The sequence below is a fragment of the Apium graveolens genome, chromosome 3 (genome assembly GCF_009905375.1).
Source record: "Apium graveolens cultivar Ventura chromosome 3, ASM990537v1, whole genome shotgun sequence".
Classification (NCBI taxonomy): domain Eukaryota; kingdom Viridiplantae; phylum Streptophyta; class Magnoliopsida; order Apiales; family Apiaceae; genus Apium; species Apium graveolens.
In genome coordinates this window covers 130,614,217-130,686,305 of record NC_133649.1, presented here as the reverse complement: position 1 = coordinate 130,686,305, position 72,089 = coordinate 130,614,217, and the positions used below count along the sequence as shown (strand labels likewise).

General features: G+C 36.0%; 1 protein-coding gene and 1 non-coding gene across 2 annotated transcripts; both read right to left on the bottom strand.

Moving 5' to 3' along the window:
* Window positions 1-27,922: 27,922 nt before the first annotated feature.
* On the bottom strand, window positions 27,923-28,029 carry LOC141715517 (small nucleolar RNA R71). Its single transcript, XR_012572276.1, has one exon. It is a non-coding gene; the product is annotated as a small nucleolar RNA R71 (small nucleolar RNA).
* Window positions 28,030-44,889: 16,860 nt separating this feature from the next.
* On the bottom strand, window positions 44,890-50,284 carry LOC141712749 (cyclin-dependent kinase C-1-like). Its single transcript, XM_074515793.1, has 12 exons — window positions 50,124-50,284; window positions 49,804-49,885; window positions 49,588-49,678; window positions 49,465-49,494; window positions 49,151-49,263; window positions 48,999-49,071; window positions 48,803-48,923; window positions 48,583-48,700; window positions 46,660-46,799; window positions 46,519-46,576; window positions 45,748-45,818; window positions 44,890-45,675 (listed from the first exon to the last, which is right to left on the bottom strand). The coding sequence occupies exons 1-12, from the start codon at window positions 50,234-50,236 to the stop codon at window positions 45,147-45,149; spliced, it is 1,539 nt and encodes a 512-aa protein (XP_074371894.1). The 5' UTR covers window positions 50,237-50,284; the 3' UTR covers window positions 44,890-45,146.
* Window positions 50,285-72,089: the final 21,805 nt, after the last annotated feature.

Here is a 72,089-nt window from a genome sequence, read left to right as displayed (position 1 = left end):
AACTGCAATTTGTCCACCCCCGGTCAACTTCTCCGGCGATCAGCCGGCCTCCATGGCCACCGCCATGGAGCTTTTCCGACGGCCGAAAATTTCTCAGAAACTCCCCAAAAATTGCAGATTTCAAGTATGCATCATCAGGAACTCGATTATAGAATCAAAATCAACAAACAACACGAGTTTTGGCCAGAAAAATTCAACCAAAATTCTCGCCGTCGTTTATACCCGATTTTCCGATTAGCTTCTCCAGTTATCCTTCGTTCAATCCATTTGTATCATTCGATTCCTTGTGCTACGATCTATAAACTGACATCAACCAATTGAACTAAGAACCCTAAACGCAGAAACGCACAAAAATAATCAAGAACATTCATAATTCCATAAACCCTAGTTTCAAATTCCGAGAATCAAACACAATTTTGAGCATGTTATTGAACTCCAAATAAAGCATATGATATACAAAAATCATCGGGAAGAAAAGCTCTACAACATGCAATCATAAAATCATACAAACAACATCTTGAACAAAAAATCATATTTTAATTCAAAATAATTCGAAATTAAATAAAAATACATAAAATAAACCTTTGATTCTGCAGTTATGAAACTTATTGATTCTGATAGTACACCTCAAGACCTTTGTTTTGAGTACTCAAGCTTTCCAATCGGAATCCGGTAATGCCTTGAAATTGATGTTTGATTATGAAGAACACTTATGAAATTAGGGTTTTTCTCTGTAAAATTATATATTTAACTGTTTGCAAATGATTTTCTGTACAAAATAAAATATGGTAAGGGCTATTTATATTTACAAAATATTGGTACCCCATTGGATCATACCGGATATAAAATATTACGTTTATTTGAGAAAACAGATCCAAAATGGTACCGGTTTTAGGATAATTATCCTAATCTATACCTTTTATAACTGGGGTCTTGGTCTCAGGTTACACGTACTACGAGAAGATAATATAATAGTTTCTCTATCCTCAAAAATACGGGTTTTATCGATTTACCAAAACAAATATTGTATCAAAAATTTTGCGTTGGGACTTGCACAGGGAAAACCGTATTCCGGATCGAAAATCAAAACATGTATCATATTTAAATATCCAAACACACATACCACTTCATAGATAATTCACCAAAAATTCATATAATAATCACATAATATTTATTTATTAACAAAAATATTTACACGTCATATCCCGGATATTACATCCTTCCCCCTTAAAATGATTCTGTCCCCAGAGTCAATTAAGCAATAACTAAGGGCACTATTTCACGTATATCACTTTCTGAACCCCAAGTTGACTTTTCAACCCTTGGGTTTCCACGATACTCTTAACTTTATAACTTCCTTTCTTAAAACTTTCTCTCTCTTTTCTATGATCTATTGGATTCTCAACATAGGACAACTCTACCTGAAGTTCTATCGGCTCATATTCCATCGCATACCTAGAGTTCTGGATTATACCTTTATAAACATTGCCACAAGAAAACACTATGAACACGTTGCATATGTAGGGGTAATGCTAATTCACATACTATCTTATCGATACATTTCAAAATTTCAAAAGGTTCAACATATCTAGGACTTAACTTCTCTTTCTTTCCGATTGTGGATGATCCCTTTTTCACTGTGACAATTTCAACAATATTAATTCTCCTTCTTCAAACTCTGTATTCTCTCTAGCTTGATCTACATATTTCCTTTGACAATTCTTGTGCTGCACTTAACATTTTCTAAATGATCTCGACAACTTCGTTTATCTGTGGTACTAACTCTAGTCCAAGTATTTTACGTTTCCCAATTTCATCTCAATTTCTTCTAGTAGCACAAACACATAACTTATCTTCAATTGTTTGAATCATTCTTTCGCTTTGGTTGTCAGACGGTGGATGATAAGCTGTACTCATATTCAACTTAACTTCTTACACCTTCCCGGAAACTTTTCTTAGAATCTTGAATTAAATCTCGAATCTTGGTCGAATACCATAGACACAGGAATTCCATGACGAATTACTATCTCCTTCAATTACATGCGAACCAACTCGTCCAATGAAAATCTTCCGTTAATAGGTAGAAAATGAGCTAACTTAGCAGACTTGTTCACCTAACCCAATCGGCATCGTGGTTTGCTTTCATTCTTGGTAATCTGACTGTAAAATCCAGAGCAATATGCTCCTATTTCATTTTGCATCTCTAATGGTTGCAATAATCCACTAGGCCTCTGACACTTTGCCTTACTTATTTGATATGCCTAACACTTCCTAATCCATTTTGAAATTTCCTTTTCCTATCTATCTATCAATATTCTTCTTTAAATTTCTATACATCTTGGCATTTCTTGAATAGATTTAATACTTAATATTTTGATTTCCTTTTAGGAGCTAATTCCTTAATTCTGTCACTTGTAGCATCCAAGTTACGGAAGAAAATCTGAGAATACCGTGATCATTCTTCTGAGTGCATAAATTTCCTCTTACTAACTATTAACATCCTGATCCATTATCCCATCTTGACATCTCTTTATCTTCTCTTAACAATTCTGACTGGAAGGTCATACTACCCATCCTTGCTTCTTTTGGATTATAGATTCTGACTTCCAATTCCAACTTCTAAAATTCCATAGATAATTCTTCTGATGTAGTCCCGACATTCACTTTCTTCTTTTTGCTTGTCACATTGCCGCTACATTTGCTTTTTCTCGTGAATGCATACTTCAAGCTTTTATGGTCCGTCTAAATCTCACACCTTTCTTCATACATATAATGTTTTCCAAATCTTCAAAGCAAATACTATTACTAGTAGTTCCAAGTCATGAGTAGCATACTTCCGCTTATGAGGTTTCGGTTGTCTAGATGCATGTGCTATAAATTTATCATGTTGCGTCAACACACAACTTAATCCCTTATGAGAAGTATTAGTATAGACTACAAAATCTCCTTGATTATCTTGAAGTGATAAAACAGGCGTCGTGATCAATCTCTTCTTTAACTTCTCAAAACTTTCTTCACACTTCTCTATTTCATATAAACTTTCTCACTTTTCCTAGTAAGCTCCGCTAAAGGTGTCGCAATCTTCGAGAAATCTTGAACAAGTTTTTGATAATATCCCGCCAATACTAAAAACTTCTCACTTTTGTTGGTGCTTTTGGTCTTTTCCCATTCATAGTAACTTTAATCCCTGCTGGATCCACTTTGGTTCCTTCATTACTTTGAATTGAACTTCGTGCAACCAAAACCTACCCTTTGAAAAATTAGCATACACTTCTTCCTCCTCAGAATTCCCAAAATTATCATTAAATACTTTACATACAACTTCTTTCTTCTTAGCCTCCCTAAATTATCATTAAATACCTTGCATGGTCCTCCGTTAACCTTGAGTAAACCACAATATCATCTGTAAGCACAGATACAACTTATCCAGATACTCCTTAAAAGTTATGTCCTTCAAGTTTAAATATTACTGGCATATTAGTCAATCCAAATGATGCTACTAAAATTTCATAATAACCGTACTTAGTTCTGAAAGCTATCTTTGGTACGCCCTCGGGTTCAATCTTTAATTGATCATACTCAAATCTTAAATCCATCTTATTAAATACTTTGCTTCTTTTAGCTGATCAAACAAACTCTTAATTCGAGGTAGCAGATACTTTTCCTTGATAACAAACTTATTGAACTCTCTCTAGTCGACACATCGACTCCTGCTTCCATCTTTCTTAGTAACAAATAATACTGGTGCACCTCATGGGGTACACTAGGTCTAATTGCTCTTTCTTCTAAAATCTCTTGCAATTGCTTTGTTAACTCTTCATTTTAACTGGCGCCATTATGTGCGGGGCCTTGGACACTGGCTTCATTTCAGGTGCTAATTCGATCACGAACTTAATTTCTCTATTTGGGGGAGGTCCTGGTAACTCGCCTGGTAACACGTCCAGAAACTCATTGATTACTAAAAATTCTTCAAGTTTTGATGAACCCTGACTTCTATTTATCACATAATCACCAAAATGCTCACATTTTCCACTGTAACCTTTTAGTTGAATCATTTTTAAAACTTCCTTACTTGCCTTTGACCTCTAAACGTCACCACTTCCCTATCCGATGTCTTTGAAATTATCTTCTTATCACGACGGTCTATCTGAGCATCACGCCTACATAGTTAGTCCATTTCCTAGAATAATGTCAAATTCTCCCATCCTAAATGATATCAAATCCTCACAAACTTATTGCCAGAAATCTCAATTTCACCATTGGTACTAACTTATTTAACAATTACACGTTCTTGATTTTCTAGCTTTATGGTCATGATTTCATTTAACAATTCAACCGAGTAACTCATCTTATCAAAAAAACCTTGAGAAATAAGCAATCAAGTTGCTCCCACATCTACCAATACTTTAACGCATAAGGTATTCACAATAATCATTCACGTCATCACATCCGTATTCTGAATAACATATTTCACAGACATATCGTAAACTCTCATCCTTGGAGACGTATTCCTTATCGGAGTAGATCCCCTTGATCCTTAGCGCATCCCTGACTGGGGCTGGTGATTTACAATCCTCACCATATGCTCTGGTTTTCTTTCCATGCGTAAGAGGTAGCTGGAACTTTGCCCGCTTGATTCATGATAGGTTGATTTTTGTATTAGAAAGCTTTTAGAAAGAACAACAGTGCACCAAAATAACTAGAAGGATCCATAATTTAATAAATTTGGGGTTCAAAAGAAAGAAGAAGAAATGATTTGAATATGAATCAGACAACCAAATTGGTACTTAAGATGGCTAGTCTTTCATACCGTATGCCATACAGCTCATGATTAGGTGGCGTCCCACCCGACTCTTCGTCATTCCGACAAAGCGTCTCACCATAACACTGCTTGTCCCAATCAGAAAACAAAGCTTAAGGGAAAAAAAATTAAATTTGAAAAAATGCAATATTCTCCTTTTTCTTATTACCATACATAGTTTTATTAATGAAAGAAGTTTATACATATTCAGGAATCACAAGAATATATGCCGTGGTATTGTAGAAAAGAATAATACCATTGGACACCATCCACCATTCACTTGTATACATCTTCCGAGCTTGTTCGATCAAATCTCACTCGAGTCATATAATAACTTCAATAGTCCGCTGAAATGCCTTCGTAAATTAAGCACAATGATAGATTCTTACTTATTAAGTCTTGTGTCTTTAGCATCGTACATGCACGTATAATACTTGAATAATTCGATCGTAATTGCTCTCTTATAGGATAACTTCAAGTTTCATCTTTGTAACTTAGAATAACCACTAATCATTCAACATATCGATTCTTTTGTTAATAATGTTCTTCCTTTAGAAAAGTCTGGAAGTCTTCCCAATCTTCTTCGGTCATACTCAGACTTTTGTTAAATTAATGAATTCTTAGAACTCTGATAGTCCTAGTACTTGGATGAATAGTTGTTCTGTACGCTGATTCTTTTGTTAATTTTATCAAACAATATTTGCATTCTTCCATTAGGAATAATCAAAGCTTCTTCATAATGGCGGGTCCACTTGGCCTTCTAATTTAATGATACTAATTTCCGGAACACATATTTTCTAAGTAATCTGGGTCTTATAACAAACAAGAAACTCAAGTAGTAACTTGACAACCAATTTTTAAAACTTATTTTATTCAAAAAGGCTTTTAAAAATTTTGTTAAGGAAATCTTTTTCGAAAAATTGTTTAAAAACTTTGAAAATCGCACATCGGATCATCATTACTATATGGGTTGGTTGTTATCCTTCTTAACCATAACAAGGTACCAATCACAGAAAGGCCCATTCACTTAAATCTATCTTTCTCCTTTACTGGGTCCATCTTACCTGCATTAGTCGACAAAAACTTCAGTTATCGTTGTATATTATCTTATTCGTAACTTCACTTCAAAGCTTCCCTACTCATAATATGTTAGATATATTTGAGATGTCATGTCTAATCTGTTGTGTTTAGTTTCAGAAATTAATATCAGGACTTATCAGAACTTACTGGAAATCAGAACTTACTGAAGTCAGAACTTATATCAGAACTTAAGGTCGTCAGGATTTATATCAGGACTTAAGTGCGGGTACTTCAGATAAGGAATGTAGCTGATTTACAGGAGAGGATCTGGACTAAAACAAAAGAAGATATGCATGAAGAGTTGGACAGCTAGAAGACTTGTAGAAGATAATATCTGATTGATATATTTTAGGAGACAGAATTATATTCCATATCAATTAGAAGATATCTTATAACTGTGTACTATATAAACACAACTTAGGGTTTACACTATATGTGTTATCATTCATGAGAAAGATTATTCATTGTAACCTAGCAGCTCTTAGTGATATTGTTCATCACTGAGAGAGTAGTTTAACCTACTTTATAACAGAGCTTATTATATTGAATAAACTTGATTACTGTAACATACTTGTGTTTTAAATTGATTTGACTGTATAAACACTATATTCAACCCCCTTCTATAGTGTTGTGTAACCTAACAAGTGGTATCAGAGCCTTACTGTTGATTTACAAACAGTGAGATCCAGTTTACAATCATGTCTGACGAAACACAAACTCCACCTAAGCCCACCAAAACTCAAGATACTCAAAACAATCAAACCCACAGTCGATATGAGAGTATTAGGGTTCCCATACTGAGAGCATCTGAGTATCCTATATGGAAGGTAAATATGGCTATGTTTCTGGAAGCCACGGATCCAGAATACCTTGATAGAATTAATGATGGACCATATAAGCCTACCAAGCTTTCTATTGCAGTTGCTGATCAACCAACAAAGATGATACCAAAGGAGAAAGGTGATTACACACCTGAAGACATCTCATCTATTACCAAGGATGCAAGGGTAAGGCATCTGCTTCATAGTATAATTAACAATGCCAGGTCAAACAGGGTAATTGGATGCAAGACTGTAAAGGAAATATGGGATGCTTTGGAGACAAGATACCAGGGAACTAAAGCCATCAAAAAGAACAGGAAGACTATACTCACAAAAGAGTATGAGCACTTTGACTCAAAAGATGATGAGTCATTAACTGATTTATATGACAGGTTTGCCAAACTCTTGAATGATCTGTCACTGGTGGTCAAGGAATATGATCTTGAAGATTCAAATCTAAAATTCCTTTTAGCTCTTCCTGAAAATTGGGTTTGAAGTCTACTACCATAAGAGATAACTATGACCTTACTGAAACTACTCTTGAAGAAATTTATGGTATGCTCAAGACTCATGAACTTGAGATGGATCAAAGGAGCAAAAGGCATGGAAGAAAGTTAAAGACAGTTGCTCTTAAAGCTGAGGAGGAATCTCCTAAAGTGGTTGTCTCAAAGAGGGGCAAAGGAAATGCTCTCATCATACAGTCTGATTCAGAGTCATCATATTCTGATGATGATGATTCAGAATCTGAAAATTTATCTGAAGTGGATGTTGATGCAGAGATGATGCAACTGTGTGCTCTTATGGTGAAGGGTTTCACAAAGATAGCCTACAAGAAATTCAGAAAGGGCAAGAAGTTTTCCAGGAAAGGTGGATGTTCTGAAACGAAAGGGTTCAGAAAGTCTGAAGGCAAAGGAGGAAAGTCTGACAGAGGAGACAACTCAAATGTCAAATGATACAATTGTGGTGAAAGAGGCCACATCTCTCCTGACTGCAAGAAAGGAAAAAGTGATAAAGGCCAGGCACTTATCACAAAGAAGAAAAACTGGGCAGACACTTCAGATTCCAAAGAAGAGGTGAACTATGCCTTGATGGCAAATGCTGATAGTATTTCTGAAACTGCTGCATTGAAGGTACCTCATTCAACTCTTGCTTTTCATAATGATGATATTTCTGAGCTAAGATTATATCTTAAAACCATGTTCATTAGTTTTAGAGATCATACTTTATAAAATGAAAGATTAAAATCTCAAAGTCTTACTCTTAAAAACAGAAATGACTACTTAGAAAAAGAGTTAGTTATATTCCATCAAACTCAGAAAGAAAGAGATGAGGCTTTGTATGTTAGAGATGAACTGCTAAAATTGAATAAATCTCTTAAATCTGAACTGGAAAACGAAAAGGAGATAATCAAAACTTGGACTAACTCTGGAAGAATAACTCAGAAAATCTTAGAAAATGGAAATTGGAAAGAATGACTAGGTTATCTAGATGATAAAGAAGAAAAGGAAGTTGTGTCATCTAAACCAAACTTTACCAAGAAAGCTGAAAAGCCTAAAGTTAATCCTGTCAAGTTTGTGTCAAATTCTGACAAGTCAAAATCTGAAAAGGAAAGATAAGGATAAATTAACTTCTGATAAATTAAAAGAGGATAAACCAATTGTGGTAAATGTTGGCTTAATAACAAAGAAGCAGCTTAAGTATAAGCTGAAAGAGATTAAAAATGTGAACAAGGTCAAGGAAGCTAGGAAAAATAGGAATGGAAAAAAAGGTGTGAATAAAAGTAATAATTATATGTCTGTTCCCAATGCTCCTAGAAATAAATGCTATAACTGTGGAAACTCTAACCATCTTGCTTCTTTTTGCAGGAAAAATAAAGATATAAACTATTTACCTCCTAGATCAGGAGTTAAGAGTCAGTCTGTTAGGTTTAAACCACAAAATCCTTGTTTTTATTGTGGTAGTTTATGGCATTCTATTTATACTTGTAAGGAATATCATAGTCTGTACTATGATTAATATCAAATAAAACCTTCTTTAAAGAAAGTTTGTGTAATTCCTTCTAGTGTAAATTCTGATGCAAAGTCTGATATACAGTCTGATAAAAAGCATGTTAGCATAAACTCTGAAACTAAATCCGCTGCAAATGCTAACAAACTTAATAAGGCCAAAGGATCCAAGCAAGTCTGGGTCCGTAAAATTGACTAATAGTGGTCTTTGTGATTGCAGGGAAATAGGAAAAACATCCTGGTTCTGGACAGTGGATGTTCAGGACATATGACTGGAAATAAAGCCCTGCTATCAGACTTTGTGGAGAAAGCTGGCTCAGGAGTTTCTTATGGAGATGGCAACATGGGAAAGACTCTGGGATATGGAAATATCGATCTTGGGAATGTCACAATTGAATCAGTAGCTCTTGTCTCAGGACTTAAACACAATCTGCTAAGTGTGAGTTAAATCTGTGACAGAGGTTATCATGTGGATTTCTTTGAAGAACACTATGAAGTTGTAAGTAAATCTACAGGCAAAGTGGTTCTGAAAGGTTACAGAGATGATAACATATATGAAGCCAGACTTTCAACAAACTCTGATGGTTCCGCAATCTGTCTGTTAAGCAGAGCATCAATTGAAGAAAGCTGGAATTGGCATAAGAGACTCTCTCATTTAAATTTCAACAACATAAATGAGCTAGTAAAGAAAGATCTTGTGAGAGGACTGCCAAAATTAGTATTTGTTCCTGATGGTCTTTGTGACTCATGTCAAAAGGCAAAACAAAGAAAATCTTCATTCAAGAGCAAAACTGAATCCTCAATTCTTGAGCCTTATCACTTACTGCATGTTGATCTATTTGGTCCAGTCAATGTCATGTCCATTGCAAAGAAGAAATATGCTATGGTTATAGTGGATGAGTTTACAAGATACACTTGGGTGTATTTTTTGCATAAGAAGAATGGAACTGCATCTACTCCAACTGATCATGTCAGACAGCTGGATAAGTTAATCAAAGATTCTGTTAAAATCATAAGAAGTGATAATGGCATTGAGTTCAAGAATTCAATCATGGAAGAGTTCTGCAAAGAGCATGGAATTAAGCAGGAATTTTCTGCACCTGGAACTCCACAGCAGAATGGAGTTGTAGAAAGAAAGAACAGGACTCTTATTGAAGCTGCACGAACTATACTTGATGAAGCAAAGCTACCAACCTATTTTTAGGCTGAAGCTGTGCAGACTGCTTGTTTTACACAGGATGCTACACTTATAAACAAGCATGGAAAAACACCATATGAGATGGTGAAGAAAAAGAAGCCAAATCTAAAATACTTTCATATATTTGGATGTAAGTGTTTGGTTCTAAAGACTCATCCTGAACAGCTGTCAAAATTTGATCTAAAAGCTGATGAAGGAATTTTTGTTGGATATCCACTTTCCACAAAAGCCTTCAGAGTTTAAAATTTAAGAACAAGGGTTTTCATGGAATCTATCAATGTATCTTTTGATGATAGAAAGATTACTGGACTTGAAGATTTCAATGATCATGATCAGCTGAGATTTGAAAATGAAGATGTAAATTCTGATTCTGTAAATTCTGATGACCTAAATCCTGATACTGTAAGTTCTGACGAGTTAAATTCTGATGTCATTAAAATTGTGGTAACTACTCCAAAGGAAAATGCACCTGATCAGGGGGGCAAGCTAATGATCCTACCACATCTCAAGACTCTCAAGATGCATCAGAACCAGTCACTGGCTCTTCAAGTTCTGATTCATCAGGTTCTGATGAGCCAAATTCTGATAATTCTGGAAACTCTGATTCTTCAATTCCTGAAGGATCTAACTCAAATTCTGAAATTTCAGAGAGCATAACTTCAGGGGGAGCATCAGAAAATGTTAATGAAGACAGTATGGATCATGGGGTGGATCCAGTTCTAGAGATCGACTTCTATCTGCAAGGAAGTGGACTAAATCACACACACCTGACTTAATAATTGGAGATCCTGAAGCAGGTGTCAGAACTAGAACTGCAACATCAATTGAATGTCCCTGTCATTCTTTTCTATCTCAGACTGAACCAAAGAAAGTGGAAGAAGCTCTTCAAGATGTTGATTGGGTGCAAGCAATGCAGGAAGAGTTAAATGAAATTGAAAGAAATAAAGTCTGGACCCTAGTACCAAGACCAAAGAACAGATCTATTGTTGGCACAAAATGGGTGTTCAGAAACAAAACTGACAGTGATGGCATAATTACAAGAAACAAACCAAGGCTGGTTGCTAAAGGTTACTCTCAACAGGAGGTTATTGACTATGATGAAACATTTTCTCCAGTTGCTAGATTGGAAGCCATAAGAATCTTTTTGGCTTATGCTGCTCACAAGAAGTTCAAAGTCTTTCAAATGGATGTGAAAAGTACTTTTCTCAATAGAGAATTAGAGGACGAGGTATATGTTGAACAACCTCCAGGCTTTGTAGATCCAAAATTTCCAAATCATGTCTACAGGCTTGATAAAACACTTTATGGCCTTAAGCAAGCTCCAAGAGCATGGTATGAGACTTTAGCTCAATTCCTTCTGGAAAGTGGGTTTACCAGAGGCACAATTAATAAAACTAGTTCTACCTCAACCATGGAAAGGACTTACTTTTGGTATAGATATATGTTGATGATATCATCTTTAGCTCTACAAATATAAAGCTTTGTGAAAGATTTTCCAAGCTAATGCAGTCAAGATATCAAATGAGTATGATGGGAGAACTTAGCTATTTTCCGGGACTTCAAGTCAAGCAAACTGAAGAAGGTACTTTTATAAATCCATCTAAGTACACCAGAAATTTACTAAAGAAATTTGGAATACAAGAAAGTTTAACTGCATCAACTCCCATGGCCTTTGCAACCAAGTTAGATAAAGATACTGGAGCATCAGTAGATATTACTAACTACAGAGGTATGATTGGATTTTTACTCTATTTAACTACAAGTAGACCTGATATCATGTATGCTACATGTCTTTGTGCAAGATTTCAGGATGATCCAAGAGAACCTCATCTAATAGCTGTGAAAAAAAATTAAGGACCTCAAGGGTACAGCTGACCTAGGATTGTGGTATCCTAGGGAATCAGATTTTAAGCTAATAGGTTACTCAGATGCAGATTTTGTAGGATGCAAAATAGACAGGAAAAGCACTAGCGGAAGCTGCTAATTTCTTGGAGGCAGATTGGTTTCTTGTTTTAGTAGGAAACAGAAATCAATTTCAACATCAACTGCAGAAGCAGAATATATTGCTGCAGGAAGATGTTGTTCACAGACTCTTTGGATGAAGAATTAGTTACTGGACTATAGGTTAGAATTTTCAATAATACCCATTTACTGTGATAATCAAAGTGCTATTGCTATGACAGGTAATCCAGTTCAACACTCAATGACAAAGCACATCAGCATTAGGTACCATTTCATAAGGGAACATGTGATGGAAGGTACAGTGGAATTGCATTTTGTCCCAACAGATCAACAACTAGCAGATATCTTCACAAAACCGCTATGTGAAGCTACTTTTACAATACTGGTAAATGAACTAGGAATGTTTTCAGGTTCTTTTTCAAAATCTGTTTAGTTTTTGTTCTCATGCATCAAACTTTATGATCAGTGTTTACAGATTGTCTTATCTCTATGTAATCTGTGCTTAAATTGTAATATATTAAATATTGATTATTATCTGATGTGATTCTATATAGTCTGATAGTATTTTGAATGTTCTGTGACTATTCAATCCAATGGGGATTCTTTTGTTAGATGCTGACTTAGTAATCTTTAACAAACTATGTATCCCATGTTTGAATTAGTTGTTTATGTGGAAATCAATAACACACGCAAATTTTGATTTTGATCTTAGTCAAATTTACTTTGTGTATCTTATTACTAAGCCTCAAACTAGATTATTGCTTCTTATCTATCAAATTCTAATGTCAGTAAATCTTAAGGATGAACTACATGCTTGATAAGCCTCACTTATCTAAAAAAAAATGAATTGAAATCAGGTACTCCTTTGAGATCTAGAGTAATTTATGTGAGAGGGAAGATCCAAGTGCATTGCTGGTATTAAAATAATATGCATTAGAAAAACAAATTTTTCTTGGTGACTTTTCACATTCTCTGATTACTGGAGAAATATTCTGATAACAACATAAATTCTGATAGCAGTTGTAACTCATTTACACTGAGAAGCCACTGTCAAAAGAATTTCAAAAGATACATAAAATGAGCACAAACAGTTGAGGTGGATACTTGCATAAACTTATTCTATAGTAGACTTCAAAATTAAAGACAGATTTTCAGCACTTTTCTTAGTTATGCCTTATTTCTAAGATATATTGAAGTTTATCAGACTTTAATCTTTATCTGATAATTTGCACATGCACACACTATCACTTCATATGAATGATGAAAATTACTGTGGTGATTAAGTTGTTTCTGACAAACAGTTAAGTATCATTTGCATAAATTCTGAGGACAAGTTTTGATTAAAGTTCTGATGATTAAACTCTGAAGAAATCAGTCAGTATTTGTGTGAAGAATCACAGAAACAGTCATTCACTTTTTGAGTACAGAAGCCATGTTCTGATGACCATTAAATTCCGATAATAGTCAAGTTCTGATGCAAATCATGATGGAAACTCTGATGCTTACGTGGCATTATTTATTTACTTGACTTATTTTTGGTATTTACTGTATCATTTCTATCAGAAAATGATTAAGTGAGATAACAACAATGATAATCATTTGGTTTATGGGTTGCGTGTTTGTTTTGAAAACAGCATGTGAGCAATAATTACTGCACATTTCCCGTGCCCACTAAACACTGTTTTGACTATTTACTGCGTGACAGGTGTCAAATGTCTGTTTTACTTCCAAAAAGAGCCGTAGAGTGGAAATAGTATATATATTAGAGTTAAAAGATTCCACAATCTTTTACCTGCTCTTACTTTATCTATTATTTCTTTTACTCTCTCTCTCTTTTTCTCTCTATTTTCTGACGGACTCTCTTACATGCATTTTATCAAACACTAGGTACGCACAACTTTTCACTTAATTTCTTACAGAAATGGCACCCAAGGACATCATCTTTAATGGAGCCAAGTTCGTCCCCAATAACTACATGGTTATTCTCAGCAAGGATGATGCTCCATCAGATCTTCACTTCATCCAAGACTTTCTTACTCGCAGCGAGATTGGGTATGCTTTGACCCAACCACAATTACTCTCAGGAACACAGATACTAGAGTTTTGGAGGACTGGTGTTTATGATGATGGTGGTGAAGCTGGGTCCCCAAGTATTATTTTCACAACAGGGGAAGATGAGCATCTTGTTACTTTGTCTATTGTTCGACAAGCTCTGCAACTACCAGAAAACTGTATTTTCAGTTCATAAGTTGGGGAGTCGGCTCTTCAAAATATGATGGCGAATCTTGGATATGAAAAATCTTTGTCCAAGCTGGGACAACTGAAGAGACCCTACATAAGAAGGGAGTGGAGTTTCTTCTTTGACTGCATCACCAGAGCTTTTGCCAACAAATGCTCCAACTTTGATGCCATTCCAATTCTGAGTCAGCAAATAGGGTATGCACTTCTAAATCAAACTCATTTTGATTATGCTACTGCTATTTTGGGTTTTATTGGGGATAGGATGAAGGAGGACCCAAATACTGTTTATTTTGCTAGATTTTGTCAACTCATTTACATTTTTTGTTGTTCTGATAAGCCCCAAAACTTTAGTGAGTCCATTCAACCTTTTAAACTTGCTAAAAGGGCTTTCACTGACTTGTTATCTACTGATAATAAGAAAACCATAGTAGGACCCCTTTAAATTCCTGAATCTGTAAAACAGTTCTTAGTAAACTCTGACCCCAACACATACACACCCAAATTTCCTGAAGTTACACCCTCTCAACCTCCACCAACACAACCTTCCAACTCTCAACCACAGCCTACCATCGGAACATATTTCCAACCAGAACAATCTTCTCAACCACAACTATCAGCACCTACTATCAAACCAAACTCTGGTACTTCCCAAAAGGTGCCAGTTGTAAAATCTGCTACAACATCAAGACCCAAACCTTCAAGAGCAAAATATGTTCCTCAATCTCCACCAAGGAGAAAGAGAAGGCTGATTCTGAGAGATGAATCAGATGAAGATGAGTAGGCATAGTTTCCCACATCAGAACCTGTAGAAATAGAAGTTGAAAAAGAAATTTTTCAGAAGGAGGTAGCAGCTGAAGAGGTAACTCCTCAGAAGGAGAATGAAGCTGAGGGTTCTGGTATTTTAAAAAGGAAAAGAACTTCAAGTTCTGATGCTGCTCAAGCAACTCCTCCACCATCCAGAATATCAAAGAAGAAGAGAGCAGGTGTGAAAATTTCACAAGCTCAATATGAAGAAGCTGAGGAAGGGGATCAGGAATCTTTAATCTCATCAGAACCAATAGTGATTGAAGCTTTGCCACCTCCACCTCAAGCTAAAGACACTGTTCAAGATACAGTGATCGCACCTCCTGTCTCTCCAATCAAAGAAACTGTTACAGTTGAAGATTCAGGATTAAGTCCTGAAATTGATATTCACAGGCTGAACATACCAACTGTCTTAAATCTGGAAGCACCAGCAAAGAAGACAACTCCACCTGTTTCTCCACTAAATGCTGAAGTTCCTACCACACCAATTCTGGATGTGGAAATAGATGAAATTGTACCAGAATCACCTTCAGTGACACACACTTTAGTACTGTCAGAAGATGATGAGATTCTCTCAAGTTCTGGAGACAGTGCTCTAGTAAATACTCCAATTCTTGGAAAGGAGGCACTGCTTAAAAAGTTTGTTGAAGAAGATGCTCATGTTCCATGGGAAGAAACTCACAGAGGAGTTGAATGGACCAAGAAGTGGAATGAATCTGACTTCATTCCCGGCTTAAAAGTTCTGTCAGATCATATTGCAAAATCTGATGAGTTGTTGACAAATTCTGACTTCAAAGCTCGACTTAAAGTCACAGCTCTCAGTACTAAAAGTCTTCAAGGTCAACACTCCATTACTCATGCCAAGGATGATAAACTTTAGGAAAATGCTGATAAGCTGGATCTGATGCTTAAGCTAGACAATAATAGGTTTATCAAAACAATTCATGAGAAAGTGGAAGCTATTGAAAAAGTTCAAGAAAAGCAGCAGGCCCAACTGGATGAGGTCTTGCAAAATCAAGCTGCTCAATAAATTCAATTAACTGAAATCCAATCTTCAGTGGAACTTCTTCTCTCTCTACTCCTATCAGATGATGCCAAAAAGGGGGAGAAGGTAGTTAAGTCCAAATGCTCAACTATTCAAGTACTGAAGAAGAAGGATGATAAAGGAGATGACCAGGGAAACCCTAGCAAGGGCAAAGGTCAAGGTCAAGGGCAAAGCAGCAAAGTTTCTTCATAGAAACTAATTTATGATTCTAGCAAATCTTATACACAGAAGAATACAAGTTTTGAAGCTGTGAATGCTCAAAGTCTGATATCAAGTTCTGGTATTCTCATTCAAGGAGGAAGTCAAGACTCTCAGTAGTTTTTACAAACTCTGAAGCTTAAGGGAAGGGAGACTACTGTCTACTATAAGGATCCCAAGATTCAGACACTTGATGAAGAGATTGCTAGAAGATTATTTCTCAAGCATAATCATGGAATGGATTTAGAGACTCTAAAGGAGGAAGAAGCTAGATTTGTAGCTGAGAAGATAAATCTTAAATCTAAAGCTTTTAATGTAAAGAAACCTCTTAGGCCTAAGGTAAAAGGCATTGTGATCAAGGAAAGGTCAACTTCTGAGGCTTCAAAGCCCAAGATAAGATCACAAGTTGAGATTGATCCCAAAGCAAAAGGGAAAGAAAAGGTTGATGAACCAACAAAGATTCAGAAGAAGAAAATTCCTTCAGTTCTAATAGATCCTGCCTATCAAGCTACAATGCATGATGATGATACTCTGATAGAAGAGGAAGTTGAATCTTTGAAGAGAAGGAAGAAACTGAAAGAAAAAGAGTTAACTACTGATAATGCTCAAACTACTCAAACTCTGGAAGCTCAGAGTTTATCAAATTCTGAGAAGCTATCTGCTCAAGAAGATAATGAAACAGCAAATCCTGATCAAGTCATCAAGACATCAACCTCTGAAAGAGCTCAAGTTGATTTGAACAAGATGGTAATTGCGGATAAGAGGAAACTCCTATGGAAAGATGTTAAACCATCAGATCCTAAGAAAATTCAACTGCTATCTGATTTCATGACTGTTGGATTGAAAGCCATAGAAGCAAGAGACAGAGCTGGATTAGGTTCTGAAGAAGCCAAGATCAAAACAGGAGTTGAAGTAATTACCAGAGATCCATTCTTATTAACTGACAACCCTCTTGAGGAAGTTATACAGAAACACCTTGACAAGGTTATATATGTTCAAGTGGTACTGGATGCTCATGATAAGAGTAATGTCAAGGAAAAGCTGATTCTGTTTCTTGAAGATGGAAGAACATACAGAATGTTAGAATCAGATGTGCTAAACAAATCTCTGAAAGAACTTCAATTCTTTCATTATCTTTTGGAGATAAAGTCTGAGATTACCAGAAGATGGTCAAATTTCATAATGAAGCAAATAAGGGATAAAACTAGAATCTCTGGATTAAGGGTTGCAGAATTTATTCCAAATATAGTTGAAGATAATGGAAGTAAAATTCCAATGAAGAAAATTCTGCTAAGCTAGAAGTTATTCTGGAAGAGAAATGTTTGTGCTATAATGAAGACTCATCTCACCCTAGAGTTATCAGACTTGGAGATGGTCTTGAAAGAACATCTATTCCAGCACTCAGAACAGCCATTTATCAGATTGGTGACAATGAAGATGAAAAATTGATGTAAGTCAAAGCACAGTTAGTTGAAGTTCTAAGAAAAACTGAAGACAAGTTGGTAAAAGACTTTACAAGGAATCACTTTGGATTCAGATTGATCCAGTGATATTGGTAAAGCTACATGTACTGTAAGTTGTAGTTAGTTGTCAAAATAAACTCTCATTGCATTTGTACTTAAATGTTTTTGACATCATCAAATCTATTAACTTGTATATTTTTTATAATTTACAAGTTAGGGGAGATTGTTAGATATATTTGAGATGTCATGTCTAATTTGTTATGTTTAGTTTCAGAACTTAATATCATGACTTATCAAGACTTACTGGAAATCAAAACTTACTGAAGTCAGAACCTATATCAGAACTTAAGGCCGTCAGGATTTATATCAGGACTTAAGTGCGGGTACTTCAAATAAGGAATGTAGCTGATTTACAGGAGAGGGTCTAGACTAAAATAAAAGAAGATATGCATGAAGAGTTGGACAGCTAGAAGACTTGTAGAAGATAATATATGATTGATATATTTTAGGAGACAGAATTATATTCCATGTCAATTAGAAGATATCTTGTAATTGTGTACTATATAAACACAGCTTAGGGTTTATAATATATGTGTTATCATTCACGAGAAAGATTATTCATTGTAACCTAACAGCTCTTAGTGATATTGTTCATCACAGAAAGAGTAGTTTAACCTACTTTGTAACAGAGCTTATTATATTAAATAAACTTGATTACTATTACATACTTGTGTTTTAAATTGATTTGATTGTATAAACACTATATTCAACCCCCTTCTATAGTGTTGTGTGACCTAACATAATACTCCTGTCATCATTTTTACTTCATTAAGTACAGTCAACAAGTCTATTTCATAGAACACCGTTTGCTGATGTCACATCATATCACTACTATACGTATTACATTCATCATAACACCATCATCTAATTCTGAGAAAATTCCAGATCTATACTCTTCTCTAACTCTTTCAAAACTCATCTACTAGTCCATCCCACAGGCTAATCATAGGTGGTCTATTCACTAGTGGCTTCAATTAACCTGGTAGTAGTTATCCTCCGGAACACATGAATCTTCTTTCTAAACTCCTTCTTACCTTCCTCAGTATCTCGGTATTCACAACATGTTGTAGCTCTCGAATCTATCCTCTTAGGTGTTGTTGCTCCATAATATAGGTCTTAAACTGATGGTATTAAATAAGGTGTACGGTAAACTGAAAAGCTACACTCACATCCGAATATCCAGTAGAACAAGAATAAACAGATGGAGGTTCTTAAATAGGTGGTCTCACATCAGGAGGTGGTAGAATAGCATAGAATAGCTTGAAGGGGGTGCAGCTGTTATAACAGGAGGTAATACAGTTAATACTGGTGGAAGAACCATGTGCAAATCAAATCTGGGTGAAGATGACGGTCCTCAAATGAAAGGCTCTGAATGATCAGATGATATAGGGAAAATAGGATCTGACATTGCCGTTATCTGGAAATCACATCGCAAGATAAGAATCTCGAATCGCAACACGAGCTATACCAAAGACCTACCAGACAGTCGCACTCAAACTCACAACATCTTATCTTTCTATTTCCTATTCCTAATCCTAACCCTCTACCCAATCCTGACAATCTAGGCATGTTTCAGTGACTTATAACCTGTGACTCTGAGACCAACCTGTGGCGCCCTCCAAACCCGGGTCAAAAGTTTGGGGTCCACAACACATACACAAAATATAAACCTGTATATGAAATATTATTTACAATGACCCTGCTTTCCACAACCACGAATCGCAACAGGTTAAAGTATGAAAACAAGCTATAACTTTAACTTTTATTACATCACACCAAACCCCAACTAGTTTAACTTACAATTGATAATGAAATTTACCCTTACAAGCTTGCACAACTAAACTATAATTTGTGTTGGCTCGATTCAACTCGTCTTGGAATCCTAGCTCACACATTGGACTGGGAAACCTTGTTATCAATCATTTCCTTTTTAACTGTAAAATCATGTAAAATATTCGCAAGAGTGAGCTAACTAGCTCAGCAAGTCATAATAACAATAGCTGAGGTTTAATAATGGTCAAATGAGAGGATTCAGAAGAATTAAGTTTCTTGTTAAACAATCATTACAATTGGATATTTATTTTAAATTTTTAAAACCAAGGTTAGGCTGCTGATCAGTCACGCACTAACCCCGAGCAAGGCACATGACTCTGCTCTAAAAACAGGTTCGAAAGGCACACATTGGCCTAATTCGACCACAAATCTGGTCCACATAAAGAGAACTATCCAATTCTAAAACAGTTAAGTATGATAAACAATATAATTCAATAAAACAGGTTCCTAATAAATAATGACAAAACATTGGTATAAAAGTGTAATGCAATTCATGAGTATCACAAGGGTATATCAAGGTATATATGAGGATTGGCTTCCAGCCTGTAGGAGAATCAGGTATTAAATGAACAGTGGTTTTACTGGGTTTAGTTCTTTGATGTTACAAGGTATGATAGAATGTAACAGTTTCTGTATGTTCAAGCAATTATGTTCTAGTTTTTTATGTATGATGGATATGTGTTTATGGAGTAGTATCATATTTATCTAATTTAGTATCTGGTGAACAACAATGGATGGTTTACAGAGAACAAGGCTTACAACTCAAAGATCAAATGATGTGAACAGGGTTCAAGGCTGAATGATTCAAGGTACTTACAATATAAAGCAGAACTATTTTGAATACTAACAATATATCACGAGAGAGTTTAGAAATATTTGCAATATATCTCAAGAAAAGTTCAGAAGTACTTGCCTTATCTCAAATTATTCCTACTTTAATTGTACTTATCTAATGATTCTATTCGACAACCACTTGTCTACTTTTCAATGCCTCGCTTCTATTCACTGATCACTTGCTTTATTTTCTACGCATCGATTCCATTTTCTGAACACATGTTTCCCTTTTTCTACACCTTGTTTACTCTGCTAGGCATCATAAGTATCCATCAATATTCATCTCACATTATTCTAATTGTCACATAGACGTCATAGGTTTCATCTACCCTTCGTTTCACCCAAATTCGATTTCCGGATTGAAAGTTATGACTAAAATAGTCAAACAATAAATACATAGGAACATAACACATTAATCAGATCACATATAACACATAACATGTAAGATATTCGATGAAAATACTTTTCCAGAGAAGATTTAATGATAAAATGATTTTTCGGAGATTTGATACAAATTTTTAAACATTTTTCGAAATTATAACGGGTCGTTGATTCATTTTAAAACAATAAACAGAGTTCGATTGCCTGAATCTGGCTTTAAAATCATTTTATAATAATTATCGAGCCTTGAAAACAATTTAAAATAATATTTTAAAGCTCGAAACTATTTTTCGGAATTTTTAAATCAAAGAAATAATTAAATCCAAATTAAATAATCAATTAAGATTAATTAATAACTAATTAAATCAATTAATCAATTAATATTTAAATTAATTGACCAATTAAATAATTAATTATTAACTAAAATTAATTAATCAAATAATTTAAATTTATTTTTGAATTTAAAAATAATTTTTAGAATTAAATATTGATTTTTAGAATTTTTAAAATAATTAAAACAATTTCTGAAATTAATTAAAAAAGAAAATACAATTTTTGTAAATAATTGAAACATAAATATGATTTTTGAGTATTTTCAAAACAGGAATACAACTTTTGTATATTTTTAAAACTAGGATATAAATTTTGTAAATTAGGAAAACCACCGAGGGGTCAAACTGTAATTTGTCCACCCCCGATCATCTTCTTCGGCGATCAGCCAGCCGGACTCCATGGCCACCGCCATAGAGCTTTTCTTGCGGCCGGAAATTTCTCAGAAACTCCCCAAAAATTGCAGATTTCAAGTATGCATCATCAGGAACTTGATTATAGAATCAAAATCAACAAACAACGCGAGTTTTGGCCAGAAAAAATCAACCAAAACTCCCGCCGCCGTTTATAACCGTTTTTCCGATTAGCTTCTCCAGTTATCCTTCGTTCAATCCATTTGTATCATTCGATTCCTTGTGCTACGATCTATAAACTGACATCAACCAATTGAACTAATAACCCTAAATGCAGAAACGCCCAAAAATTAATCAAGAACATTCATACTTCCATAAACCCTAGTTTCAAATTTCGAGAATCAAACACAATTTTGAGCATGTTATTGAACTCCAAATCAAGCATATGATATACCAAAATCATCAGGAAGAAAAGCTCTACAACATGCAACCATCAAATCATACAAACAATATCTCGAACAAAAATTCATATTTTAATTCAAAATAATTCGAAATTAAATAAAAATACAGAAAATAAACCTTTGATTCTACAGTTATGAAACTTATTGATTCTTATAGTACACCTAAAGACCTTCATTTTGAGTTCTCGAGCTTTCCAATCGGAATCCGGTAACGCCTTGAAATTGATGTTTGATTATGAAGAACACTTATGAAATTATGGTTTTTCTCTGTAAAATTATATATTTAACTTTTTGCAAATGATAATCTGTACAAAATAAAATACGGTAAGGGCTATTTATATTTACGGAATATTGGTACCCCGTTGGATCATACCGGATATAAAATATTATGTTTATTTGAGAAAGCAGATCCAAAATGGTACCGGTTTTAGGATTTTTATCAAAATCTATACCTTTTATAACTGGGGTCTTGGTCTCAGCGCTTTGGTTACACGTACTACGAGAAGATAACATAATAGTTTAATAAAAAGATCTCGTTCCTCGAAAATACGGGTTTTATCGATTTACCGAAACAAATATTGTATCGAAAATTTTGCACCGGGACCCGCACAAGGAAAACCGTACTTCGGATCTAAAAAGTCAAAACATGTAAAATGCTCGGAATTCGTATGTTTTAACCATCAATCAGTTTGGTCTCAAAACAGTCATCCAAAACAGGACAGTTTTCTTGTAAATGCTGAATTTTCTGCACTTAAACTTTATTAACAACTTTAATCAATTCTTAACATTTAATTAAACTTGTAATCTCTATTAATCAAATGATCAAACACTTAGTATGCAAAACATATAATCAAATCTCAGTATCTCAATATTTGTCACCATAACATTATACATCTTTTTTTTATAATCCTACCGAAAATTCGGCATGATATATTCAAATATACACTGTCCATTTAATCCACAATCACAACAACCATTACTCCAATTTCATGAATTCTCGAACTATGGTTTAACGAAAATATAAACACGATATCAACCAACAGTAAATAACCTAATTCCTTTTTGAAACAACCATCCAATGAATAACCAGTAACAAATGACTAACCAGGAAATATGTCGTATCACGTTCATAGAAACTCAACCATTACACAAAATCCGAATCGACAATTCATCTTATAACATCCTAATCGATCCCAAAATATATATTTAATAAAAATAACAATCTAAAAATTCAAATTTAACATCTAAACAGATTATTATTTATAATTTCGGACTCAGGAACACATCATCGTCCCCTCCGGCGGCGGTTCGACTCGGAGGTGCCCAAAACTCGGGTATCCAGTCACAAGTTTCACCTATAACACGTATAATCACATATTCGAACTGTTTTCAACAAAAATCAGACTCAAAACTTAAGAATCGAGACAAACCTCGAAGTGGATTTTGTCAGAATCGAACAATACACACAAGGACATACCCATAAAATTAATATGTCGTGCAAAGGAAGTGAATTGGAACAGAAATCTGATCTTAAGGAGAGAATCGGCCGGAAAAATGGAAGGGAGAGGAGAGATAACCATCGAGAGAGAAATGAGAGAAAAGCCGAGAGAGTTACAGAGATTGATTCGGGAGAAGAGATGAAATGGGTTTTGTATCATATATAAGACAAGGGCACATTTGTCTATCTACAAATAAAAAAAATCATTAGCAATTTCTTTATTGCAAAAACCTGAAAAAATGATTTTCTAAATTAATAAATTATTTTGGATCAGTGTATGGAAATTAGAAATTAAATTTAGAATATAGGTCACGAAATTTTATTCTTCCCCCTATTTTTACAATAATTTTTGAGCAAACGGTTTATTTTATACGAATTTTACAAGATAATGCTCAAAAATATAAATAAAGCTCATAAAATCATTTTAAAATACTCCAACCTCAAAATAAATCCAACTATTATTTTTAAAATACCTCTAGGGGTATTCTGATATAATAAAACAAGTTTCACAATTTAATCATATACCGATGATTTAATAAAAATATTTAAAGATCCATTAAACCCCATTTTTCACACGATAAATCATTAAAATAATTAAAAAAAATACTTTAATCACAACGTCACTCACATATGACTCAAATAACACATAATCACATCTCTTAATTAATAAATATCATACTCACCAATTTTATGCTTAATCCTTTATTTATAATTCCTTTTGTATAATCACATATCATACTTCAAACCTTATACTAAATTGCCAAACTGGAATAATTTATTTTTAAATATTAACTCACTAATTCACATAAATATCATAAAATTCAAATAACTCATACAATATTATTCACTTAACACATAACAAAATAGTCGTTATATACTATTTTTGAATATTTTCACAATTCACCTGCTATATATTTTTTAAAATAGTAAAAGTAATTAAATATTCTCACAACAATGACAGGGATCGATACTACAATTATCAATTAACACACTAATCATTTAAAAACATGAATTCATCAAAGAGGAATAAAATATCCACAACTTTATTCTCTCCCAATTTGAAACAATCATATAAAATCATCCAGATTTAATAATATTAATTCCTAACAAATTTACGAGATATCACAACAACTACCAATGTATAAGGAATCTTATTCTATTAACAATAAGCAAACCTATATAATTACTTCTGAGATAAAGTCCTTTACCGACTTGAGTTCCTATTTCCTTTTCCTCCTCGAAGATCAACTGATGGACCAACTCTGGCAGAACAACTCAGAATTTGTTAAGTAGTGGAAACTAGAAAGAGGGCTTAGGTTATGGAGATGATAAGAATGATAAAGGAACGGTAGAAATTGAGCCTATAGTTGTTAAACAAAAGCCAAAGGTAAATCCTGTTAAGTTTGTAGCTGTAAAGTCTGATATTGATAAATCAGAAGTTAAAGAGAAATTAACTTCTGACAAACCAAAGCAGGATAAGCCAACTGAAGTTAACATAGGCTTAATGACGAAAAAGCAGCTTAAACATAAGCTGAAAGATGTTAAGAATGTAAACAAGGTAAAGCCACCTAGGAAAAATAGGAATGGAAAGGAAGGTGTGAATAAAAGCAATGATTATAAGCCTGTTCCTAATGCTCCTAGAAAGAAATGTTATAACTGTGGAAATTCTAACCATCTGGCTTCTTTTTGCAGGAAGAATAAGAACATAAATTCCTTACCTTCAAAGTCAGGAGTTAAGAGTCAGTCTGTTAGATATAGGGCACAAAATCCTTGTTTTCATTGTGATAGTTTATGGCATTCCATTTATACTTGTAAGGAATATCATAGTTTGTACTATGATTATTATCAAATAAAACCTTCTTTAAAGAAAGTTAGCATTATTCCTTCTAGTGTAAGTTCTGATGCAAAGTATGATACTGTAAATGCTAATAAGAAAAATGTTAACATAAACTCTGATGCTAAATCCGCTGCAAATGTTAACAAACTTAATAAGGCCAAAGGATCCAAGCAAGTCTGGGTCCTTAAAACTAATCATTAGTGGTCTTTGTGATTGCAGGGCAACAGGAAAAACATCCTAGTTCTGGACAGTGGATGTTCAGGATATATGACTGGAAATAAAGCCCTGCTATCAGACTTTATGGAGAAAGCTGGCCCAGGTGTTTCTTATGGAGATGGCAACATTGGAAAAACTCTGGGATATGGCAATATCAATCTTGGGAATGTCATCATTGAAAAAGTAGCTCTTGTCTCAGGACTTAAACATACTTTGCTGAGTGTGAGTCAAATCTGTGACAGAGGTTATCATGTGGATTTCTTTGAAGAACACTGTGAAGTTGTAAGCAAATCTACAGGCAAAGTTGTTCTGAAAGGATACAAGCATGGTAACATTTATGAAGCCAAGCTTTCAACAAGTACTGATGGTTCTGCAATCTGTCTGTTGAGTAGAGCATTAATTGAAGAAAGCCGGGAATGGCACAAAAAACTCTCTCATTTAAATTTTAACAATATAAATGAACTAGTCAAAAAAGATCTTGTGAGATGACTGATAAGTGGCATTTTATACCACTTAGAACGTCTTAAAATGGCTTAAATTGGTGTCTTGAAATCAAGTATTTTGTGTATTTGATGCGTTTTTCTAGTGTTTATGCATTTCAGGTTATTAGTTGCATTTCGGGGGAGGAATCATCAAGAATAAGCCTTGGCATGTGTTCACCATTGCGAGAGGAAAGAAACGGGCAGATTACGGAGAAGAAACGGAGCAAAATCAGATTTTTTCCAGTAGAGGTCTGAGCGCCCGCTCAGCATTGCTGAGCGGCCGCGCAGGGTCGGGGAAAAAATGCAAGTGTGGATTTGAGACGTTTTCACAAGTGTGGATTGAAGAAGATTGTGTTTTTACGCAAGGAGCGAAGGAGATAAGGAAGAAGACCGATTTAGCACACCGCAACGAAGAGGAAGCATATTTTCTTGTGATTCTTGTTTCGTTGTAACGTTGGATGCTAGTTTTCTTACTTTGAACTTATTTACTCTTGTGACGTACTCTATTTTAATATAATTAGTTTAGTTATTATTTTCTTGTGTTTGTTTATCATGATTTCATATGAACCCATGATGACGATAAGTGCTATTATGGGCTAATCGTGATCATGGGGTTGCAACGGATTTATTATGGAATTCTTTAGTTAATTGTTTAATACTTTAGTGTGTGATGATTGTATGATATCTAGTATTGGTTGTGCGTATTCGTCTTATGTGCGTCGCGAACATATAAGATAGGGTGTTAATCTCTTGTGAAGCGACGGTGGATCTTGAGATTTAGAACTTGCCATGCTAGCATAGGTTCATGTATGTTATGCATGATTAGTGGGTAACTCTAACAGTTTTATTTGCCCTATATAATCAAAAGGAATAACTTGTGCTTAAATCGTTGTGTTGTCAATTTCTGTAGATATATAGGAACTCAACATAATTGATGACTATTCAACTTCTATCTTAATTGTGGATGCTTGGTAGAATGGTATTAGTACAATGAAAGTTGGCTTTTATCAGTTTCGTGTTATTCGATTAATATCATCACTATCACATGCTAAAGGTAATAACAATGGCTTTTGAAGAAAGTAATAATGAAGTTGTGATCTCATGAGTGTTTTATTATTGATAATTTGAAGTGTTAAGTAAGTGATTAATTAAGTAGTTAATTATAGTTAATATTTAATCAACAATCTTAAGTGTTAGTGTCTTAACATTGAGAAGTAATCATACATTGGTGAGTGAGTTTAATTAGACAATAATTTAGTCTGAGTCTCTGTGGGAATGAACTAGAAAGTATTCTATATTACTTGCGAACGCGTATACTTGCGTGAATATTAGTGCGTGATTTCACCCTAACAAGTTTTTGGCGCCGCTGCCGGGGACTCGGCGTATTTGTTTAGTTTATGTACTTACCATCATTGGTCATTAGGACTCAGTGATTAGGACGTAGTAGTTACTTATTGTTTCCGGTTGTGTTTCAGGTACTTTAGTAAGCGTTTATGCAAACTCGTTCTCGTGCTCGCAAGAGGACTTTAGATACAGCTGAGGAGACAGACGAAGTTCTTGATATTACGGAGAAGTTAGATTTTGAGGATTCGGATTCAGGAACTGAGCGGAAAGAACCAGTAAACATGGGAGATCGTATTGTTCAAGCTGATCCAGCTCTTATGGATTTTTCTCGGCCTAAAATTGATGACATTCAGTCAAGCATCCTTCATCCGGCTATTCAAGCTAACACCTTTGAAATCAAGTCGGGCACTATTCAGATGGTGCAGAATTCTGTTTCTTTTGGAGGAGCGGCAACTGAAGACCCCAACATGCACATAAGGAATTTTGTCGAGATCTGCAGCACTTTTAAGTATAATGGCGTGACTGATGAGGCTATCAAGTTGAGGCTTTTCCCATTCTCACTAAGGGACAAGGCTAAAGACTGGTTACATTCTGAACCAGCTGGGTCCATCACTATGTGGCAAGATCTTGCGCAAAAGTTTCTGGTGAAGTTTTATCCGATGGCAAAGACTGCTGCTATGAGGAGTGCTCTTACTCAGTTTGCGCAGCAACCTACTGAATCTATGTGCGAGGCTTGGGAACGCTACAAGGAAATGTTGAGAAAATGTCCACATCATGGAATGCCGGATTGGATGGTGATCACTGGTTTCTATAATGGTTTGGGGGCCCAATCTCGGCCCATGCTCGATGCAGCAGCTGGAGGCGCCTTATGGGCTAAAAGCTATACTGAGGCGTATAATCTTATAGAGACGATGGCTGTAAATGAGCATCAAAACCCAACTCAGAGGATGACGTTAGGCAAGGTAGCAGGTATTCTGGAAGTTGATGTAGCCACCGCTATTGCAGCCCAGCTCCAAGCGCTATCAATGAAGGTTGATTCTTTGGCTACATATGGAGTTAATCAAATAGCTATAGTTTGTGAGCTTTGTGCAGGTTCTCATGCTACAGATCAGTATTCTCTGGTCAACGAATCTGTTCAGTATGTGAATAATTATCAGCGACAACAGCAGCCTGTGCCAGCGACCTATCATCCTAATAGCAGAAATCATCCAAATTTCAGCTGGGGGAATAATCAGAATGCTATTCAGCCACCATATCAGCAAGGAGTGAGTAAACAGTTTAACCCACCTGGATTCCAGCAACCACAGCAGTATGCTACAAGGCAATCATATCCTCAACAGGGAAGTACGGCTGCACCTACTAGTGCTGATTTTGAGGAACTTAAGCTGTTATGCAAGAGTCATGCGGTTTCTATCAAGACCTTGGAAAATCAAATCGGTCAATTAGCCAATGCAGTGCTCAATCGTCAACCTGGCCCTCTTCCCAGTGACACGGAAGTACCAGGCAGGAAGGAAGCTAAAGAGCAAGTCAAGGCTATTATCTTGAGGTCTGGAAAAGTTGCTGATACTGAAAAGGCAAAAGAAGGAGAAGCTGAAATTAGTGATGAAGAATCTAAGCAAAAGGAGAAAGCGGCGGAACCAAGGAAGACTACTGTTGAACACACTCTACCTGAGGCTAATACAGGGGAGAAACAGCTCTATCCTCCACCACCTTTTCCTAAAAGATTACAGCAACAAAAGCTGGATAGACAGTTCGGGAAGTTTCTGGAGGTGTTCAAGAAACTTCACATCAATATACCTTTCGCTGAGGCTCTGGAGCAAATGCCTAGTTATGCGAAGTTTATGAAGACTATTCTTTCAAGGAAGGTGAAACCGGATGACCTTGAAACCGTTGCTCTCACGGAAGAATGCAGCGCTGTTCTGCAGCAAAAGTTACCACCAAAACTGAAAGATCCAGGAAGCTTCACCATTCCTTGCACCATTGGCAATCTGACTTTTGACAAATGCCTTTGTGATTTGGGAGCAAGCATTAATCTGATGCCTTTGTCGATCTTTAAAAAGTTGGATCTGCCTGATCCAAAACCCACATACATGTCTCTACAATTGGCTGATCGTTCCATTACTTACCCAAGGGGCATAGTGGAGGATGTGCTCGTCAAGGTGGATAAGCTCTTCTTTCCTGCAGATTTTGTTATTCTGGATTTTGAGGAAGATAAGAAGATTCCCATAATCTTGGGAAGACCTTTCTTGGCTACTGGCCGTACCTTGATAGATGTGCAAAAAGGTGAACTTACTATGCGGGTACAAGAGCAGGATGTGACCTTCAACGTATTCAAGGCAATAAAATTCCCTACAGAAGATGAGGAGTGCTTAAAAGTAGATGTGATTGATTCTGCAATTACTTCGGAACTCGATCGCATGTTAATGTCTGATGCATTGGAAAAGGCCTTAGTGGGGGATTTTGACAGCGATGATGAAGATGGCAACGAGCAATTACAATATCTGAACGCTTCTCCCTAGAAGCGAAAGCTGGACATGCCGTTTGAATCTCTTGGTACTTCTGACCTTAAGAATGCTGAAGGAAAGCTCAAACCATCAATAGAGCAAGCACCTACCTTGGAGCTCAAGCCATTATCTGAACACTTGAGGTATGCTTTTTTAGGTGATTCATCTACATTACCTGTTATTATTTCATCTGACCTTTCAGGTAGTGAGGAAGACAAGCTCTTAAGGATTTTGAGAGAATTCAAATCGGCTATTGGATGGACCATAGCAGACATCAAGGGGATAAGTCCTTCATATTGTATGCATAAAATTCTGCTAGAGGAAGGTAGTAAGCCAACTGTGGAACAGCAGCGAAGACTGAATCCCATCATGAACGAGGTGGTGAAGAAAGAAATTCTGAAATGGCTGGATGCAGGCATCATTTATCCTATTTCTAACAGCTCGTGGGTGAGCCCCGTACAATGTGTACCTAAGAAAGAAGGTATCACTGTGGTTGCAAATGAAAAGAATGAGCTCATCCCCACTCGAACAGTTACAGGATGGAGAGTATGCATGGATTATAGAAAATTGAACAAAGCCACAAGGAAGGATCACTTCCCTCTTCCATTTATTGATCAGATGCTTGACAGGTTGGTGGGTCATGAGTATTTTTGTCTTCTGGATGGTTATTCAGGGTATAATCAGATTTGTATTGTACCAGAGGATCAGGAAAAGACTACCTTCACTTGTCCATTTAGCACATTTGCTTTTCGAGAGTTTCGTTTGGGTTATGTGGCGCCCCGGCCACTTTTCAGAGATGTATGATGGCTATATTCTCTGATAAGATTGGAAATAACATCGAAGTGTTCATGGACGACTTCTCCGTCTTTGGACATTCATATGATGAATGTTTGAATAATCTGCGCGCCGTACTCAAAAGATGCGTGGAAACTAATTTGGTGTTCAATTGGGAGAAATGTCATTTTATGGTGCGTGAAGGCGTTATTCTTGGGCATAAGGTCTCTAACAAGGGTCTGGAGGTGGACAAGGCCAAGGTGGGAGTCATTGAAAATCTTCCCCCACCTAACTCTGTGAAAGGAATCCGTAGTTTTCTTGGTCATGCGGGTTTTTATCGGCGATTCATCAAGGACTTTTCAAAGATATCTAAGCCGTTGTGCAATTTGCTTGAGAAAGATGTGCTTTTCAAATTTGATGATGAATTTTTGGCAGCATTCGAGACTCTCAAGAAGAGTTTGATCACTGCACCAGTTATTACAGCACCAGATTGGACAGAACCGTTTGAGATGATGTGTGATGCGAGTGATTATGTGGTAGGTGCAGTTCTGGGACAGCGCAAGAAAAATCTCTTCCATGTGGTCTACTATGCGAGTAAGACTTTAAATGGGGCCCAATTGAACTACACCACTACTGAGAAGGAGCTTTTGGCTATAGTCTTTGGTTTCGAGAAATTTCGATCTTATCTACTTGGTACGAAAGTAACAGTATTCACTGATCATGCGGCTATTCGCTATCTGGTTTCCAAGAAAGATTCGAAGCCGAGACTCATTCGTTGGGTGCTTTTACTTCAGGAATTTGAGTTAGAGATCAAGGATAAAAAGGTACTGAGAATCAAGTAGCTGACCATCTCTCTAGGTTGGAGAATCCCGATTCTACTTCACAAGATAGGACGTTAATCAATGAATCTTTTCCGGATGAGCAGTTGTTTGCAATTCAGGAGGAAGAACCATGGTTTGCAGATATTGTAAACTATCTCGTCAGCAATGTAATGCCTCCTAATTTGACATCCGCTCAAAAGAAGAAGTTTATGCATGAGGTGAAGTGGTATATGTGGGATGAACCATATTTGTTTAGACAGGGAGCTGACCAGATCATCAGGAGATGTATCCCGTTCTGTGAGACGGAGGGGATATTACGAGACTGCCATTCCACGGTTTATGGTGGACACTATGGTGGTGAGAAGACGGCAGCTCGTATTCTGCAAGCAGGATTTTTTTGGCCTACTTTGTTCAAGGATGCTCATCAGTTTGTTTTAAGGTGTGATCGTTGCCAAAGAGTGGGAAATTTGACAAGGAAGGATGAGATGCCGTTAAATGTGATGCTTGAAGTCGAGGTCTTTGATGTTTGGGGAATCGATTTTATGGGGCCTTTTATCTCGTCTTGCAATAATCAGTACATCTTGCTGGCAGTCGATTATATCTCAAAATGGGTCGAAGTTAAAGCTTTACCGACAAATGATGCAAAGGCAGTGCTAAATTTTCTTCATAAGCAAATTTTCACAAGGTTTGGAACACCTCGGGTAATCATAAGTGATGAAGGATCGCATTTCTGCAACCGTAAGTTCACTTCTATGATGCAGCGTTATAATGTGAATCATCGAGTAGCTACTGCCTATCATCCGCAAACAAATGGTCAAGCGGAAGTGTCTAACAGAGAGATAAAGCGCATTCTAGAGAAGGTTATTTGTCCGTCAAGGAAGGATTGGTCTTTAAAGCTCGATGAAGCTGTTTGGGCTTACAGAACAGCATACAAAACTTCACTTGGTATGTCCCCATTTCAGTTGGTGTACGGTAAGGGATGTCATCTACCTGCGGAGCTTGAGCATAAGGCTTACTGGGCATTGAAAAAGTTGAACCTGGATTTAGATGCAGCTGGTAAGAAAAGAATGCTTCAGCTTAATGAACTTGATGAATTTCGACTTCAAGCGTACGAGAATAACAAAATGTATAAGGAAAAGGTGAAGAGGTGGCACGATAGGAAGCTACATCCTAAGTTATTTGTGTCGGGGCAACAAATTCTCTTATTCAACTCTCGGCTCCGACTTTTTCCAGGGAAGTTGAAATTGAGGTGGTCTGGGCCTTTTATCGTCAAAACTGTGTTTCCACATGGAGCGGTAGAAATTTTTGAGAATGATCCGGACCAAGCATTCAAGGTTAACAGTCAGCGTTTGAAGCACTACTATGGGGACATGGCAAACCGAGAAGTGGTTAGTGCCATTTTGTTGACTACTTGAGAAGGGTACGAAATGTCAAGCTAATGATAAAAAAAAGCACTGCGTGGGAGGCAACCCATGAATTGTTGTTACAGGAACCCTTAGAAGTTAATAACCTATCCAAAAACACACAAAAAATCAGAAAACAGGGGCTGAAAAAAAATTTCCAGTGACCCCCTGAGCGCCCGCTCAGCATTGCTGAGCGACCGCTCAGCAAGCTGAGCGCCCGCTCAGCTTTGCTGAGCGACCGCGCAGCAAGCTGAGCGACCGCTCAGGGGTCGAGTACCAGAATTTTTTTTACAGTTCAAAAAAAAAAAACAAAACAAAAACACAAAAACCCATCACAGCCCATAAATCCACGAATTCTTTTCCCATTACCCCATGATTTTATCCCTCAACCCCACTCCTAATCTAATTTAACCTACTCCACACCCTATATATACATACACCTATCCTACATATCTCCCACAAACTTCCTACACTTAAACTCTCTCCCAAGCACCAAAACTCAGTTCTTACACACTTTTATTCACGAATCAAATGGCACCCAAGAGAGCACGCACTATTGACAGCAGCAGCACAGTTCCTACTGCTGATTCATCGAGGGGTACTGCTGCAAGGCCTCGGTTAACTGACAGAGCCACGGAGGAGGAGTACACTAGGCTGTTGGGGAAGCCGATTCTGAAGGAGAGAGGGTTTTTACCATCAGGGAGGGATGGTGAGTTGCTGCCCATGATTGCAGAGAAGGGGTGGATAGCTTTTTGTGAGTCACCCGAGGCGGTACCGATGAGCGTTGTTCGCGAGTTCTATGCAAATGCGAAGGCCGAAAAGAATGGGTTTTCTGTGGTCCGAGGGCTGACAGTTGATTATCACCCTGCGGCGATTCGCCGTGTGATTGGCCAGCGAGAGAGGAAACCCGAGGAGGAGAACTGGAATGAAAAGACTGCTGAGGATTTTGACTTAGATTTGATTTGTGCGACTCTCTGTCGACCGGCCACAGTTTGGACCTTCAGGACCGGCACTAATGAGTATCGTCACTTTCCGGCGATCGCCATGAACAGGTATGCCCGTGCTTGGAATGCATTTATTTGTGCTAATATTTTGCCTTCTTCGCATGCACACGAGGTCACAGTTGAGAGAGCACAATTGTTATGGGGAATTCTGAATGAGGAGTACTATGTGGACCTTGGTGAGTTTATCTACCAAGGAATTCTGAAGTTTTTGAGGGGAGCGAAGCATATGAAGATCCCTTATGCATCCACGGTTACAAAGCTATGCCAAGCAGTGGGAGTGAACTGGACGGCTCATGAGCAGTTGCAGTTGCTGGTAGCTCCGATTGATTCTGGGACGCTGAATGGGATGCAGGAGTGGACCGGTGGTGAGCCTGAGGAGCATGGGCTGGGTTATCGTCTTCCAGGAGGGCGTCCAGCACGAGGTGCTACTATGGCTAGGCCAGGGCGTGATGAGGCTGGTTCTTCGAGAGCTCAGGAGGGTGCTCGGATGGTTGATTCCCAGTATAGGAGGCTTACACGGCGGATGGATGCTATGTACGAGACGCAGAGCAGATTTGCTCAGGAGCTCACCCTTGCGTTAGGGACTGCTTTTCGGGGCCTTGGAGCTGATATCAGTGGCCAGTTTTTGGTGAGGACTCTGCATACCCGCCGCCTGATACTTCACCCACTAAGGGTGATGATGATGATGACTCCGAGTAGGTATACCCTGTGTTCCTTTCTACTACCTTCACTGAGGACAGTGAAAATTTTAAGTTTGGGGGTGGTAGTTAAGCAATATTGTGTGTGTGTCATATAGCTGCATATTCATGATAGCTTAGTTCATATAGTTGCATAATTTATGCCATATAGATTTTTTTTTGTTATGTATGTCATGTACCTCATGCATTTACCATGATCCCTTTTACAATGATTTATCGACTGAATTGTGATATTGATGCGAGTGTAGTGATAGCATTAAAGTGATATTAAGTCGTGTAGGTTGATATGCATGCTAGAAACACTTGTAATTCCACTAAATCTTAGAGAATGCGTAAGGGCTAGATTGTTGTTATGATTTGGTTGTTTTCGAGGTCAATCTATTTATTATGCTTAGAATTCGATAATAGGTTCTTAGTGATAAAGGCATGAAAAAGAAAAAAAAAATTGGAGGAAAAAAAAATTTGGAATTCGTTGCTAGTTGTGGCTAGGCGTCAAATGGCTAGTAGCTGGCTCGCATATGGTGCGAGTAGTCTAGGGTTGAGCAAGATGGAGCGAAACGCACTTGCTCAGAAGTTAGAAAAAAAAAATAATAATAATAATATTTAGTTTATGCATAATTGATCAAGAGTGGGCTCTTTGGTATTCGAGTTATTAAGTTCTTAGGGGACTTTGTGCCCAGTGACCTAAGGCTTTTAGAGTCTGGGATCCGCTAACCTAACACTCGTTACATGGATACCATTGTATAAGTCTTTTGTGGACCTCACTCATTGCACGGTCAATTAAGCATTTGTGTTGTGAATAAAAAGCACGATTCCGTAATAAGCTCCAGAATTCTTGTAGTGTTGAATATCACTTTGTGCCTAGAATTTTTATTCTATGTATAATCATGTGATTGCCTTGAGGATAGTCAAGTCATAATAATTGGTCTAGTTCTGAAGCATATCTGTTAAGCATTTGCACACACCACGTTTCTAGCTGTATGTCCGTTTGCATGAGTTTATTGATCTTTAGTTGTCTAACTGCATTTGTTAAGATGTTGCAATTTGGTTGGTTAATTGTAGAAAGGGGGATCGCTGCATTTTCATATAGATTGCATTCATGCATGTTTTTATTTGTTTTTCAGTCTGTGACGCTTGAGGACAAGCATCGATTTAAGTTTGGGGGTGTGATAAGTGGCATTTTATACCACTTAGAACGTCTTAAAATGGCATAAATTGGTGTCTTGAAATCAAGTATTTTGTGTATTTGATGCGTTTTTCTAGTGTTTATGCATTTCAGGGTATTAGTTGCCTTTCGGGGGAGGAATCATCAAGAATAAGCCTTGGCATGTGTTCACCATTGCGAGAGGAAAGAAACGGGCAGATTACGGCGAAGAAACGGAGCAAAATCAGATTTTTTCCAGTAGAGGTCTGAGCGCCCGCTCAGCATTGCTGAGCGGCCGCGCAGGTTCGGGGAAAAAATATATTATTTCAGGACTTCTACTTCTGTTTGGTTTCCACTTCTATGTAATCTGAGTTTTATGGGACTATTATATAAGTAGATTTGAGACGTTTTCACAAGTGTGGATTGAAGAAGATTGTGTTTTTACGCAAGGAGCGAAGGTAATAAGGAAGAAGACCGATTTAGCACACCGCAACGAAGAGGAAGCATATTTTCTTGTGATTCTTGTTTCGTTGTAACGTTGGATGCTAGTTTTCTTACTTTGAACTTATTTACTCTTGTGACGTACTCTATTTTAATATAATTAGTTTAGTTATTATTTTCTTGTGTTTGTTTATCATGATTTCATATGAACCCATGATGACGATACGTGCTATTATGGGCTAATCATGATCATGGGGTTGCAACGGATTTATTAAGGAATTCTTTAGTTAATTGTTTAATACTTTAGTGTGTGATGATTGTATGATATCTAGTATTGGTTGTGCGTATTCGTCTTATGTGCGTCGCGAACATATAAGATAGGGTGTTAATCTCTTGTGAAGCGACGGTGGATCTTGAGATTTAGAACTTGCCATGCTAGCATAGGTTCATGTATGTTATGCATGATTAGTGGGTAACTCTAACAGTTTTATTTGCCCTATGTAATCAAAAGGAATAACTTGTGCTTAAATCGTTGTGTTGTCAATTTCTGTAGACATATAGGAACTCAACATAATTGATGACTATTCAACTTCTATCTTAATTGTGGATGCTTGGTAGAATGGTATTAGTACAATGAAAGTTGGCTTTTATCAGTTTCGTGTTATTCGATTAATATCATCACTGTCACATGCTAAAGGTAATAACAATGGTTTTGAAGGAAGTAATAATGAAGTTGTGATCTCATGAGTGTTTTATTATTGATAATTTGAAGTGTTAAGTAAGTGATTAATTAAGTAGTTAATTATAGTTAATATTTAATCAACAATCTTAAGTGTTAGTGTCTTAACATTGAGAAGTAATCATACATTGGTGAGTGAGTTTAATTAGACAATAATTTAGTCTGAGTCTCTGTGGGAACGAACTAGAAAGTATTCTATATTACTTGCGAACGCGTATACTTGCGTGAATATTAGTGCGTGATTTCGCCCTAACAAGGACTGCCAAAATCAGTATTTGCTCCTGATGGCCTTTGTGATTCATGTCAGAAGGCAAAATAAAGAAAATCTTCTTTTAAGAGCAAGACTGGATCATCAATTCTTGAGCCTTATCACCTACTACATGTTTATCACCTACTACATGTTGATCTATTTGGTCCAGTGAATGTCATGTCTATTGCAAAGAAGAAATATGCTATGGTCATAGTGGATGAGTTCACCAGATACACATGGGTGTATTTCTTGCTCACAAAAAGTGGAACTTCATCTATCTTGATTGATCATGTCAAAAAACTGGATAAATTGGTCAAAGACTCTGTGAAAATTATAAGAAATGATAATGGCACTGAGTTCAAGAATTTGATTATGGAAGAGTACTGCAAAGACCATGGAATAAAGCATGAATTTTCTGCTCCTGGAACTCCACAGCAAAATGGAGTTGTTGAAAGAAAGAATAGAACTCTTATTGAAGCTGCACGAACTATGCTTGATGAAACAAAGTTACCAACCTATTTTCGGGCTGAAGCTGTGCAGACTGCTTGTTTTACTCAGAATGCAACACTTATCAACAAGCATGGAAAAACACCATATGAGATAGTGAAGAAAAAGAAGCCAAATCTGAAGTATTTTCATGTATTTGGGTGCAAGCGTTTTGTTCTTAAGACTCATCCTGAACAGCTATCCAAATTTGATCTAAAAGCTGATGAAGGAATTTTTGTTGGATATCCACTTTCCACAAAAGCCTTCAGAGTCTACAATTTAAGAACAAGGGTTGTCATGGAATCTATCAATGTCCCTTTTGATGATAAGAAGATTACTGGACTTGAAGATTTCAATGATCATGATCAGCTGAGATTAAAATGAAGTTTTAAATTCTGATTCTGTAAATCCTGACAGTCTAAATCCTGATACTGCAAACTCTGATGGATTAAACTCTGATGTTATTGAAACTGTGGTGAGCATACTGAAGATCCAACCACATCTCAAGAAGCATCAGAATCTACAACATGCTCTTCAAGTTCTGATTCGTCAAGTTCTGATGGGCCAAGTTATGATAATTCTGGAAACTCATGTTCTGATATTTCTGGAAACTCAAATTCTAAAGGATTCAACTCAGAGAGCATAATTTCAGGGGGAGCATCAGAAAATGTTGATGGAGACAGCATGGATCATGGGGGAGCATCCAGTTCTAGAGATAACCTTTCATCTGCAAGGAAGTGGACTAAAGCAAATACACCTGACTTAATTATTGGAAATCCAGATACAGGTGTCAGAACTAGAACAGCTACATCAAATGAATGTCTCTATCATTCTTTCCTTTCTCATACTGAACCAAAGAAAGTGGAAGAAGCTCTTCAAGATGCTGATTGGGTACAAGCAATGCAGGAAGAGTTAAATGAATTTGAAAGAAATAAAGTCTGGACCCTAGTGTCAAGACCAAAGAACAGGTCTGTTGTTGGTACAAAGTGGGTGTTCAGAAACAAAACTGACAGTGATGGCATAATTACAAGGAATAAAGCAAGGCTGGTTGCAAAAGGATACTCTCAACAAGAGGGAATTGATTATGATGAAACATTTGCACCAGTTACTAGATTGGAAGCCATAAGGATATTTTTGGCTTATGCTGCTCACAAGAAGTTTAAAGTCTTTCAAATGGATGTGAAAAATGCTTTTCTCAATGGAGAATTGGAAGAAGAGGTATATGTTGAACAACCTCCAGGTTTTGTAGATTCAAAATTTCCTAATCATGTCTACAGACTTGATAAAGCACTTTATGGCCTTAAGCAAGCTCCAAGAGCATGGTATGAGACATTAGCTCAGTTTCTTCTGGAAAGTGGATTTAACAGAGGGACTATTGACAAAACTTTGTTTTATCTCAACCATGGAAAGGACTTACTTTTGGTGCAGATATATGTTGATGATATCATTTTTGGTTCTACAAATGACAGACTTTGTAAGAAGTTTGCCAAGCTAATGCGGTCAAGATATCAAATGAGTATGATGGGAGAACTTAGCTATTTTCTGGGCCTTCAAGTCAAGCAGAATGAAGAAGGAACTTTTATTTGTCAATCTAAGTATACCAGAAATTTGTTGAAAAAGTTTGGAATGCAAGATTGTTCAAGTGCATCCACTCCTATGGCCACTGCAACAAAATTGGATAAAGATACTGGTAAATCAGTAGATATTACTGATTACAGAGGTATGATTGGCTCTCTACTCTATCTAACTGCAAGTAGACCTGATATCATGTATGCTACCTGTCTTTGTGCAAGATTTCAAGTATATCCAAGAGAACCTCACTTAACAGCTGTGAAAAGAATTTTCAAGTACCTTAAGGGTACAGCTGATCTGGGATTGTGGTATCCTAGAGAATCAGACTTTAAGCTAATAGGTTACTCAGATGCAGATTTTGCAGGTTGCAAAATTGACAGGAAAAGCACAAGTGGAAGCTGCCAATTTCTTGGAGGCAGATTGGTTTCTTGGTTTAGCAAGAAACAGAAGTCAATTTCCACATCAACTGAAGAAGCAGAATACATTGCTGCAGGAAGCTGTTGTGCACGGATTCTTTAGATAAAGAATCAGTTACTGGATTATGGGTTAGAATTTTCTAAAATCCCTATTTACTGTGATAATAAAAGTGCTATTGTTATGACAGGTAATCCAGTTCAACACTCAATGACAAAACACATCAGCATTAGGTACCACTTCATAAGGGAACATGTGGATGAAGGTACAGTGGAATTGCATTTTATTCCAACAGATCAACAACTAGCAGATATCTTCACAAAACCACTATGTGAAGCTACTTTTACAAGATTGGTAAATGAACTTGGAATGGTTTCAGGTTCTTTCTCTAAATCTGCCTAGTTTATGTTCTGATACATCAGACTTTAAGATCAGTATTTACAGATATTACTATCTCTGTGTATTCTGTGCTTAAATTGAAATTTGCTTAAGTGCTGATTGTTGTCTGATGTAAAATTCTAAACTCTGATAGTGATATGAATGTTTCTGTGACTATTCAATCCAATGAGGATAACTGTGCTAGATGCTGACCTGGTAGTCTTTAACATACAAAAGATCCCATGTTTGAAGTAATTGTTTATGTGGAAATATTTTGATACAAGCAAATTCTGATATTGAGCTTAGTTAAAGTTTACTTTGTATATCTTATTACTAAGTCAAAAACTAGAATGGTGCTTCTTATCTGTTAAGTTCTTATGTTAGTAAATCTGATGGATGTACTGAGTGTTGATAAGCCTCACTTATCAAAAGAAAAAGAAAAAGAAAAGAAATAAATATCAGGTACTCCTTTGAGATCTAGAGTAAAAATGTGGAAGGGAAGACCCAAGTGCATTGCTGGTATTAAGTAATATGCATTAGAAAAGTAAAAAAAATTCTTGGTGACTTTTCACACTCTATGATTACTGGAGAAATACTCTGATAACAACATAAATTCTGATAAGCAATCGTGACTCACTTACACTGAGAAGCCACTGTAAAATGGAATTACAAAATATGCATAAAATGGCATATTTTAGTTGGTATTACTGTTATGGCACAGAAACTGTAACTATCTTTCGAAATGGAATTCCGACTTCATATCCTATCAACAACATTCCATTCGTCATCTGGATTCAACTTCCAGAGAACATTAAAAATGATCTGTGGTCTTTCCAAAGAGAAGTTCATCTTCGTATTCTTAAATAACAGGAGCAAATCATTCGTCTTGCTGTTCTCTTTGTTGAAAATAGGAAGAAGAATTGATCATCATCCATCTGTTTCTCTTCACTATCAGGTTTGTCAGGCTTCTTAGCTTAGGACTAAGGCTGTTGATGTTAAGAATCGTAGAATAGGACTATCTTGTAATTTTTGCATGTAATTGATAAATTTCATGAAATGTACTCATGTGATATATCAATGAATTTTTTTTTAATTGCAAGATTTGTTCTTTGTTTCTCAAATTATGTGACTATGCATGTTTAATTGTAATTTATTAATCTTTACTTCATAGATTTTTAATTTTATTTTGTGATGAATGTTTTGATTAAATTTTGTTGATTTGAGGAAACAACTGAGGGACAGGTTCAAACATCAGAACCTGTTGTTGTAGAAGCTGAGAATATCTCTTCTCAGAAAGATACTGTAACTGGGAGTTCTAGGCCTCTCAAAAGGCTTAGAAAGCTAAATCATGATGATAAAACTCCTACAGTGTCTCCACCCTTGAAGAAAATGAAAAAGCAAAGAGCTCATAGGGACACAGTTGAGTCAAATTCAGAAAATGAGGAAGCAGCTAAGGAAGGGGGTCAGGAATCTCTGATCCCAACAGAATCAATTGTTATTGAATATCTTCCTTCTGCACAACCAGAAACTGCTCAAGACAAAGTGCCTGCACCTCTTGTGTCACCTATAATTGAACAAGTACATACTGAAGACCCAGGTACAAGTGCTGAAATTGATATTTATAACTTGATTGTGCCTGAGATTCTGTACTTGGAAGCTCCAGCAACTCAATTCACTCCACCAACAACACCAATTCAAGATGCTGATTTCAATGAAGATATTCCAACTACACCAATTAAGAATCCGGATGATGAAAATCAGACTTTAGGTGGGCATCAAGATTTGATTGTTGATCAGAACTTAGCTGCAGATCAGAATTTAGAGAATGATGTTGAAACCTCGATTGTCTCACATACTGTTATTCTATCAGAGGATGCTGATACTGCAGGATCTATAAGTTCTGATGTTGATAATGCTGAAACTACTGGTAAAGCTGCTGCTAATTTAGATGCTGATGCAGCTGGTCCATCAGGACATGCACCTCACCAAACAGTTAATAAAGCTGATTTAGTCAAGAAGTTTGTTAGAGGGGAAGCACCAGTACCTTGGAGTGAAACTCCTAGAGGAAAGGAGTGGACTAAGGAATGGAACACAGTTAGTTTTGTTCCTAATGAAAAGATTTTTGCTGAGCATCTTGCACAAGCTGATGAAATGCTGATCAATGATGATTTTAAGGCACAGCTGAGAGTTACTGCATTGAGTACTAGGCATCTTCAAGGTCTACACTCAACAACTCATGCCAAGGTGAACAAAATTCAAGAAACCTTGATCTAACAAGATATGAATGTGAAACTTGAAAAGAACAGATTTTTCAAGCCAGCCTTTGACAGAATTACCTACATTGAGAAAACTCAGGAGAAGCAACAAACTCAGATTGATGAAATTCTAAAGAATCAAGCTTCTCAGCAAACTCAACTCAATGAGATCCAATCCTCAGTGGAATTGCTTGTCTCTCTTATTTTACCTGCTGATGCCAAAAAGGGGGAGAAAGTGATTAAGTCCAAATACAAATCTATTCAGACACTGAAGGGAAAGGATGATGGAAATGATGACCAGGGAAACTCTGATAAGGGTAGAGGTCAAATTCAAGGCAAAGGATTTTCATCAATTAAAGCTAGAATTACAAGTCAAGGAACAAGTTCTGATACTGGGAGAAGAATAAGTTATGATACTGGTAAAAGGATAAGTTCTACTGATCATCTGGAACTTGATGAAGAAATTTCAAAGAAATTATTTCTTAAAGAAAATCCAGGAATGGACTTTGAGAGTCTAAAGGAAGAAGAAGCTAGACTTAAAGTAGAAAAAGTCAACTCTAAATCTAAAGCTTCTGAAGATGAAAAGAAATTTCCAAAGCTTAAGGATATTGTGATAAAAGAAAGAACAAATTCTAAGGCCAAAGCTAAATCACAAGTGGAAGTAGATTCAAGGTCCAAGGACAAAGAAAAAGTTGATGAACCTGTAAAGGTTTATATGCCAGTCATGGATGAAGAAATAATTGATGAAGAAGATGCTAGTCTTACTCTGTTGCAAAAGAAGATTTCTCAAACAACCTCTGACATGGCTCATGTTGTTCAGAGTCACGACTTAGTAAACTCTGATATGACAGTGAAGCAAGCAACCTCTGACATAGCTCAAGTTGACTTGATATCAGAAGATAAGGAAAATGAAACCTCTGACATTGCTCATGTTAAACCTTCAAAGATACTCCTACCAGGATTCACCAAAGCTAAACAGACTCAACCTTTGAAGACTGCAACAAGTGGTTTTGAAGCAAGAGTTGTTACAGGAAAGGAAGCAAGAGATAAATCTGGATTAGGTAGTTCTGATGAAAGAAGAGTACACAACACTACCAATGATCCAACTTCCTTAAGTGAACCAGGAGTAGGAGCAACTCCTTAAAGATTGAATCAACTTGAATCTGTACAAATGGTTTACCATTCTATTTTGAAAGAACACATCATGTTATATTTTATGACAGATGGTAGGGTATTCCAGATTAGGAAAAATGATATTCCATTGAAGTATTTTGAAGAACTGGAACATGTTCTATTCCTACTTCAAGTGAAAAATAGATTAACAGATGGTGTTGCAGGTTATTTAAAGTCACAAATTCAAAGACAGAAGAAGCTTTACTCTGTAAAGTCAGACAGCCCATACTGTCCCAAGTACAGAGATCACAAAGGTGATATTGTTGACATGAAGCCTAACACTGCTAAGATTATAACTACTTTTCTGGGTTATAAGGCTGTGGAATTCAATCTAGAGTCTGACAAGGCATATCTGATCAGACTAGATCATGACATAAGGAAAGCTAAAATAAATTATCTCAGAGCAGCTATTTTTCAAACTGGTGAAGATACAGTTGAACTGAAAAATGCTAAAAGGAGGATGGTTAATGAACTTGAATATGCTGAGAGATGTCTTTTGAAGAACTATCTCAGAACAACTCCTGACATCAAAAAGATCAAAAATTGAAGCCAAGTCGAAGATCTACAACTGCTTAAATTCTGAAGTATATACAGACTGAAGCTGATATCAGATCTTAAGGATGGTAAAGCTGAAAGGACTGTAAGTTGTAGTTATCTAGTCAAATTCTCATGCATTTGTACTTAATGTTTTTGACATCATCAAATATCTGTTAAACTTGTATATTATGCTAATTTACAAGTTGGGGGAGATTATTAGATATATTTGTGATGTCATGTCTAATATGATTTGTGTTTAGTTTTTAGATCTTACTTAAACAGGACAAATCAGTACTTAACTGGAAATCAGTACTTATACTGAACTCAGAACTTAAGATATCAGAACTTAAGTTATCAAAACTTAAGTTATTAGGAGATATTTCTCAGGAGATAATATCAGGATTTAAGGAGACGTTCAGATAAGGAAGGCGGCTGATTGAAAGGAAAGAAGATCAAGACAAACGCAAGAAGAAATATGCATGAAGAAGGAATTCTATGAAGAATAGAATACTTGGTAGAAAAGATAACTGATTGATATATTTTAGGAAGCAGAATTATATTCAATATCAATTAGAAGATTATCTTGTAACTGTGTAGTATATAAACACAGACATAGGATTTACACTATACGTATTATCATTATCGAAGTTATTATTCATTGTAATCCTAGCAGTTTTCGTGATAATTTGTTCATCACTGAGAAATGACAGTTCCATATTGTAACAGAGTTTATTGTGTTGAATAAAATATGTGTTCTATTACTTGTGTTCTTTAATTCGATTTGATTTTAGTAAACCCCCTTCTACAGTGTGTTTGACCTAACATATGAATTTCAATTAAATTACTTCAATTTCATTTCGTTCCTGAACATTGAGGTTAATATATCTAAATTACAAAAAACAAGAATAAGAAATCTAAATAAGTAGTAACGAAAGGAAAAACATGTGACGAAGTCATAACCAATAAGTGATGCTGAGCGAAAGGCATACGAATTTTGTTTTCTTTTGGGGGGGGGGGGGGGGGGTGGGGGGCTAATACAATAAAGGCAAAGTCCAAATATTTCTGCTTCTCAAACTGCATAAAAGTGTGCACTCAAAAGCAGTCATTATATTGTGTATTCATCAAGTTCCACCAACAATTTTACTTCGACACAGACTTTAACTCTACATGTCCACGAGTCCTCCAACTAGGAATACTGTCTATATTCCATTTCTCAAAGGACTATCCTCCTTTCCGCTCTGTCAAGTACTTTCAGATCAAGTCTTCTTCGTGTTATAGCTGCCTGACAACAGTAGCACCATAAATTTATTGCCAGCCAAATTGCTGATTGCGATTACCTGGCAATGGATTTGAACCTCTTCCTGCCCCGGAACCTCCATACTGACCACCTTGGGGATAATTCGGTGGGCCAACACCATAGCCACCAGATGCTCCTCGAGAACCCGATGTAGGTAGACCACCTTGTGGTCCTCTTCCTTGAGCTGGATATGGCCCACTATTAAAGCCACCACCTTGGGCCCCACGATCTGCATAGTATCCTCCAGAGGGGTTCCCACCAGGAGGGTATCGACTCGGTCCCCCAGGGCCGCGACCTTTCCCGTAATGATGATGACCAGGTCCGGCAGAAAGTGGAGGCTGGGAACTATTCATGTGATGGTTATGGCCTGACCACTGCGGAGGATGAGATTGTCCCGATTGTTGCATTTGGGGAGCTAACCGAGAATGCTGCTGTGGGTGCTGCAACTTCTGCCTCTTAGCTATTTCTTCATTCGCCCGCTGCTGCTGACGTTTTTTCTTTGTCTGGAACTCGTGTGAAGACTCATATTTAGGCAGACTGAGAAAAAATAACAAACCAGATCATGCTACAATTGATTTTCCAAAAAGTTTAACTTAAGCATTAAGTTACCTCTTGGGATCGCAAGGCAAGGGGTCAGTCCAGAAATATTCAGCATCAAGCGCATCTTTGGCAGATATTCTCTACACAAGTTGAGGTGAGACAATGAGAAAACAATTAAGAAGATAATTTTAAAGCTGAGGAAGAGTAATAATTTCAGATCTGAAATATAATCTTGCAGTGATCAAGTAATGTTGAATGAACAAACAATTCACTAGATAACCATCTTCTATGTGACTTCTACACTTGCAGTGCAACTATCAGATAAACCAAATAGACCCTCTTTAATATCTCTCAGTGACCGTGCCATATCCATGGTAACAAGTAAGGTAACCGTAAAGGTGAAAACGCGGATTACAATATCACAAAAACTTGTACCACATTGCATGCTTGCTATAACCTTCTTAACTATTGATTCTGAAAAAATTAAATGACTAAAATAAAACTTCGATTACCGAAACCCTTCAAAAATATTCAATGTGACAAAAACTTATATAAGCAAATTAGAGAATTAGCAACTTCAATGCAGAGAAAAAAAGTAGCAAGAATAATTTCAGGTCTGAAATTATGGCACCTAGTGTCCACTACAAGCCTGTGTAGCTTCACATAATCAGACAACTAAACAAGTTAAATTCCCTTTGTTTACCGTGGACTTCATCACAAGATTCATAGCGAAAGAAAATACAAAGGTACACATCCAAGCAGTTGACGGTTGAGCACTAGGCTAAGACTTAAAAGTTATATTTAATATAAAGATCAAGTTCTGCCAAAGAAAAACGATACCTGAGCTGGATCCAGAGTAAGCATTTTATCCAGTAAATCAAGAGCATGGCGGTCAAAGCTGCACGACACATTTAATATTATAGCATTTGAAAATCGCCCATGCCATGAGATGAATAAGATTTATAATTTCATTCACTTAACTGCCTAAACATCTCCCTGACTCTCCTTTTCATAGGCCTTGCTGGCTTGAACTTGCTATACCAGGGAGTCCTAGACACTCCAGGCCAGTTACTCTCATCAGGAGTTCCACAGAGCTCAAATATCTTGTTCAATTGTTCGGGCTACAATAATTCGATATAATACATACATATCAACTTTACGGAGTATAATAACAAACAAGGTAATATGCGCATATTCATTTTTCATATGTAAATAAGTGGTAATAAAATAATTACCCAAAATATGATGACTGCAATTTAGGCCCGGACTTGACGGTAAAAAATTATGAAGCAGAGTTGAAGTAAAAACGCACTATTAGAAAGGATTCAACTTAGATGCACTCTATAGGAAACAGTGTAAGCAGGCTCTTTTTAAAATCGACAATATATGCTTTACGGGCATAACAAATTTTTTATAGAGGCTTAGTACAAGAGCTTATGCAGAAATCCCTTCAGGTTATGCCCCTTCATGAATTTCCTTGCAGCATAACTTCTCTCAAAATAAAGAAAAACACCGTAATTACTAAGTTCTATTAGCTATTCCACAAATTGGCCAATACCTCAATTTTCGACAAAAACAATAGTAAAAGAAGAATAGTGATCAGAATCAATTGCAAGAGAGGACATATCATTTCAAGGTATCTTTGTTTTTTCAAAGTGCACTGTGCCAGTTTTAGCAGTTTGACAAATCACACAGCAGAGATGATTTATCCTCCGGAATTGGCTAACTGAAGTTGAATCTAGGAACCTGCTGATCTTGTTATGTGTCTTGTACGATCGCCTGTCTAAAAAGGATAAGGATATTGTTTTGCATTTTAAGACTTATACTGGTTGCTGACCTAGGAATATTATTTTAGTTCCTATTCCCCTTTTTATAGAAATCTATAGTCAACGACGTATATAGATATGACCAAAATTTCAGGTAAAGAAATTATTAGAGATTTTTTCAAGCATTGAAAATTGTGGATGTTCATGTCAAAGTCAAACACACGTCCACAAGTTTTAGGGAAATACAATATTTCGTTAGTTGATGCTATGGAAACTCACAAATAGATTACCTCCTGACATCAGGATGTAAAGGTGTGCTAAGAGGAAGGGTTCATATCAGATTTAAATATACACACAAAACTAAACATACACTGTCCGGTGCTAACTACGTGGATGCAGCCATTCAGGGTGGGGAAGGTGACGTGTCGTGAACAGACCCCTACTCCTTCGTAGGAAGGCTTTTTTAAGTGAAGGTCGAGACTTTATGGGAAATCATGGAACATTCCGAAAATGAAAATAAAAAAGTTGAATTTGTAAAATACATAACTTCATAGGTTAATTGGGTAATGGTCACATACTCAATACCAAATGTCTCACTCCTCACTCCTTGTCCCTTTCAATGCTTCTTCACCTGTTTCGCATAGCCTTTCTAACCTAAATGAGCCTGTATATCTACTAAAACTACCTGTTCATGTACCTCCATTTGCTGCTGTAGCCCAGACAACAGATGTAAATGATAAGACTTTTATGAGAATTTTTTTTTAACCAGACAACGTTATTATAGATAGCAGAATGAACCTAATGAGCTCCACATGGTACATTGCAACCCAGTTCTATTAGATTACATTCTCTTGGATCAGTATATTGCTTTCATTTTGTCAAAAATAATCTTCTTTACACTAAATGATTCCAAATTAACTAATTTTCAATTATTATTGATTTATTTTATTAGCTGTGTAGTACAAATTGAGAAACTCACATTGCATTAGAAACCTACAGGCTAAAGATGCCTTCAGCAACAATAAGAAATGACTGTGAAATATCACAATTAATTTAGTAAGGAGTGATAAAAATGTGAGCCAAATATCAGCACTTTGTCATCAGACAACAAAAATTAAACGATTTCTGACAAGCAAACCTCAGCTTTCCCAGGTAAAACTGGTTTCCCTTGTAGAAGCTCGGCAAAAATACAACCAACTGACCACATGTCAACAGCTGGGCCATACTTGGTGGCACCGAGAAGCAACTCAGGAGGTCTGTTCACAAAAAGCAAGCTAAATTAGGTACCTGAACTGAAAATAGACTTACAAGTAAGCATAACCACAAATAATTATCAAAATCATATTCGGATATTTTACCTATACCACAAAGTGATTACACGATTTGTGAGATTTCCATTGTGATCATTAGAATATGACCGAGCAAGCCCAAAATCAGCAAGCTTTAAATTTCCTTCGTTATCAATTAGAAGATTCGAACCTGGAAAAAGGTTGTTAGACAGGAAAACATTTCCGCAATTAATTAATTATACACAAAAGTTCATCTTTTAATTACCTTTGATATCCCTATGAAGCACTTGATTGACATGACAGTAATGAAGTCCTGTCAGTAGTTGCTTCATATAGCACTGTTAACAGATACTATCAGCGAACTGTAGCATTACAGATGCTCATTACAACATCCTCTGTAATATCTATTTGTGTTACCTTAATCTGAGGGATTGTAAACCTTAGCCCAGGACGATCAGCAAGCCCAGTTAGGTCATGGTCCATGTACTCAAAAACCATGTATATGTTTCCCTTATACTTATTGTCACCATCTGCATTTCAAGGGTATTAAACTTGCGGCAATCTCACACATTCACATTTGTCATGAGAGAATAAGATAATACTAGAAAATGAAAGATCCAAAATGTTAACCATGTAAGATCATTAACATAAAAAATGTTACTAGGCTTAGCAGTAATAAAAGGTAGGCTACAATGTGTGCAAGTGTAAATGTCATGCAATTTTATAATCACCTGGCTTTGCTTGTTCATCCGCCTCAGGACCTGATAAGAATCAATACTATAGTTACTAATCAGATGAATAAAAGTATTAAGCTCACATGTCAATACGATTTATATAGAGTACAAAGTAGGTACCTGTAGATGTCACTATCTCTTTCAACCTTATAACGTTTTCATGCTGCAGTTTTTTCAAGATCTTAATTTCACGAATTGCGGTGATGGGAAACTACAGCAAATGAGTACTACTGTAAGACATATAGTTAATTAAACCACAAGCATATAAACTGCAACCAAAATAACTTGTTAAAACTAAAATATTATCAGTTATGGAGATAATGGCTATATAGATACCCCTTCCTTCTCGTTGTCCATGCGGATTTTCTTGAGAGCAACAATCTCTCCTGTTTTATTATCTCTGGCCATGTACACTTGACTGGGAATAAGCAGAATCAAACCAATCACAAACATATAACATGAATTTCTATATTTGAAACAACGGAATTAATTACAAATTGCACATCAAGCATTTCATTTATATGCTTCCTACTTACTGAACTTAAATTAAACCCTAAATAAAATGAAGAAAACGGTAGACATAGGCGTATGTATATATATATGTACGGAAGGAAGGGCGGTAAATAAAAAAGGGATAAAAAGAGAGAGAGACAGACCCGTAAGTGCCTTCGCCGATCTGTTCTAATTTCTGAAAACAATCGATGTTTCGAGAACCCCATGTCGGCGATTCCTCCAAATTCAATTGTCCATAGCCAGCTGCTGCACCCATGAATAGCGTTTCAATTTGCCCTGCTCAAAATCTTAATTTCTGATGAATACTCGACAAGATTTAAGGTGTAGTTTACTTAAATATTGATAAAATGACAAAAATACCCCTAAATCTCTTTTTTTTAAGTTTGTGACAAAAATATCACTTCTAAATATTTTGGTCAAGAATACCGAACTAATACATATTTTTAAAAAATGAGTATCTCTTCTATATATAATAGGAGAATAAGGAGATAATATTCATCAAATTAAAAAGTCTCATTAAAAACACTAAACTATCGTGAGATTAAAAAATTTCATTGAAAAGACTAAACTACCCCTATTCCCCCTATTTTTAATATCTATATAAAAGATGTGATTTGTGGTAGTCGAACTCGAGATATTTCATTCACCTATACAACCTCAAACCACTCCATCATATTGTCACATGTGCTTTTAATCATACACATAATATGTAAGTGTGCTAAATGAATATTTTATTTAACTTTAAAGAGAGTTAATTGAATTTAACAAAAAAAAGAGAAAATTACTTGAATATTTGTACAGTTAATTTTAAAAAATTGAATTCCAGATATAAAATTAGGTTTAGTACATAAATGTGTTGTGCAAGAAGACTATGTCAATTGACAACCTTAAGTAAGTTGTATTATAATCTTTGTTTGCATTTTGTATTGTAACATTTAAAGTCTGTAAAAATGTCAAAGAGCAGACTAGAGTCTCTTTGTTTAAATAGTGCAAGTCTAAGGATTCAATCTGGAAGAAGATCAAGAAGATCATGCCTCAGAAGAATTATGAAGAAGTTTGGAGTTGAATAAATTTGTTTTGATAAAAATATTTTTTAAGTCAGGACCTCTACAAGTCACATATTTAGTGTTATAGAGAAGTCATTCGAGAACTCCAAATGACTTATCGAGAAGTCAGGAAAGCTACTAGAGAACTCTCAGAGATATCGACAAGCCAATTGAAGACATGAAGATTGGAGATATCGACAAGTCATTTCTTCACTAGAGAACTCTAGAGATATCGACAAGTCAAATATCACTAGAGATCTCTGAGATATCGACAACTCAAAATGTCACTAAAAATCTCAGAGATATCGACAAGTCAAAGTGAAGACATGAAGCTGAGAGATATTGACAAGCCAAATTCTCTTATAGAGAACTCAGAGACCTCTACAAGTCAAATATACTACGGAGAATTAGAGATCTCGATAAGTCAATATACTTATCGAGATGTCAAGATCTCTATATGCCTAACTGGAGATCTTGAGGTAAAATCTCAAAGTACAAATTGCAGACCAGTTAAATATCCAAGATTTACAATCAACAAACAATCCAACCAGCTGGATTGACAAGTCTCCAAAAAGTAGCTTGAAGGATGTACAAGATCAATGGTGAAGATTAACTGACAAAGGAAGATCAAAGTAAACACAGGGTGCAAAAATATGCTAAGCCAGAAATGGAAGTTATACTTTCCCCAAAATGGAAATGATTAGTGACAACTTACTAAAATGAATAGCATGTCTTATTATACACTGTGTAAACCAGTAGTTAACTGAAATATAAAGTTAACATTGGTCCTTTGTTAGAAGTAACAATTTAGATAGAAAATCTTGTATTTCTCTCAAGAAGAAGCTGAGCTCTTTATTAAAGAGCCTAGAAATTTTGTAGCAAAACATTCTTAATTTTAATATAAAATTAAGTGAGTTTTGAAAGATTTGTGTTCACCGCTATTAATTGTTTAAATTTCAGTACTAACACATATCACTACAAGATTATATTTACTTTGTTCAAACCATAATACTTCAAGAAAAGCACAAAAACACCTAAAACACATTCACCCCCCTCTGTGTGTTATTCATTTCCTAACAAGTGGTATCACAGCAAAATCTGAAAGTAAACAGATTCAAGATCTTGAAAGAATGAATACACAGAAAACCAGTAGCATCAAAATCCCTACTTTTGACAAAGCTAACTATACTCTATGGAAGAAGAAAATTATGATGTTTATCAGAATGGCCAATCCGCTGTATATTCAGATTCTCAAAAATGGGTCATTTATTCCTATGGTTACAGTTGATGAATCTCCAGATGAAGACATGGTTATCCCAACTCATTATGCTCCCAAGGACCCTGCAGAATACACTGAGCCTGAGAAAGAGAAAGTCTCCCTGGATAGTGGCTTGCAGTTAATCTTAATAGAGTCACTTGACAATGTAATGTATAACAACATTGTCAACTGTGACACTGCAAAATAAATTTGGGAAAAGATAAAGATACTGTGTGAGGCAACTGAGGAAGTTAAGTCAAATCAAAGAAGAATATTGATTTCACAGTATGGGGGTTTTATGGCTAAATCAAAGGAAATCATTACTGATGTGTTTGAAAGGTTCAACAAGCTGATTAATGACTTGTAGCTTCATGATAAATATTATGAAGCTGAAGAAGTGAACTTGAAATTTTTGCTTACTCTCCCTGATCATTTGTAACAGAAAATCTTAGCAATCAAGGAAGGGAGAGACTTGAGCATAATAACTCTGGAAGTCCTGTATGGAATCTTGAAAACATATGAACTAAAAATGATTCAAAGGAAGTCATTAAGGTCTGGTCAAGGGCATGTTGTAGATGGTTCAAGTGCCCTAATTATCAATGAAAGCCATACCTCTAATGATGAGCCAAGATCCCAGACTATAGCTGCCTCAACAAGTGAGCAAAGAATCAATGATTCACAGGAACAAGTTATACTGGAACTGGAAGAAGATGAGTTCTACACTCTGGATGAACTTGATGAGCTAGATCAATCAATGGCCTATATGGCAAGAAAGTTCTCTAACATTAGAGTAAAGAAGCCAAGTTTTTTCAAGGGTAAAGGACAGTCATTCAACAAAGACAGCAGCTGGAAATGAAAAGGGAAGTACACATCTGATAGCAAAAATGGTTACAAAATTGGATCTATTGATATATCAAAGATAAGGTGCTTTAATTGTGATGAGTTGGCCATTTTACTACAGAATGCAGGAAACCCAAGAAAGCAAAGAAAGACAAAGCTTATCTTGAATTGGAAGCAAAGTATGAAGCTCTTCTAAAGAAACAACAAAGCACAACCTATATTGCAGAGGGAAGTTGGGATGACTCTGACAATGATGAAGATGAGGAAGTTGGAAATTATGCACTGATGGCCTTGGAGCAAGGAGAGTCCTCTTCATCAAAAACACAGGTACCAACTCTTACCACCATTGATTTAAATGTGAATCAATATAAGGAAACTGTTGAAAAGATAAGCACAAAAATGTTTCACATTCATACAAGTATGGTGGTTGCTAATGAACAAGTGAGCAGACTAACAAAGATAAATGAGAAGCCTGGGAATGAGAAACAGGAAACTGAATTGTTGATAGTGGAGTTTGAAGCTGTTAAACAAGAAAATGTTATCTGAAGAACAAGCTCAAGTGTGGAAATGAGATTGAATCTGTGTTGAAAGAAAATCTAGAGAAAAATGAAGTAAAGTTGAAGTCCTTCAGGAATGCATCTGAGTTGGTTGGACAATACCATGAGAAAAACAAGCCATGTGCAAATATTGCTATTGGTCTTGATTATGATGTCTTGAATAGTAAGAAGAAAAACATAGGTGACAAAGAAAAAGCAACAGAAAATGAAAATATTCCAGCAATGCTGAAAAAGGTTGGTTCACCTATGTTCAAGTCATGTGAAGTAAACTTGAGTGAAGAAGAGTTGATTATCAAGCAAGAAATTGCAGATGAGGACAATGAGAAGAAAATTACAAATGCAGCTTAATCTTCCAAAGCTACAGAAAATCTCATGGACAACCAAAGCATCAAGACACTTGTCAAAGAAATTAAAACTGAAGATGCAAGAAAGAAGAAGAAAAATAGAAATGGGAAAATTGGGATAAACAAAAGCAACAATTTTGCTTATATTGCAGATGCTCCAAGAAAGAAATGTGAGAAATGTGGTTCTGTGAATCACCTAACTCACCTTTGTAAAAAGGTTGTTAGCAAGCCAACTGAAGGAGCCTGCAAATACAATGAAGCAAATGAAAATGATCCCTACTCATTCTGTGACAAGTTTGATTGCATTTCCTACAATTTGAAAGTGATGAAGAGCTGCCACAAGTTGAGATTAGACCTCAAAGAAACAATAATTGGGTCTACAACAAATAGGGAAAATACACAACAGTCACTGAATTCTATTTTATCTGAAACTACTCATTCTACTTCTGCTAGATCAGTTGATAAGAAGAAAGTACCCAACACTATTTGGGTTTCTAAACACACTTAAAACTCATTATGTGTAGGGAAAAATGAAGAAGGTCATATGGATCATTGACAGTGGATGTTCTAGACATATGACAGGTGATAAAGCCTTGCTATCACAATTTGAGGAGAAGGTTGGCCCTTTGGTGACCTTTGGAGATAACAGAAAAGGATTCACAATGGGATATGGCAAGATTCTTTCTGGAAATGTTGTCATTGATGATGTAGCACTGATAACTGGTCTTGAAGTGAATCTTCTCAGTGTTAGCCAATTTGCAGACAAAGGCTTTGAAGTTTTATTCAACAAAGAAGAATGCACTTTTATCAGCAAGAAAACTTGTGAAGTTGCTCTGAAAGGAGCAAGGAAAGGAGGCTTGTTTGTTGCAGACTTGGACTCAACAAATGAGGGTGGAATTTGTTGCTTCTACACCAAGGCATCCACTGAGCAAAACAAACTATGGCACAAGAGACTCTCACATTTGAACTACAAGGCAATCAACACTCTGGTCAAGAAAGAGTTGGTGAGAGACATGCCAAAGCTAAAATTTGCTCAAATTGAAGTTTGTGAAGCCTGCCAAAAAGGAAAAATAAAAAGATCAAGTCACAAATCAAAAACTGTGAATTCCATAAATGCACATTTACAACTTATTCACATGGACTTGTTTGGGCTAGTAAATGTCTTATCAATTTCAAGGAATAAATATGCACTTGTGATGGTGGATGATTTCTCAAGATACACCTGGGTAGATTTTATGCATTCTAAGGATGAAACTCGACACATCATAATTGAGCACATAAAGAAGATAGAAAAACAGGCTGAAGATCATAACTGTGTGAAAAGATTGAGAAGTGATAATGGTACAGAATTCAGGAATGCAACATTGAGTGAATTCTGCAAAGGCAAAGACATTGTCCAAGAATTTTTTGCAGCCAGAACACCTCAACAAAATGGTGTAGTTGAGAGAAAGAATAGAACATTAGTAGAAGCTGCAAGGATAATGCTACAAGATGCCAATTTGCCAACTAGTTTTTGGGAAGAAGCTGTTAACACTGCATGCTACACTCAAAACAAATATCTCATCAACAAAATGCATGGCAAATCACCCTACCCAATCATGTCTAAAAGAAAGCCTACAGTAAAGAATCTTCATGTATCTGGAAGCAAGTGTTACATTCTAAAAGACAACTCTGAATATGTGGGAAAATTTGACTCAAAGGTTTTTGAAGCAATTTTTCTGGGATATTCATTGGAGAGAACTGCCTACAATATTTATGTGGTTGATCAAAAGAAAATCATGGAAAGTGTTAGGTATATTTGAGATGTCATGTCTAATATGTTTTATGTTCAGTTTTCAGATCTTAACAAACAGAAAATATCAGTACTTACTTGAATTAGTACTTACTGGAAGTTAGAACTTAAGGATATCAGAACTTAGGTTATCAGAAGATAAATATCAGAAGATAGATATCAGAACTTGAGTACGGGAGGACTTACGGTTAAGGAAGGAAGCTAATTTACAGGAAAGAAGATCGAGACTAATACAAAAGAAGATATGCATGGAAAGAGTTAGAGGACTGAAAGAATTGTATAAGATATCTGATTGATATATTTTAGGAGACAGAATTATATTCCATATCAATTAGAAGTTATCTTGTAACTGTGTACTATATAAACACATACATAGGTTTACACTATATGTGCTATCATTATCGAGAAGATCATATATTGTAACCTAGCAGCTCTCATGATATTTGTTCATCACTAAGAGAAAACAGTTCCACTGTAACAGAGTTTATTATATTGAATATATCTGTTTACTATTACTTGTGTTCGAAATCGATTTGATTATATTAAACACTGTATTCAACCCCCTTCTACAGTGTTGTGTGACCTAACAATTGGTATCAGAGCTTATCTGTTAACACACATACAGTAAAGATCCAAAACAATCATGTCTGAAGAAGCAGAAACTCCAACCAAGCCCATTAAAACTGAAGAAACTCAAAAGACTCAAACCCACAGTCGATATGAGACTATTAGGATTCCCATACTGAGACCTTCTGAGTATCCCATATAGAAAGTGAAGATGTCTATATTTCTGGAAGCTATAGATCCAGAATACCTTGACATAATTAATGAAGGACCACATAAGCCAACCAAGCTCTCTATTGTAGTTGCAGATCAGCCGGCAAAGACCATACCAAAGGAGAAAATTGAGTATAAAGATGAAGATATCTCATCCATTGCCAAGGATGCAAAGGTAAGGCATTTGCTGCATAGTGCCATTGATAATGTCATGTCAAATAGGGTAATACATTGTAAGATGGCAAAAGAGATATGGGATGCTTTGGAGACAAGATGCAAGGGAACTGATGCAATCAAGAAGAACATGAGGACTACACTCACTCAAGAGTATGAGCACTTTGACTCAAAAGGTGATGAGTCATTAACTGACTTATATGACAGGTTTTTCAAACTCTTGAATGATCTGTCACTGATGGACAAGGAATATGATCTTGAAGATTTAAATCTAAAATTCCTTTTAACTCTTCCTGAAAGTTGAGATTTGAAGTCTACTACTATAAGAGACAACTATGCTCTTGATGAAACTACTCTTGATGAAATTTATGGTATGCTCAAGACTTATGAACTTGAGATGGATCAAAGGAGCAAGAGGCATGGGAGAAAGTCAAGGACAGTTGCTCTTAACGCTGAGGAGGAATCCCCCAAAGTGGCTATCTCAAAGAAAGGCAAAGGAAAGGCTCTCATCATAAAGTCTGATTCAGAATCATCAAGTTCTGATGATGATGATTCAGAAACTGAAAGTTTACCTAAAATAGATGCTGATGAAGAGATGATGAAATTGTGTGCTCTTATGGTGAAGGGTATCACAAAGATAGCCTATAGGAAATTCAGAAAAGGAAAGAAATTTTCCAAGAAAGGTGGAAGTACTGATAAGAAAGGGTTAAGAAAGTATGAAGGCAAAAGTGCAAAGTCTGACAAAGGAGATAACTCAAATGTCAAATGCTACAATTGTGGTGAAAGAGGCCACATATCTCCTGACTGCAAGAAAGGAAAGAGTGATAAAGGCAAGGCACTTGTCACAAAGAAGAAAAGCTGGACAGACTCTTCAGATTCTAAAGATGAGGTGAATTATGCTTTAATGGCAAATGTTGATGGAAGCCCTGAAACTGCTGAATTAAAGGTACCTCAAACAACTTATGCTTTTCATACTGATGATATTACTGAGTTGAGATTATATCTTAAAACCATATTTATTAGTTACAGTGATCAAACTTTAACATGTGAAAGATTAACTTCAGAAAATCTTGCTTATAAGAAAAGGAATGACTATTTTGAAAAGGAGTTAGTTAAGTTCCATCAAACTCAAAAAGAAAGAGATGATGCTTTTTATGTTAGAGATGAAGTGCTAAAATTGAATAAATCTCTAAAAACTGAGTTACAAAATGAAAAAGAGATATCATGATTTGGACTAACTCTGGCAGAACAACTCAGAATTTATTAATTAGTGGAAACTAGAAAGAGGGCTTAAGTTATGGAGATGATAAAAGTGAAAAAGGAACTGAACAAATTGAGCCAATTGTTGTTAAACAGACTGCTAAGCCAAAGATAAATCCTGTTAAGTTTGTAGCTAAAACTGTAAAGTCTGATTCTGAAAAGATAAAAGAGTCTGTGACAGAAGTTAAGGAGAAGTCAACTTTTGACAAATTAGAATAGGATAAACCAACTGAAGTTAACATAGGCTTAATGACAAAGAAGCAGCTTAAGCATAAACTGAAAGAAATAAGGAATGTCAACAAGGTAAAGGCAGCTAGGAAAAATAGGAATGGAAAGGAAGGTATGAATAAAAGCAATAATTATATGCCTGTCCCTAATGCTCCTAGAAAGAAATATTATAACTGTGGAAATCTAACCATCTTGCTTTTTTTTGCAGGAAGAATAAGAATATAAACTCTTTACCTCCTAAGTCAGGAGTTAAGAGTCAGTATGTTAGGTTTAAGCCATAAAATCCTTGTTTTCATTGTGGTAGTTTATGGAATTCCATTTATACTTGTAAGGAATATCATAGTTTGTACTATGATTATTATCAAATAAAACTTTCTTTGAAGAAAGTTGCCTTAATTCCTTCTAGTGTAAAGTCTGATGCAAAGTATGATATAAGTTCTGATAAACAGCATGTTAGCATAAACTCTGATATTAAATCCGCTGCAAATGCTAACAAACTTAAAAAGGCCAAAGGATCCAAGCAAGTCTGGGTCCTTAAAACTAACCATTAGTGGTCTTTGTGATTGCAGGGCAACAGTAAAAATATCCTAGTACTGGATAGTGGATGTTCAGGACATATGACTGGAAATAAAGCCATGCTCTCAGACTTTGTGGAGAAAGTTGGCCCAGGAGTTTCTTATAGAGATGGCAACATAGGAAAAAATCTGGGATATGGCAATATTAATCTTGGGAATGTCATTATTGAAACAGTAGCTCTTGTCTCAGGACTTAAACACAATCTGCTGAGTGTGAGTCAAATCTGTGGCATAGGTTATCATGTGGATTTCTTTGAAGAACATTATGAAGTTGTGAGCAATTCTACAGGAAAATTGGTTATGAAAGGTTACAGGCATAGTAACATTTATGAAGCCAGACTTTCAAAAAGTTCTGATGGTTATGTAATCTGTCTGTTGAGTAAAGCATCAATTGAAGAAAGCTGGAATCGGCACAAAAGACTCTCTCATTTAAACTTCAATGACATAAATGAGCTTGTAAAGAAAGATCTTGTGAGAGGACTGCCAAAATCAGTATTTGCTCCTGATGGCCTTTGTGATTCATGTCAAAAGGCAAAACAAAGAAAATCTTCTTTCAAGAGCAAAATGGAGTTGTAGAAAGAAAGAACAGGACTCTCATTGAAGCTGCACGAACTATGCTTGATGGAGCAAAGCTGCCAACCTACTTTTAGGTTGAAGCTGTGCAGACTATTTTTTTTACACAGAATGCTACACTCATAAACAAGCATTGAAAAACACCATATGAGATGGTGAAGAAAAAGAAGCCAAATCTGAAATACTTTCATGTATTTGGTTGCAAGTGTTTTGTTCTTAAGACTCATCCTGAACAGCTGTCAAAATTTGATCTAAAAGCTAATGAAGGAATTTTTGTTGGATATCCACTTTCCACAAAAGCCTTCAGAGTCTAAAATTTAAGAACAAGGGTTGTCATGGAATCTATCAATGTATCTTTTGATGATAAGAAGATTACTGGACTTGAAGATTTCAATGATCACGATCAGCTGAGATTTGAAAATAAAGACTTAAATTCTGATTCTGTAAATTCTGATGACCTAAACTCTGATCCTGTAAGTACTGATGTCATTGTATCTGTGGTAACAACTCCAAAGGAAAATGCACCTGTCCAGGGGGAGCAAGCTGGAAATCCTACCACATCTCAAGACTCTCAAGAAGTATTAGAACCTATCACTAGCACTTCAAGTTCTGATGAGCCAAATTCTGATAATTCTGAAAACTCTGATACTTCAAATCCTGAAGGATCCAAGTCAAATTCTGAAGTCTCAGAGAGCATAACTACAGGGGGAGCATCAGAAAATGTTGATGGAGACAGCATGGATCACGGGGGAGGATCCAGTTCTAGAAGTCAACTTCAATCTGCAAAGAAGTAGACCAAATCACATACACTTGACTTAATTATTGGAGATCCTGAAGCAGGTGTCAGAACTAGAACTGCAACATCAAATGAATGTCTCTATCATTCTTTTCTATCTCAGACTGAACCAAAGAAAGTGGAAGAAGCTCTTCAAGATGCTGATTGGGTGCAAGCAATGCAGGAAGAGTTAAATGAATTTGAAAGAAATAAAGTCTGGACCCTAGTGCCAAGATCAAAGAACATATCCATTGTTGGCACAAAATGGGTGTTCAGAAATAAAATTGATAGTGATGGCATAATTACAAGAAACAAAGCAAGGCTGGTTGCTAAGGGTTACTCTCAACAGGAGGGTATTGATTATGATGAAACATTTGCACCAGTTGCTAGATTAGAAGCCATAAGAATCTTTTTGGCTTATGCTGCTCACAAAAAGTTTAAAGTCTTTCAAATGGATGTGAAAAGTGCTTTTCTTAATGGAGAATTGGAAGAAGAGGTCTATGTTGAACAACCTCCAGGCTTTGTAAATTCAAAATTTCCAAATCATGTCTACAGGCTTGACAAAGCACTTTATGACCTTAAGCAAGCTCCTAGAGTATGGTATGAGACTTTAACTCAATTCCTTCTGGAAAGTGGATTTCACAGAGGTACAATTAATAAAACACTGTTCTACCTCAACCATGGAAAGGACTTACTTTTGGTACAGATATATGTTGATGATATCATATTTGGTTCTACAAATGCCAAACTCTATGAGAGGTTTGCAAAGCTAATGCAGTCAAGATATCAAATGAGTATGATGGGAGAACTCAGCTATTTTCTGGGACTACAAGTCAAGTAAAATGAAGAAGGTACTTTTATCTGTCAATCCAAGTACACCAGAAATTTATTAAATAAATTTGGAATGCAAGATTGTTCAACTGCATCCACTCCCACGGCCACTGCAACCAAGTTAGATAAAGATACTGGTTCATCAGTGGATATTACTAACTAGAGAGGTATGATTGGCTCTTTATTCTATTTAACTGTAAGTAGACCTGATATCATGTATGCTACCTGTCTTTGTGCAAGATTTCAGGCTGATCCAAGAGAACCTCACTTAATAGTTGTGAAAAGAATTTTCAAGTACCTTAAGGACACAGCTGATTTGGGATTTTGGTATCCTAGAAAATCAGATTTTAAGCTATAGATTACTCAGATGCAGATTTTGCAGGATGCAAAATAGACAGGAGAAGCACTAGTGGAAGCTGCCAATTTCTTGGAGGCAAATTGGTTTCTTGGTTTAGCAAGAAACAGAAGTCAATTTCCACATCAATTGCAGAAGCAGAATATATTGCTGTAGGAAGCTGTTGTGTACAGAATCTTTGGATGAAGAATCAGTTATTGGATTATGGGTTAGAATTTTCTAAAATCACTATTTTCTGTGATAATCAAAGTGCTATTGCTATGACAAGTAATCCAGTTCAACACTCAATGACAAATCACATCAGCATTAGTTACCATTTCATAAGGGAACATGTGATGGAAGGTACAGTGGAATTGCATTTTATTCCAACAAATCAACAACTACCAGATATCTTCACAAAACCACTATGTGAAGCTACTTTTACAAGACTGGTAAATGAACTTGGAATGGTTTCAGGTTCTTTCTCTAAATCTGCTTAGTTTTTGTTATCATGCATCAGACTTTATGATCAGTGTTTACAGATTATCTTATCTTCATGTAATCTGTGCTCAAAATGTAATACATTAAATGTTAATTATTATCTAATGTGGATCTATATACTCTTATAGTGATTTGAATGTTATGTGACTATTCAATCCAATGTGGATAACTATGCTAGATGCTGACCTAGTAGTCTTTAACATACTAGAAATCCCATGTTTGAATTAGTTGTTTATGTGGAAACTCATTAACACAGGCAAATTCTGATTTTGAGCTTAGTCAAGTTTACTTTGTGTATCTTATTACTAAGTCACAAACTAGATTCTTACTTCTTATCTGTTAAATTCTGATGTCAGTAAATCTTAAGGATGAACTAAATGCTGATAAGCCTCACTTATCAAAAGAAAAGAAAAGAATAATAAAAGTCAGGTACTCCTTTGAGATCTAAAGTTAATATGTGGAAGGGAAGACCCAAGTGCATTGCTGGTATTAAGTTATATGCGTTAGAAAAGCAAATAAATTTTTCTTGGTGACTTTTCACATTTTTGATTACTGGAGAAATACTCTGATAATAGCATAAATTCTGATAAGCAGTTGTGACTCACTTACACTGAGAAGCCACTGTAAAAAGGAATTTCAAAAGATGCATAAAATGAGCACAAACAGTTGAGGTGGACTCTTGCATAAATTTGTTTTTGAGTAGACTTCATGATTGATGACAAATTTTAAGCACTTTTCTTAGTTATGCCTTATTTCTAAGATGTACTAAAGTTTATCAGACTTTAATCTTTATCTGATATTCTGCTGAATGCACACACAATCATTCCATATGAATGATGAAAATTACTGTGATAATTAAGTTGTTTTTGACAAACAGTTAAGTGTCATTTGCATAAATTCTGACGACAAGTTCCGATGGAAGTTCTGATGATTAAGCTCTGAAGAAAACAAGTCAGTATTTGTATGAAGAATCACAGAAAAAGATATTCACTTTTTGAGTACAGAAGCCATATTCTGATGACTTTTAAAATCTGATATAAGTTAAAGTTCTGATATTAAATCCTGATGGAATCCTTGATGCTTAAGTGGCATTATTCTTTACTTGACTTATTTGTGGTAAATACTGAAACGGTCATATTTAATCAGAATATATTTAGGTGAGATAAAAATAGTCATAATCATTAAGAGTTAGTGGTAAACGTATTTATCCTGAAAAACTGCATGTGCACGGTAATTACTGCTTATTTCACATGCCCATTAACTCCTGTTTTAACTTTTTACTGACTGCTCACACGTTGCCAGGTGTAAATTGTCTTCCATGCTTCAAAAATATAACTGTTGAGTGGAGAGAGTATATATATGGGAGTTAAAAGTTTTTTTAATCTTTTACTTACTTTTCTATTCTTAATCTCTTTTATTCTCTCTCTCTCTCTAATATCCTCTGAAGCGTTTTCTTACAGGACTTTTATCAAACACCTTGCAAACACTATATTTCTCACTTAATTTCTTACAGAGATGGCACCAAAAGACTTAATTTTCAATGAAGCTAAGTTTGTTCCTAACAACTACTCGTCTATTCTTAGCAAGGCTGAAGCTCCATCGAACCTTCACTTTATTCAGGATTTCCTTGCTAATTCTGATATTGGGTATGCTTTGACCCAACCTGAAGAAATCTCTGGAACTCAAGTGCTGGAGTTTTGGAGAAGTGGAATCTATGATGATGGTGGTGCAAGGGTCCCCAAGTATAATCTTTTCAACAAGGGAGGATGAGCATATAGTGACTATGGCTACAGTACGCCAAACACTGCACTTGCCTGAGAACTGCACTTATACAACTGTTGAGGAGCCAGTTCTTCAACATATGATGGCCAGACTGGGGTATGAAAAGACATTGGCAAAGCTGGGTCAATTGAAGAGATCTTACATAAGGAGGGAATGGAGTTTCTTCTTTGACTGCATCACAAAGGCTTTTGCAAACAAATGTTCTAATTTTGATGCAATCCCTATATTCAGTCAACAAATCGGGTATGCTCTCATTAATCAAACTGATTTTGATTATGCAAGTGCTGTTTTAGGCTTTATTGGGGATAGGATGACAGAAGATAGGAATACTGTTTATTTTGCTAGATTATGTCAGCTTATTTATAGTTTTTGTTGTGTTGATAAGCCCCAATTAGCTAGTGAATTAATTCCATCATTTAGACTAGCTAAAAGAGATTTTAATGACTTATTATCTACTGATAATAAGAAGGCTGTGTTGAGACCCCTCTAAATTCCTTTATCTGTCAAACAAGCCTTAATAACCTATGATCCAGTTACATACACTGCACTATATCCTGATGTCCAACCACCTGAACCTCAACCATCAGCACCTACCACCACTAAACAAACACCTCAAACTTCTCAACCACAACCAACTATCAGAACATATTTCAAACCATCAATTCAATTATCTCAACCTAAATCATCAGCACATACCATCAGATCTTCATCTTCCAGGCCAAAGAGGACAAAGTCTGTTCCTCAACCTCCACAAAAGTGAAGGAAGATGATTCTCAGAGATGAATCTGATAGTGATGAGGACACAGTTGAAGCACAGGTTCATGCATAAGAACATGTGATAGTTGAAGCTGAGAATGTTACTTCTCAGAAAGAAACAACAGCTCAAAGTTCTGAAACTTTGAAAAGAAAGAAATCTGTAAGTTCTGTTGCTGCTGAAGCAACTCCTTCATTGGCAAGGAAATTGAAGAAAATAAAGGCTAGGAGGTATTTGGCTAAGGCTCCATCAGAGGATACTGAAGAAGCTGAGGAAGGGGATCAGGAATCTCTGATCTCACAAGAACCAATTATCATTGAAGCCCTTCCAGCTCAAGCCAAGGCACTGCCAATGATATAGTGGTTACCCCTCATGTCTCTCCTATTAAAGCTACAGATGATGCTAAAGAACAAACTGAAAACTCTGAGATAGATATTCACAATTTGAATATACCAAATGTTCTTTATCTGGAAGCTCCATCTACAGAAGCTCATCCATCTACAGTCAACTCTCCAATCTTAGATACTGAGATACCATCTACACCAACCACACCAGCTCTGGAGATAAATTCTGATGCTCAGAATTTAAATGAAGTTATTCCTGAATCTCTAGTTGCTTCACACACTGTTGTGTTGTTAGAACATAATGAGTCTTCCTCACATTCTGAAGACAGTGTTTCTGTTGAGACTCCGGTTCCCATACTAGGCAAGGAAGCATTGGTAAAGAAATTTGTTGAAAAGGAAGCACCTATTCCTTAGGAGGATACTCACAGAGGTGTGGAGTGGACCAAGAAGTGGAATGAATCAGATTTTATTCCAAGCCCTAAAATTCTGACAGAGCATATTGCTAAAGCTGATGAGTTGCTCACAAATGCTGATTTAAAGACACAACTCAAGGTCACTGCTCTGTCTACCAAATATCTTCAAGGTCTACATTCTTCTACTCATGAAAAGGTTGATACACTAAATGAACATGCTGATAAGCTAGATCTACAGATCAAGCTTGACAAGAATAGATATATCAGACCTACTCTTGATAAAATTGAAGCCATTGAGAAGATTCAAGAGAAGCAACAGGCCCAAATTGATGAGGTTCTGGCTAACCAAGCTTCTCAGAAAGCTCAAATGGATGAAATCCAATCTTCAGTTGAACTTCTTCTCTCTCTCTCTCTCTCTCTCTCTCTTACTTCCTGATGATGCCAAAAAGGGGGAAAAGGTAGTTAAGTCCAAATGCTCACCTACTCAAATACTAAAGAAAAAGGATGATAAAGGTGATTACCAGGGAAACTCTGATAAGAGCAAAGGTCAAGGAAAAGTTCAAGGAAAATCTTCACAGAAAGTAATTTCTGATGTTAGCAAATCTTCTACATAGAACAAGTCAAGTTCTGATAAGCAAAGTCTGATATCAAGTTCTGATATTCTGATTCAGTCAGGATCTAAAGACTCTTAGAAGTTTTTACAAACTCTGAAGCTAAAAGGGAAGCAGACTACTGTTTATTACAAAGATCCTAAAATCCAGACACTTGATGAGGAGATAGCTAGAAGATTATTTCTGAAACAAAATCCAGGAATGGATTTGGAAACTCTCAAGGAGGAAGAAGCTAGATTTGCAGCTGAGAAGACAAACCATAAGTCTAAAGCTTCTGATGCAAAGAAACCTCCAAGGCCTAAGGAAAAAGGCATTGTGATCAAAGAAAAGTCAAATTCTGAGACTTCAAAGTCCAAGACTAGATCACAAACTGAGATTGATTCTAAGTCAAAAGGAAAAGAAAATGTTGGTGAACCTTTAAAGATTGAGAAAAAGATAAGTTCTTCCGTTCCAGTCTATCAAACTATAATGCATGATGATGATTTGATAGAAGATGAAACTATTCAAATTCTGAAGAGAAGAAATAATTGAAGAATCTAAAACAACCTCTAACACTGCTCAAGTTGTTCAGAATGAAGAACAACAAGTTACAGAAGAAACAACAAATTCTGATCAAGTTGATTTGAAAAAGATGATAATTGTTGATAAGAAGAAGCTGTTATGGAAGAAAGCTACTCCAGTTGAACCAAAGTCTAATCATATGATTAAGCAACTCGCAACATTTGGGTTGAGAGCCAAGCAACCTAGAGATAGAGATGGATTAGGTTCTGATGAAGAGAATATACAAACAGGAGTAGAAGTTACTCTAAGAGATCCTTTCATGTTGACAGACAAACCATATGAACAAATCAAACAAAAGCACCTTGACCAAGTGCTGTCTGCTCAAATTGTGATAGATGCATATGATAAGGATAATCTAAAGGAGAAATTGATCTTATTTCTCAATGATGGACTAACTTACAGACTAGCTGATACTGATGTGCTAAAGAAGTCTGTCAGAGAGCTTCAACATATTCACTATCTTCTGGAAGTAAAATCTGATGTTACAAGAAGATGGTCAGAATACATTTTGAAGGCTATAAGAGATCTACTTAGAATCTCTAGTACAAAGACTTCTCAATATATACCAATGATTATTGAAGGTGATGGAAGAGAAATTCCTATGCTGAAGAACTCTGCTAAGGTGGAAGTTATTCTGAAAGGAAGATGCTTATGTTATAATGAAAACTCTTCACATCCTAAAGTTATCAGACTTGGTGATGGAATTGAAAGAACATCAATTCAAGCTCTCTAAACAGCCATTTATCAAATTGGTGGCAGTAAAGATGAAGACCTGATGTAGGTCAAAGCACAGTTAGTTGAAGTTCTGAGAAAAGTTGAAGATAAGCTGGTAAAAGATTTTGTTAAGAATCATTATGGATTCAGATTAATCCATTGATATTATTAAAGCTACAAGGACTGTAAGTTGTAGTTAATAGTCTTATTAAACTCTTATTGCATTTGAACTTAAATGTTTTTGACATCATCAAATCTAATAACTTGTATATTTTTGCATAATTTACAAGTTGGGGGAAATTGTTAGATATATTTGAGATGTCATGTCTAGTATGTTTCATGTTTAGTTTTCAGATCTTAACAAACAAGAAATATCAGTACTTACTAGAATCAGTACTTACTGGAAGTCAGAAATTAAGGATATCAGAACTTAGGTTATCAGAAGATAAATATCAGAAGATAGATATCAAAACTTGAGTACGGGAGGACTTACAGTTAAGGAAGGAAGCTGATTATGGGAAAGAAGATCGAGACTAATATAAAAGAAGATATGCATGGAAAGAGTTAGAGGACTGAAAGAATTGTATAAGATATCTGATTGATATATTTTATGAGACAAAATTATATTCCATATCAATTAGAAGTTATCTTGTAACTTTGTACTATATAAACACAGACATAGGTTTACACTATATGTGTTATCATTATCGAGAAGATCATACATTGTAACCTAGCAGCTCTCGTGATATTTTTTCATCATTAAAAGAGAACAGTTCCATTATAACAGAGTTTATTATATTGAATATATATGTTTACTGTTACTTGTGTTCGAAATCGATTTGATTGTATTAAATATTGTATTCAACCCCCTTCTACAGTGTTGTGTGACCTAATAGAAAGCACAGATGTGACTTTTGATGATGACAAATGTCCATGCTTGGAATGCCTTGATGAAAATGAAGCTGAAGCCCTTGTATTTGAAAATCTTAACATCAACAGTGATTCTAATGAAGAAGGTGAAGACAATGCACAATAAATAATAAATGAAGAATCTACAGCACAAGAGAATCATGAAAATGGAAGCTCATCTCAAACACCTGATTTTGATAGCACAAACTCGGGGGGAGAAAGAGAAGAAGAATCTATAAATCATACCAATAATGGAGAAAATGATGAAAGCACCATCCAACAAACTCACACCAGAAAATAGGATAGAAGTCACAACCCAAATGAAATAATTGGTGATCCAAATGCTGGTGTAAGGACTAGAAGTGCAACTACTAATGAGTGCCTACATGCATGCTTTCTATCACAAGTTGAGCCCAAGAAAACTGAAGAAGCTCTAATGGACCCTAATTGGATATCTGATATGCAAGAGGAGCTTAATCATTTTGAAAGAAAAAAAGTTTGGGAGTTAGTTCCTGCACCAAAGAATAGAAGTATAATTGGAACAAAGTGGGTGTTCAGGAACAAGATGGATGAAAATGTTGTGGTTACGAGAAACAAAGCAAGGTTGGTTGCAAAAGGCTACTCACAGGAAGAAGGAATTGATTATGATGAAACTTTGGCTCCAGTTGCAAGACTTATAGCAATAAGAATTTTTCTAACATTTGCTGCACACTCAAATTTCAAAGTGTATCAAATGGATGTTAAGAGTGTCTTCCTAAATGGTGAGTTAGAAGAAGAAGTGTATGTGCAACAGCCACCTGGCTTTGAAGATCCAGAATTTCCAAATTTTTTTTACAAGTTACACAAGGCTCTATATGGATTAAAGAAGGCACCTAGAGCCTGGTATGATACATTTTCAGATTCTTGTTTAAACATGGTTTTACTAGAGGTACCATAGACAAGACTCTATTCTACAAAAACCATGGTAATGGCATGATTCTAGTCCAGATCTATGTGGATGACATTATCTTTGGCTCTACAAATGTAAATTTATGTCAAAGATTTTCTAAGCTTATACAGAGTGAATATGAAATGAGCATGATGGGGGAATTAAGTTACTTTCTTGGACTTCAAGTTAGTCAAAGAAATGATGGAAGCTTGATCAGCCAAACTAAGTATATCAAGGATTTATTAAAGAAGTTTGGTATAGTTGATTGTTCACCTGCTTCCACACCTATGTCTACAGCAACAAAGTTGGAAGAAGACAGAAAAGGCAAAAGTGTAGATATTTCAAGATATAGAGGAATGATTGGATCATTGCTTTACTTGACTGCAAGTAGATCAGACATAATGTTTGTAACATGTCTTTGTGCAAGATTTCAAGCCAATCCAAAAGAATCACATTTGATGGCTGTTAAAAGAATTTTCAGATACTTGAAGGGGACTCCTAACTTGGGATTATGGTATCCTAAGGGAACTGGTTTTGAAGCTGTTGGATACACAGATGCAGATTTTGCTGGATGCAGGGTGGACAGAAAGAGTACAAGTGGGAGCTGTCAGTTTCTTGGTCAAAGACTTGTATCCTGGCATAGCAAGAAACAACAATCTGTGTCAACTTCCACAGCTGAAGTTGAATACATAGCTGCTGGAAGTTGCTGTGCTCAATTGCTTTGGATTAGAAATCAGCTAATGGATTATGGCCTAGTGTTACACAAAATTCCTATTATGTGTGACAATACTAGTGCTATATCTATTATGGCTAATCCAGTTAATCATTCTACGACAAAGCACATTGATGTAAGGTACTATTTTATTAGAGAACATGCTGCAAATGGTATCATTGAGCTTATTTTTGTTCCAACAGAGAAATAATTAGCTGACATTTTTTATAAACATTTGGATGAAACTACTTTCACTAGACTTGTAGGTGAAATTGGAATGCTAAATTCTCCATCCTAAGGCAAGAACTCAGCTAATGTGTTGCAGGAGATTAATTTCTAGTGAATCAAAATTAATTTGATTTTATTAGAAATTAACTGAAATATGAAGTATAAATATTTCAGAAATCTCTACATATTTATTCTTCAAAAATAAAAATTCAACTTGAAATTTTTCAAATTCTAAGTAAACTACTCAGTTGTTAATTTACACTCTTAAAATGTAAAATTAACATAAGGCAGAATTAAATTGATCAGGAGTATATAGAGAACTGAGTTCTTGATAAGTCTAATTGACTTATCAACAAGTCATTTTAAGACTTCTCGAATGAGTTCTCGACAAGTCAATTTACTGACTTCTCGAGTGACTTCTCGACAAGCTTTATATGACTTATCGATAAGTCATTGTAGAGTTCTCTACAAGTGTTAACTCACAGAGATTCTCTACGAATATTATTTTTAGACTTATCAATAACTCAAAACTGAAATTATTTAATCCAATAAATTATTTTGGTAAAATACTCTTGGCAGAAATATTCTGATTTTATTTTGAATTTATTCAAATAAAAATTAGAAACTTTTTAGTCCACTTTGGACAAACTGGGTATTTATTTCACATCTCAATAAGTCAATCTTTATTTATTTTCTACAAGAATAAATAAAATGACTTATCGAGTTGTCTTTCATTTCAAAAATGACTTCGCGATAAGTATATGCCAAACGTCTATTTTTGACTTCTCGACAAGTCATTAGCTTTTACTATAAATACCCAGACTTCTCGATACATATACATACTTATAACTTTCGAGAACTCAAGTGACCTAGCTTTTTAATCCAAAACCGATTTCTCTCTCGTTTTCACTCCTTTCTCACAAATTTCTTTTACCCACTAAACTTCATACTCATACCAATGGCAGCCAACAATATTGTACCCTTCATCCCCAGGGAAACCAAATTTCTTGCATTTCTGGATGCAAACCAAGCACCTGAAGCTTTCCAATGCTTTGTCAAGTTCCTATCTGAGACCTACTTTGTAGGAGCTCTTACTGCTAATCCTGTGTTGTATTTGGATGTGTTAGGAGATTTCTAGAACACAGCAACAACAAGGACAGTTGTGCTTGAGAATCAAGCTACAACCATTATGATAAACTGCACAATCAAGGGACAACAGGTGGAGATTCTTGAGGATGATATCAATAAGGCTTTAGGCATTCCTAATTACAAACTAGTGGAGGCTCCAACTCAGGATGAGCTGTATGAATTCATGGATTTCATCAATTATTCTGAGAAGATCAACCTGGCTAGCATGAACAAGAAGCATCTAAGGAGGGAATGGTCATTTCTGTTTGACTCTGTGATAAGGGCATTCACCTATAGGAAGTCAGGGTTTGACAATATATCAAGCGTTGTCTAGAAACTGGTATACTCAATGGCCCTCAACAAACAGATAAATATAGGACACAACAACTGGAGGAGTTGAGCACCAGGCTCACAATGCCATTGGATTCAAGAGGTAAGAAATTTTTTTTACCTAGATTTATGTCATCTTTAAATTATAAAGTTAATGATATACATATGCTAGAGGGAGTAAACAGAGGCTGAGTCACCATTGGTCAAAAGATCAAAGAAGAGTAAGAAATCTGAGCTGACCACTCAAGCCACCTCTGCATCCTCTCAAAATGATGCAGTTGTAAATATTGGGATTATACAGACTCTAGATACATCCTCTCAATAGGGTGTGTCTATTGAAAAGAGCATTTACCCAAATGCATCCTGTATATAGTCTGCACAGCCTGCACTTGATCAAATCCAAGTGTATGGTAGAAGAAATAAGGATGGCACACATAGTGAGAGCACATCTTTTGAAGCTCTCTCATCCATTCAGGGGGAGCTGTCAACACTCACTACTGAGCAACAACTTCTAATCTCTCAAATTTTTTCTCTACCTAAAGCACTTGAATCCAATTCTCAAGTGCAAACTAACTCAAGTGACTTGGTTCAAGCAACCTTTCTCACCACCCAAACACTACATTCATATGGTGAGAGGCTACTAGCTGGGGTAGACCTTGATGTCACCATCAAAACCATGGGGGATTCATCAGTTTTTACTGAAGACCCCATGGAGGTCACAAATGCACCTTCATGTGCAAATCAGCCTTCACAGGCTGTTAGGTTTGAGGTTAGTACTCCTGAGGGGGAGCTATCTAAATCCTCTCCGATTCAATTGGAGGTTCCTCATG

Coding starts and splice junctions, on each gene's coding strand:
- LOC141712749 (XM_074515793.1), bottom strand. CDS start 50,236: ATGGGTGCAGCAGCTGGCTATGGACAATTGAATTTGGAGGAATCGCCG. Junction 48,924..48,998: donor GCTTCATAGGGATATCAAAG/GTAATTAAAAGA, acceptor ACCTTTTTCCAG/GTTCGAATCTTCTAATTGAT. Junction 45,676..45,747: donor TTGCCTTGCGATCCCAAGAG/GTAACTTAATGC, acceptor ATTTTTTCTCAG/TCTGCCTAAATATGAGTCTT.